Source organism: Clytia hemisphaerica, unplaced genomic scaffold (genome assembly GCF_902728285.1).
Source record: "Clytia hemisphaerica strain Z4C2 unplaced genomic scaffold, Clytia hemisphaerica genome assembly, whole genome shotgun sequence".
In the NCBI taxonomy this organism is placed as follows: domain Eukaryota; kingdom Metazoa; phylum Cnidaria; class Hydrozoa; order Leptothecata; family Clytiidae; genus Clytia; species Clytia hemisphaerica.
In genome coordinates, this window is record NW_027104530.1 from 1,369,001 (window position 1) to 1,441,089 (window position 72,089).

The 72,089-nt window shown below is 34.5% G+C and overlaps 3 protein-coding genes and 3 long non-coding RNA genes across 6 annotated transcripts in view; 3 read left to right on the forward strand and 3 right to left on the reverse strand.

The window, feature by feature from the left end:
- Positions 1-10,452: 10,452 nt before the first annotated feature.
- Positions 10,453-17,458, reverse strand: LOC136822369 (uncharacterized). Its single transcript, XR_010848892.1, has 5 exons — positions 17,414-17,458; positions 17,144-17,164; positions 15,736-15,756; positions 13,126-13,146; positions 10,453-10,477 (listed from the first exon to the last, which is right to left on the reverse strand). It is a non-coding gene; the product is annotated as an uncharacterized lncRNA (long non-coding RNA).
- Positions 17,459-23,483: 6,025 nt separating this feature from the next.
- On the forward strand, positions 23,484-26,231 carry LOC136822274 (uncharacterized). The gene is made up of 3 exons (XM_067078513.1): positions 23,484-23,981; positions 24,542-25,033; positions 25,807-26,231. Exons 1-3 carry the CDS (start codon positions 23,870-23,872, stop codon positions 26,229-26,231), a joined length of 1,029 nt encoding a protein of 342 aa, XP_066934614.1. The 5' UTR covers positions 23,484-23,869.
- A 928-nt stretch (positions 26,232-27,159) lies between these two features.
- On the forward strand, positions 27,160-28,220 carry LOC136822305 (uncharacterized). Its single transcript, XR_010848882.1, has 3 exons — positions 27,160-27,273; positions 27,389-27,521; positions 27,751-28,220. It is a non-coding gene; the product is annotated as an uncharacterized lncRNA (long non-coding RNA).
- Positions 28,221-37,065: 8,845 nt separating this feature from the next.
- Positions 37,066-41,061, reverse strand: LOC136822340 (uncharacterized). Its single transcript, XM_067078578.1, has 8 exons — positions 40,807-41,061; positions 40,445-40,555; positions 39,851-40,026; positions 39,460-39,515; positions 39,084-39,234; positions 38,455-38,579; positions 37,981-38,090; positions 37,066-37,467 (listed from the first exon to the last, which is right to left on the reverse strand). The coding sequence occupies exons 1-8, from the start codon at positions 40,972-40,974 to the stop codon at positions 37,144-37,146; spliced, it is 1,221 nt and encodes a 406-aa protein (XP_066934679.1). The 5' UTR covers positions 40,975-41,061; the 3' UTR covers positions 37,066-37,143.
- Positions 41,062-56,199: 15,138 nt separating this feature from the next.
- Positions 56,200-57,544, reverse strand: LOC136822323 (uncharacterized). Its single transcript, XR_010848884.1, has 3 exons — positions 57,198-57,544; positions 56,829-56,928; positions 56,200-56,679 (listed from the first exon to the last, which is right to left on the reverse strand). It is a non-coding gene; the product is annotated as an uncharacterized lncRNA (long non-coding RNA).
- A 12,404-nt stretch (positions 57,545-69,948) lies between these two features.
- LOC136822269 (uncharacterized) overlaps positions 69,949-72,089 on the forward strand; it is a 6,007-nt gene continuing 3,866 nt past the window's right edge. Inside the window, exons 1-2 of the mRNA XM_067078509.1 lie at positions 69,949-70,412; positions 71,685-71,810. Of these exons, the coding sequence (XP_066934610.1) occupies positions 69,968-70,412; positions 71,685-71,810 (571 nt within the window). The 5' untranslated portion in view covers positions 69,949-69,967. The remainder of the gene's footprint in view (positions 70,413-71,684; positions 71,811-72,089) is intronic.

Genomic DNA, 72,089 nt, shown 5'->3' on the forward strand with positions numbered 1-72,089 from the left:
TATCCCTGGACCAAGCTATGTCCGCTATCTTTGATCGTTGATCGAAGTGTTTTTTGAATTGGTACCCATAAAGAAGCCATTGCAGTGTTAAAAATTAAATTAACGTCTAACGGCGCTACATCATCAAAAGTATTCGAGGGAAAGTACATCTAGCGCTCTCGATGCATTTACACTGATACTGAGTAGTGCTGCCATTAGGGTACCACTCCGATCAAAGATTTTGCTTAGCCGGGATTGAGAAACTTGGTCCAGGGTAAATGAAGGTCAGTGGATAGAGCCAATGGTATTACATATAACAATGACTGACTAGGTGAGCTTTAAAGTGGTAATTTTTTCTGTTGCTATTCTACATTCTTTGGGTGTAGTAATATGTATATAGCACTTCTACTGATTAGTTTTTGTTTGAAATTGTTGCTTTGAAACTGAAGAATTTATGGACAAAGTTAAAGCCATTTTTTATCTTGCATAGTCTTGAGCATTCTGCGTGTTAATCTTGAAAATCCTTTTAAAAGGGCTCAATGAAAGATGACACTCAACCAATGAAGTAGAAGCCGAAGGCTAGAAGTCAATCTCTTTGGTAGGAATTGAAGCCAACAAATCCTACCAAAGTTGCGCGGCCTTGAGCGGCTCGCCTGGTTTTTACACAAATGACAGATTGAAACTAAAATTTACCGCTAAATTTCGAAAAAAATATCAATCGTAAACAAAGGAATTGCTAGATTCAATCTGTCGTCAAAAATACCGCGCATTTTTTAAGGCTTCACTTTTTCTAGCCTGAGAAAGGTTAGAGATTCTACTGTAGCCCTTCGGGCTTTAAACTCAATGCACTCAACTTCAAATGTGAAATTATAATGTGTTCTTTTTGATTTTTATAGGTGCCTTGATCGATAAGAGCTACATGCAATGTAGAAGAAATGGGTAATATTCCCAAAACGCCCATCATATATCGGTGCATTATATTTACATCAAACTCTGTCATTAAAATATGTCATGCCTTTGTCAGTTTGGCGATGGACACATTTCTCTATTTTCTCTCCACGTGTTTCACTCTGGTGAATGTTGGCAGGAGTATCATGTCAACTTTCCTGATAAAAAACAACGAATGATGTATTTGAATGTTGATTCAGAAAACGATCCAACGCTCAGTAAACATGTACCCGATAGGTTATATAATTATAAGTAATACCATTATAAGTATAAGCATTGAAAAATCACACTCTATTTAACGTTTATCGTTTTTAGTGTGTATTATTCTTTGCTACCATATAGAAACCTTGTCAGTATAGTTAGGACTAATTCCCTCGAGAGTGGGTTACATACCACATGATGGACTGTGAATGATGCACACTTAAAGTAATGGACTTCAATTCTAGCATGAATATCAAGACTGTTAAATTGAAATAATTTCATACAAACAAGAATATAACGACCATAATGGGAAAGATCAAAAATCCAATTACGAAAGAATTTACCACTAATCCATATGTCTAAGAGACTTTAAGCTGCTACAATCATGATCGTAATATTTGAGCAAATAAATTCCATCATTTGCACTATTGATTAGTGCCAATGATTCCATTGACACCGGTGATTCCAAGAATCTCCACCATCATATCCATATTCTGTTTCATCATTGTCTTATTCACAAGAACCATCTTCACCAGCATTGCATTAACCAGAACTATCAAATCCATCTTCAGAATCAATCAGAGTTAATGATATTTCCATTTTGCAACCATCAGGGCCACCGTTTTTAAGTATTTTTTAGTTTTGTTGTTGATTTTTTGTTTTCGTTGTTAATTTTTTAGTTTCGTCGTTAAAAAATTAAAGAAGAATCTGAATGGAATTAATGGGCTTCCGTAAATTGATTTGAATTTATTTTGTTTCAGCAACAAAAACATCAAACGGAAAATATTTCAAAATAGCGATATTTGATGTGAAGACACGATGAAACATTTTCATGCAATTGAACAAAAATTTTATTTGTTGCAATCGCGAGAAGATTTGTTTCCGTGTACCCAAAGCTTAAATATATTTTCTGAGAACTTGTATGACCAATCGCGCCGTCGTTACTAAAAGAGGTAACGAGTGGTAGCGAGTGGTAGCGAGTGGTAACGATGTGGTATCGAGTGGTAACGATGTGGTATCGAGTGGTAACGATGTGGTAACGAGTGGTAACCAGTTGAAAATCGTGACCCTAAGTCTCCAAATTTGAATTTCTCGATTCTGGTATTTTTGCAACAGATGCTGATGGCTCTTGATGGTTCTGCAGCATGACCTGGCAGATCTGGTGAATGTGCAGTAGGAATTGGAGATTTAGGCGCATGTTATGGTGGAATTGATAGTTCTGGTGAATGTGATGATAAAGTTGGTTGTTTTGGTGAATGAAATGGTGGAATTAATGGTTCTGATGAATATAATGCTGGTGTTGATGGATCTGGTGAATGCAATGGTAGAGTTGGTGGTTCTAGTGAATGTGATGTTAAAGTTTGTTGTTTTGGTGAATGTTATAGTGGAGTTAATGATTTTGGTGAATATAATGCTGTTGTTGATGGATCTGGTGAATGCAATGGTGGAGTTGGTAATTCTGGTGAATGCAGTGGTGGAGTTGGTGGTTCTGGTGAATGTGCAGCAGGAGTTGGTGGTTCTGGCGAATGTTATAGTGGAGTTGGTGGTTCTGGTGAAGGTACAGCAGGACTTGGCGATTCTGGTGAATGTGCATCAGGAGTTGGTGGTTCTGGTGAATGTGCAGCAGAAGTTGATGGTTCTAGTGAATATGCAGCAGGAGTTGGTGGTTCTGGTGAATGTGCAGCAGAAGTTGATGGTCCTGGTAAATATAATACTGGTGTTTATAAATCTGGTGAATGCAATTGTGGAGTTGGTGGTTCTGGTGAATATACAGTAGGAGTTGGTGATTTTGGTGAATATGCAGCAGGAGTTGGTGGTTCTGATGAATGTACAGCAGGAGTTGATGGTTCTGGTGAATGTGATGGTAAAGTTGGTTGTTTTGGTGAATGCAATGGTGGATTTGATGGTTTTGGTGAATGTGCATTAGAAGTTGATGCTTCTGGTGAATATGGTGAACATATTCACCAGAATTGCCACCATCAAATTCACCAGATCCATAAACTCCACTATCATATTCACCAGAACCACCAACTCCTGATGCACATTCACCAGAATCACCAACTACTACTGCATATTCACCAGAAGCATCAACTCCTGATGCACATTCACCAGAACCATCAAATCCTGATGCAAATTCACCAGAATCACCAACTACTGCTGCACATTCACCAGAACCACCAACTCTTGATGCACATTCACCAGAATCACCAACTCCTGGTGCAGAACCTCCAGAACCATCAATTTTTGATTCACATTAACCAAAACCACCAAAACCACCAACTCCACATTAATATTCGCATAAATCTCCAATCCCTACTGCACATTCACCAGATCTGCCAGGTCATGCTGCAGAACCTCAAGAGCCATCAGCATCTGTTGCGAAAATACCAGAATCGAGAAATTTAAATTTAGAGACTTCGGGTCACCGTTTTCAACTGGTTACAACTCGTTACCTCGTTACCACCTCGTTACCACCTCGTTACCACTCGTTACCACCTCGTTACCACATCGTTACCACTCGTTACCTTTTTTAGTAACAACGCAATCGCGCTCTTTTGCACAAAATCAAATAAAACACTGCATATTTCATTTTTTTTATTTATTTTGGCTTTGAAATGAGAAATTGTTTTGTTCGAGCATCCGCTAAAAAAAATGAAAAAGAAATAGAACTAATAGTTACTCAGTTGAAACAAAGAGTCTATGCAATTACAGTTGGGTAAATAAAAAGTAGGTTAATTATTCATACCTTATCACCATATAATAGACCTTATCGGAGTTTTTTATTTTTCTAAAAAACCGATGTATTGTGGGATTGTTTTGGGAGTATTAGGGGGGGGGAGAGTTCAAGGGTTACTGAATTCCGAAATACCGGCATTTTTTCCCGAATTACCGGAATACCGGACACAATTAACTCCAAATACCGTCACTAAGAATTTTTACATTTCATTTTGGACCTATGTCGTGAGGAAAAGTATTTCGACTGCAAAAATTTTCAACTGTTATTTGCTCAGTATATCAGACGAACGTTCTAATTTCCAAGTGCTAATAGCGAAGAAGAAGTGAAGTTTAAAGACAAAGTGCAACCATGGTTTGTTTCCATATTACAATAGAAATCCTCGAGGGAATTTTATTGTAGTACTCCCGAAACAATCTTACAATGCATCGCTTTTCTAGAAAAATCAAAAACTCTGATAAATTAATACAGTACTCTTAGGTTCCAAATAAACGGGCCCCCCGCTTGTTAATTTTTCGACAATTTTCCAACACCCCGGGGCTTATTAGGACCCCCCACCCGTTTATTAATTTTCAAAATTTTTTCAACTTTTAGAGAGAAAATCCCTTATTCTGCTCTAAAATAGCCTGATTTTAGCCTATATTTACTTTATTTTTGGGTTTTCGTAATTACAATTTCCAACCCCCCCGGTGTTTAGATCCCCCCGTTTATTAAGATTTTGAAAATTTTCTAACCCCCCCCCGTTTATTCAAACCACCCGTTTATTTGGAGCCTAAGAGTAGATCTACCTTTCCCAACTCCATTAAAATTTACCGTGAGTATCACAGCGCGAATAAATATTTTCTATTTGAAAACTTGACCTCTGATACTCAGGGTAATTAAAATTATATCGGAGTAGACAACTATTGGAAAAGTGTTACATATAACAAGAAAAATATCTTTTAATTGTTCATCACCATCCTGGTCGAACTTGATTCAAACGTTGTGATTATTTTATATTCTTCAATGGATAAGCAAATCTTACCTTTTACAGAAAAGTGGTGGTCACCGAAGTCACAGGGGACTACAACATTTTTTTCATAAGTGTTTTCCGCTAAAAATATAAACAAAACAATGAATGGAGAGATGAATGGAATCCCGTGGACAAATAATAACAGTGCAACGAAATGAACAAGCAAAATATATCGATGGCTAAAGATATTTTGTGTTTTTTTCTGCGTTTTAGCAAAAAAATTATAAAAATTCAGTGTTTTTTCTTCAATAGACATATTGATTGAAAATATAAATTGGTTCCAAATATTTTCAACTAGAGTAAGTCATGAAGGAAAGCTTTTTAGTACAAAAAAATCTTCTTTTTTTTTCAATTGCAATTAAATACAATGAGGCCTAATGAGCCTAAAGAAATTTTTTTAACAAAAAATCCGAAAATCATGCTTACTTTCCCACTGATAGCCCATATCAATGTCGAAAAAACAGGGAAAAGGCAGGAAAGACCATTAAAACCATTAAAAACCAATGTTTCATCGGCAGGTTCAGATTTGAAAGAAGATAGATGAATATTGTCGAGTGGACAAAAGAAATGATTCTTAAGGGCTCTGTCCATAGTGAATTTTTAATATTTGCCACTTACAAAATATAAAGTCCTACTTGATGTAGCCCACAAAACTGTGACATGTTATACATTTTCTGTTAGGCCAATTATCCATGAGTCTGAAGTTTTAAAATTGCAATAAAAAAATTTGATGAAGAAGAAAATGAAGACTTTTGCAAAGAAGAGTATTTCAACTTTGAAGAGCTTAGTTTCGGCAAGGAAAAAATTTTTTTTTGTGGTAGATGGTGTATTTTTAATCGAACTAAAAGCAATTTTTCGGAACATTTTTCAAAAAGCTTATTTGCTTCAAAATCTTGAAAATAGTGCTTCTTGACCAATTTTCCATCCCAATTTTTCTTAGTAAAACAGCCATAACTTTTGATGCATTAATTTAGAAAAATTTTCCGAAAAATTTATAACAGTTCAATTCTTTGCGGACAGTTTGAAAAAACTTTGAAACAAAAAGGTTAATTACCTATTAAAACTTAGCACTTTTTATAAAAGAAGGTAATGCAACATATTATTAACGTCTTTTTAAAGTTCATAACGTCATTTTTGCAATTAAGTTCTTAATTACTCTTAAGGGATTTGATTAAAAAACAATTTATAAAGGCAATTCTTTGTTGAAAGTGTTAAAGAATCTAAAAACATAACTTTTATGTTCAAATACTAAAATCAATTTTCCGACTATGGTCAGAGCCCTTATAGAATATTCATTACAAAAGAAGTTGATTTATTTGCGCTACAAACATTATCAATACAACTTTTTTTTTCCCGATAGGGGGGGGGGGGGGGTACTAGGGTTGAGGGATGCTAGGTACGTGCGTGCCGGACCTCCAAACCCTGACCCCTAGAGACACTGATTTATGCCGAAAAGGTGACACTAAGAGACTTTGTTAAATTTCTTTAATTTTTTAAAAATTCCTTATTCTTAGAGACTTTGTTACAATTTATTCACTCTAACTCTAAAAGATTTCCTAAAAATTGTGAATTTTCCAACCCTTAGAGAGGGTGTTTTGACAAACCCTTACAGAGACTTTAGAAGGTGAAAAAAAACCGAGGCTTAAGGCACGCACATACACAGCACCCATTTTTGCCTAAGTACCTCCCTTCCCCGTGATCTTTTTTTAGTTTGGCTGTCAGGTTTCCAGAAACCGTTTTAATTACGAATTATTTTCGGGTATACAGTTGCGAGTAGAGTTGACAGAAGAAAGGTTGTGCAGGACTTGAATCGTATCATCTATTTGGATTTCCAGTGATAATGCAAAATACCTATTATAGCAGCTTCCAGATTCGCATTTTCTAAAACATAAAAAGTTGGTTTCCTAAGAAAAACACGCTAATAAATTCCTTAAAAGAGAAAGTTTACTGGGGGGGGGGGTTCGGAATACTGTTTTCTCGTCAAAATTTTTGTTGAATCCTGGAATCTCGAAAATTGAAAAAAATAACAACGTCACACCGGTTTGTAGAGGTTAAAATACCGGCATAATGACAAAAAAGGCTAAATACGGTCACTTTCTGATTTAAAATACCGTTTTCCCGTCTATTTTTTCGTCAAATCCCGTAATACCGTACTAAAATAGGGCCAATCTCGTCACACCGTAAAAGTACAAACCCCCTTTACGTTCCTTATGGAAACAACTTTGTACTTTCCAGATATCGCTAACTAAAGGCTCAAGATCCACTGGTCCCTTTGGAGTAATGCTAAGAGTGCAATCTCGGACAAAAGGTTGTAGACTTTTCAAAAATACATGAAAAATTTCAAAATAAGCTCTGAAAACCCATTTTTCCCAGGGCAAATGTTGTTTTTATTGGATTTGGAGAGTTTGGGTGACAATTCTCAGATGCTAAATCCACTCGACATTGAAGAAAATTTGATGGTTCAAGGTTCAATAAGTTTTTTTCTTCAACTTATTCTGCGAGAAGAAATTTTGGCGAATCAGCACGTTCGTCAATTTTGGTGCAATTTGGTGGATTTATTTTGGCGAATTAAGAAAATTTCTTAATTTGGGGAGAATTAATTTTGGTGAACGACCCATTTTTGTTCAATATTTTATGTAAAAAAGAGAAAAAAGGGTTTTTAGGAGAAATAGAGACTAAATTGAAAGAAAATTAAATTTGGCGAGAATTTATTTTTGCTGATAACCTATGATTTATTTGGTGGAAAGAAATTTTGGTGGATTGGGGGAAATTTTTAAGTCAATTCGCCAAAATCGCCAACATTTCTTTCCGCCAAAATTTCTTTCTGCCAAAATTTCTTTCCGCCAAAATTTCTTCCCTTAAGTTAGTTGAGATGGTTTGATTAATTATAAACAACTTTTCAAAGAGCTCCCTGGTGCACCTACCACCTGTGTGGCTGAAGTTCCCTCATTTTCAGTCATTTGAAGTCCAAAATCACGAGGACTGCTAGCAACCCTGTAGCAAGTCTTCTGCCAAATAATCACTCGTGGTTCATTTGGGGACTGTTTCAGGTGTCAAAAAGGCTTTTCTTGGCACTATTGAGGAATTTTTGAAAAATCTACAGACATTTTGTCCAAGATTGTGATTGAAAAGATATTCTTTGTAATAATGAACAAGACAGGGAAATTGGTATCAGCACGTGATTACACTGAAATGAAAAATGGGATAACTTAATATGTCGATCTAAAGAAAGCCACTTAATTTCCATTTAAAGCTAATAATATATATATACCTGCTAACACTTCTTCCAGCTCTTTCAACTTATCTAAATAGAAGAAGGGAACCTAAAAGGGTTATTGCAAGCCAACTAACTAATCGACCGACTTTGCGTGAATGCCGAGACTATAAAAGCTGAGTATTTTAGATATGATTTATGAAGACGATAAGCGAGAGCTCAGCTAGAATTCAATCCAGACAACCACGTGCAATACAATAAGGCGTCTTCATCTTTTTTAAGTCGTTCATGATGCTTTTGAATTCCAGGATTTCTTTGTTGACCTTCGTTTGTTCTTTCGATTGCAAGTTATAATAATGTTCTTCGGTTGTAATCTTTGTACATGTTTTTGTTTTTTGTTTTGACATTTTCACAAACGATTTTCATGTGTAGTATCCGGTATTTATCCGACTTGTTACTATATTTTGATCCTGGATTCTGATGCACATGATGCCTTTCGTAATCTTCAAATTGAATTAATCGTACCTTTGACTTTCTTTTTTTCAAAGACCTCTGAAAGAGAAAAAACAAACAACTTAAAATTCAAATATTCTCTGTTCCTCATTCGTAGTACGAATGTATAAGTCCAAACAGATATTATCATACTTGCCATTTCGAACATTCAAGAAATAAGGTATATACAAATAAACGTAAGTACGTTTCATACTGTACTTTACTAAATAGCCCCCCTCCCTCAGCGGTTTGCGTGAATGCCTGAATGGGCATATTCGTTTGCGCGAATGCGTGAACTCTGTGAATGTTTTTGATTGCATGAATGTGCGAATCTTGACCACAGATCTGTAAGGCCCGAAGGACTAGATATGGAACTTTAAGCTTTCTCCAGCCAAAAAAAAGTGAAGCTATAATTTAACTTCTTAAATTTCGTGCCGATGGATTAGCAAGCACCTCACTAAAAACCGGAATCTTTAATCTCGTTTCTTAGTGAGTTCCAAAAGTCGCATAGTGGAATAGACGTTAATTGCGTGGAAAAACGCGGGTGACGTCTAGTATAGGCTCACCGATGGATAGGATCTAGCATTTTAATTGTTTTCGGAGCGTGAGGTCAAAGAAAGTAGGCAGGAAACGCTATTTCGCATCAAATTCTACCAAAACTTGCTTCATTTTTTGATAAAGGCCGCGGATCTAGCTCTTCGGGCTGTACAGATCTGTGATCTTGACTACTTAATGCGTGAATGTGTGAATATGTGATTATTTTAGTTTTTTTCACCAATTTTGTGCAATTTTCCTGAATTTTCAAAGATTTTGCTCGAAAATATTTCTCGATTTTCTGAAAAAAAAACGAGGTTCGCCTAAAACTCGAGAAAAGTTTACGTGAATGCGTGAATTTGGAAAAAAAATTGCGTGATTACGTGAATTGGAGGCCCGCTGGGGGAGGAGGGGGCTCCTGAAATACACGTAGCGTTTCATGAACAATTGTATTTCAGAAAAGTTTTGAGTTTCTGTAGTAAATATAAGAAAACATTTAGAATAAAATAAGAGAATGATAAATAACTTCTCTCATACAAAAATTGACACCTACTTTGTCGTACTTTCTCCTCATCTAAAACATAGAAAACAAGATTTAGTTTATATTCAAGCAAAATTCAAAATCACTACAACAGAAAAACCTCAAATCGAATAAACTTGAAAGTATCTCAAAATATGTAAAGTAAGAAGCAAAAGAATCATAATTGATTTTGATGATAGCAAATAGTTTTTAATACCAAAGATTAATGTGAAAAGTTGCAAGGAAAAACATCGGTTGCCAGGGCATTTTTAGGCGCTGCAATGAAGAGTGTAATTTTCTCGATCGAAATAAAGATGGTACTCTCCCCCTCCCAAAATGTTTTCAATTTTTTTCACATCTTCGGACCTTATAAAAAATAATCCCTTTCGGAATATTTGCTGTCAGTCCTTTGTTTTGCTATAAAAAAGACTGTTTTTAGCCTGTAAATGCCTTATTTTGAGGGCTTTTTAAAAAGGTAAAATTTCCAATCCCTGGATAATTAGCCCTTGATTTTTTTATTACAATTTGAAAACTTTCCAATGCTCCCCCGTTTATTAGGCACCTAAGTGTACTTTGTTGTACTTTTTACAATCAAAGGATTCTTGTGGATTTGTAAGTAAATATATATGTTGAGTTTGCACGCCTGTTAGTTACAAAATGCACTTGTGAAAACGAAGTACCACAAAAATTCTGCGGACTTTCTTAGTACAGTGTGTCGAAAGACTCCAAATAATTCATACAATCCTAAAATCCCGTCGACGTTTTTCCTGACAATTTTAACTAAAAGTAGTGCATTGTAAAATTTAGATAAATGTTTCTTACATTGGTCGAGGAAATCTGTCACTGTAAAAAAGGGAAAAAAACTTGATTTAACCTAGTTTAAAGGCAGTGGTATGCCGTTTTTTTCTACCCAAAAAAATGGATAAAATCTTGACTTAAAAATTATTGTAATTAAAAATGGGTTACCCCCTGTTATGCGCAGATATGTAATTTTTACGCAATTATGTAATTTCTACGCAAATATGTAATTATTTTGCACAGGTATGTAAAAACCCGATAAAAGACTCATAATGAAATTGAAAGAGGAACAAAGAATTTTCCGTTCTACAAACATGCATGAAAATTAAGAAGCTGTTGAGGCTTTCATTTTTCAATTTCTACGTCAGGCGAGCGATCTAATTTCGACGTACAAATAGCATTGAGGAAGCGAGGTTTAATGACTGATTAGTGACATTATGATTTGCCTCATTACTGTCACCAATGCATGGTAAGAACTTGTCGTCAAATGAACGAAACCCCATCCATACGTAAGCTTGAAATAGAAATAAAGAAAGCTGGCATAAGATGATTTGTGATGAATGAATAAAGGGGAAAACTTAGTTGGGTAAAATTTCTCGATGGAGAAAACTTTGTCGCTTGCCTAAAAATTTCGTTACTTTACCCCAACTAAATTTTCCCCTTCACAAAGTATGCCATGCCTAACTAATCAAACCGATCTAACTGATAACCGGTAATCGAGCTTTAAATTCTTTTTTCAAAAATTTTGAGTGTTCGATTAGTTCAATGGGCTTGAAAAAGTTTGATTAGTTTGATTATTAATGTGTTGGATTGGTTTGTTGAGCTTGCAAACAAATCGAACTCAACGAACTTGCTTGAATCGAGTTAAAAATATAATCGAGCATAAACGAACTAATCGATTCGCTCATCCAATCGAACTAATCGAACTCCTAGTTCCGCTAAAATTGTGAACGTTCAATTAGTTTTGATCAATGAAGTTCGATTAGGAAATTGGTTCGATCGGTTCGATTAGTCGTGCCTGGGCTGGTGTATGTAAATACTAACTTGGATAAGCAATTGCACAAAAATACCTGATTAGTATTAAAAATACTATTTTCTTTAAAATACTTTCCATTATAATCCTTTTGGAAACATCACAAAAAACAGTATCTGTCAGTATTATACTTACTATCAAAATACAAGATCCAGAAAAAACAGCATGGAATTGATAACAGATTGTATGATTTGACTGTCAGTAAATTCACTATATGGGATCACTGTTTCTTTTCGTAAAAGTACCACAATTTTCAATGATACTTAACCAGGCTGCGAATCGAAAAAAAAATTCTTCTTTTATTCTTCGGCTTTCTTCGCTAATATTACCTGCGTTTCATCTACAGTCAGTTATTACACGCTAAAAACTCCCGTCATAAAACCAATAAACAAACGTCCACCGCGCATGCCAAAACAGACGAGCTATTGAAAATTCGAGATTCCTGTCCAATATCTTGCGTGAAACAATGCTGCCTCCTCGCTCGCCCTGAGACTCACTGCAGTGGTAAAAAGTATTGCCAAAATATTATAATACTGTCATTGAGTACTAACTTACCTAACCATAAATTCGAAGAACGCAATTTTTTTGCGTTTACAACTTTCTGCAATTTTTCGCGTGTTTTATTGGACATTTTTGTAGAAGAGGATTTAAACAAGAAAAGGACTGGTTTTGCTTGAAACATAAGGTATAAAGTGCAAAAATGGTGTCAAAGTTCTAACAAAATATCACCGATCCCTTGAAAAAACATTCTCTCTTGTCTTTTCAAAAATTTTGCGATTTTGGTTTATTTCGATTAAGTTTTCCAGTACTAAATGTGACGAAATTTTGCCTAAAAACTCGTGAAATTAAATAGACGCGAAAATTTAGTACTCATAAAAAAATATACACTTAAATTCAACCAAAACCAATTTTCAAGAATGAATTCAAAATATACCAGAAGTAAACTTGAATTAAAGAAGATGAAGATTGAAATATATTTCCGATGTCTTATCAATTTCACGATTTCAAAAATACAGAAAGACTGTGTGTGTGACCTTGAAATTTCAAAAATAAAGGACGACCATTTCAACAATATCGAAAACTTATACACTCTCTCCGACAGGGAACTTGTCCCTAGTGTGCTATAAGAAATCTTAAAAATATGATACTGTTTGGTTGAAAAGTTATAGATTGTTTGCTTATAAAGTTAATGTTTATAAATAAATAAATAAAATAATAGTGAAAAGTCGACAAAAAAACAAGCGAAAAACGGCTATGAAAAATTTTCTCTGCGTACGTACATTTTCCATAACATATGCTTTTCTTTTTTGTCTTGTTTGTCTTTAGTGTCGCTTCGTAAACGAAGCTGGCTGCTTGGTAGTTCTGGTCAAGGGGACAATTGGTATTCTGGTTTTGGTTAATTGTCGTTGGGTTTGTGGTTTTCTAGTTGATGTGCTTATTGAGAACCGATTTTGCGCAAAATAATTACATATCTGCGCAAAATAATTACATATCTGTGCATAACACCCCCGGTGATTTTCCTCCAGAAAATAAGCCAACTTCTTTAAGTGAGGATAGCAAAGCTATCTACTAAAAGCATCTTACAGTCGCTCAAAAATCTATTTCATATTTAATTATCAGTATTAATTTAAATGTGTTAGAAATTTTTTTACACAATTACCTTTCGATTCTTCAGCAGTCCCTTTAAATTCCAACATGAAAAGAAGGAAAAATTAAATTGATACATCATGATAATATCCAATGATATTATTTATGTACGTTGAAATGGTCATTTTTCATATAAATTTTATTTTACACAATATTTCGACCTCCTTAGTGAAAGTCTTCATCAGGTTTACAAACGTTCAGTTGAAATCATTGTTTTGACGTCAGATGCCCGGGGGGTACTAGGGTTGCGAGCTAACGGGGGGGGGGGGTTGCCGCCCGACTTTCGAACTTTGGACCCTTACCGGGAATAAAAAGGAGAAAACAAAGGAAAATTTTGGGAATTTTACGACCCTTAGCGGGACAAATTTGACCAATTTTGACCAAATTTCGATCTTTCAGGGGGTAAAAGTCCAAAAAAGTTACCCTTAAGGGTGGCACATACCGTACCCTCCATTTGCCTAAGTACCCCCCCCCCCCCGGGGTCAGATGTCATCAATGACATGACCTCAACCTGATACGCGAAAGCATTGGTTTCCAGAACCTAGACGTCACATATACTGATCTTCGTCTTTAGACCATGTTCACTATGTGGCGCCGTCTCACGAACTGGATCTCCAATACTTTAATCTATCGAATTTATTCTCCTCTCTTTTAAAAAGCTTTCCAATTTTCAATGATATTCAATCTTAATAGCGCGCCGCGCTGAATCTAAAAAATAGATTTTATTTTTGACATAATCATTACTCTCAATGTGTTTGTACGAGCTCCAATCCCATCAACCTTTGCATCATGAATCTATTTTGCATGTTAATTGCATCATTTGACAAAAGATATATAACAACTTGTACGTATCTTATCTTAAATTGAGCCGTATTGAGTTGTGGGATTGCAACTGTACAATTGTAAAAAAAAAAGTGAAAAATAATACTATGACATATACGTGCACAGTTCCACTGTCTAGATGATCTTGATAGTAAAATTTACAAAAACATTAAACATCATAGCTCATCAGAATAACTAAATAAAAGAAGTCCTGTATATTCTTTCTGAGAATACGCAAGGTGAAGCTTTCAATCACGTTACTTTAAATGGAATTAAGTTTCGCAAAATATATAGTCCAGCTTTGCTATTACCATAGTCCGTATAAAAAACCCTGGTCTGGTATCCTTTTGTTCCTTTCCATTGTTTCTTACTTGAACTTGCGTTGAGAAATTATTTGTTTTGCTCACTTTTTTATCATTTGATTAAATCATTAACCAATCCCAAGAAGCTTGCCAAGAGGAATACTTGGTAACATGATAAAATACTGAGCAAATCGATTTTTATCTTTTGATATTAAAGGGGCATAACAGTACTTTCGAAACTGTATGCAGCGGATATAAAATCAAAACAAATGCACATGTCGAAATAAAAAATCAAACCAAATATGGCTAACTTTGAGTGTTCAATTGTTTTACGAGTTTGTTTTGGTCACGTGATTTTAATTGTTCTCTTTAATTGTTCTGAATGTAGCCTCGCGTGGCTGTTTAGGAATGCTTCCGAGGAACCCCGAGTAAAATTTTTATATCTCAAGATCTACGAAAACTACTTAACAAATTTACATTATAATTTATGGCGGTGTTTGATTTTTCGCACGGTCCTGAGCCAGAAGGTGTAGCAATATCAAGACGAGCCATACAGTATGGTGTCTTGGAACTAAAAATAGTAATTTTTGAATGCAACATCTTATGTAGCGATCCATGCTATGATTTCTTCTTTTATATAATGATGGCGAAGTGATTTAGAGTTGAGAGTTTGAATTTCCCAAATCCTGATGACACGGTTGAAAACACAGCCAATCAAATTTTTTTTTGTCTTTCACTAGTCACACTTTCTTAGAATAAATGCACGTTCCGAAAATTGGTTTTAATTTTAGTAAGTGAGGACAGCGCTAAAATAAAATTTTCCACTGTAATTGCTCAGGAGAAAAAGAAAACTGTCTACACCATTATTAACTACCTGTAACACCTCTATAAAAGGCTAAAAAACTTTCCCTGGTCGTTTCATAAGTCTAGCAGAAACTCAAATGGTACAGAAGATCCACTTTCATTCCCAGCATGTCTTCTTGCATGTATTACTGAACTGAATCGTAAACAAGATACAACATATCAGAAACTAAACTAAACTAAAACATAGTTTATATGGCTTTGGATACCCAGGCTACCTTGAACACTGCCTTAGAAGAAGCTTTAAATACTAAGATGGAGAATTCTGTCTACAACCACAAAAAGGAGCAAATTCACATTTTGATTTTTGATTCACTGATAAACACATAATCTGTTTCTCAGCTTTCGATCTACACAGGATTTCAGCCTCTTACGAAATTATTCTCCTATGATGAAAATAGGGTTGTGTAGGTAGGTCAAGCAGTGTTAATTAGACACCACATATAAAAGATTGTGAAAAGATGTGTTCAGTGAGAGTATAAAACGCGCGCAATAATATGAAATATTATATTTAAATCATGTCAGCACCTTATTTCTGCGGTAGGATAATTATTTCCACTTAAATATATTAATTTTCAGATCATCATGGCTTTGTTGATTTTAAGAAGTTGAAAATAAAAATAAAAATGTATGTTTACCTGACTTGATCAGCTCTGTTGCTATAAAATAAAATGGAAGCCAATTCAGCGGGTCAGTTGAAAACCTTAGATAGATAGATATGCCCTCCGTAGCATCGGAATGGGTCCTACCCACGATGGAGTAGGAATCACAGCGCAAGCAGACATTGCAATACTGTATATGCGAGCTGCAGAGCCATGGTGTATACCATGACACTCGAACTACACGGGAGAACGGATGTCATCGCAGGTGTAGAAGAACCTCTTAAGTGTCTCAGCACACCACAATGTCTGGACTACCAATACTCTTGTATCAATGTTGTGGTATCCGATTTCCCTCACATGGCATGGATTGACCCGGGCGAAGGAGCATTCACTTGCCAAGTGAATTGTAGTGCCACGGTGGGTATTGAGCTCGGGCCTCCTGGACAGAAATCAAGCACGATAACCACTATACCACTACGCCCGTTGGAAACCTAAGCTATCCAATTTAGCACCCAAATTAAGCTACTTATTTAGGTACCTAAAACAGACCGGAATGGAAAGCTGGAAAAACCGCTGCTACAGCCAGATTTTAAGCTGCTAAACCGTTAGAAAAGGAAATAAACAATCAAAGTCAGCGCGAAAAAACAGTTGGATGTTCACGAGCCAGGTTGTTATGACATATTATAATAGAGGTTTAAAATTTGAACGAATTGATTTTGAAAAAAAGTCCACACTTTGAGTGCAAAAACACACTTCCAGCCTAACTAACCAAATTCTTTCAATTCGGTGTTTTTAGGGTCTGAGTTTTTTTCAGGTCACATATATCATTTTCACATCTAAACAGCTTTTTCAAAAATGTCGAAACTTATTTGAAATAAGAAATGCCCTTCCACTAAACACTTTCAGCCTAATTGCCCCCAATTCTTTGAATTTGGTCATATTTACTCTTAGAGTTTTAAATTTTTACAAGTCACATATATCATAATCCTTTACAGAGTAGCTAGAGATTAGTGATCCTGGTCCTTTCAATTTCAAAGCTGCAAAGCATCATGGATCCGAGTCAACCCAGGGCGAACAGAGAAAATTCCCTATAGATTTGAGTTTAAGAGCTCCTTTATCATGTCAAATTTGGTGCCTAGATTGCCTTTTGAAATGTTATGGATTTCTCTAAAATTCCTGTAAGTGAAAATTACAATATTTTCAGCGTTGATTCGTGTCATTTGTCATTTTTTCAGTACCCAAATGTAGCCAAATTTGAGTGCCAAATTGGTTACCCAACGTTTCCAACTGACCCCAATTCAGCGACGTTTTAAAAGATTTAACAATAAAGGAGTGTCTGACCCACCATATGGACCCACTTTTCCATTTAGATTTAATAGAATGAATAATTCATCCTTATAAGCTTAGAACATTTCTCCTAAGACCAGCCAATTAAAACCAGTACCGTCCTGAACCGCAGCATTCACTAAAAGACAAAAACGAAAGGAAAGATGAGTCAGATTAGGCTCCAATCAAGGAGGTGTCATTCATTGCATACATTTTTAAGGTTTTCGCTTATCAAATCCATGAAGTTGTACAAAACCCTCCAAAGATTCATCTTTTTCATTTTCACTGGTTTTACGATCAAATTTTATACGTTTTTATTTTAAGAACATCTAAAATTTTGAAGCCTTAACTTTTTGGTTTTAAATGCTAAGAATGTTCTTATGCTTACCGAGGCGCCCTGTCGTTTGATCTTTTCGTTGGAATTTTACAGTCTGAAAGATAAATGATATAAAGAAATGTGTTAAATGGTCAATTCTTCTAGCATCTTGGGGGGGGGGACTTATTATGGGCAAATTTTGCAAGTGTGCACCAAATATGAGTTGGCATTTTTAGATGAAATGTTTGGCATCATTGATGACATCATCGCCAGCAGCAATCGCCAACACGAACTTGAAAAAACGTCAATCACGTCATCACGAAAACCAATTAGGGGTCCTCTACAACTTGTAAAAAGTACATAAAATAAAAAACCATCATCAAGTCTGTTTTTAACAAACCAACCTTCAGAAACAAATTTCAATCGAATCAAGTGAGCCCATTAAGTAAAAATGTGAATTTAGGCAAATTTACATTGTGGCCAATGAAGTACCAATCAGAACCGCCTTCTCCCGCTCACCTTAAGATGCTTCCCCTGATAAAAAGTTAGGAAGATGCTCGATGGTTTCATAAATCGTTAGTCATCCAGAAATTTTGCTCAGTGCCAGGTACTAGATTATACTAGCACTAAAAAAGTAACCCAATTTTGACGTCATCACCAAGATTGGCAGAAACTAGCAGATTTCCTATCCAAAGGGTTCGTTGTGATTGATATTTTACAAAGTAGAACATAAAAATTTGGCTAAAACCACATATTTGCCGATTGACTCGCTTGATTCGATTGAAACTTTTGTAGAAGGGGGGGGGGGTCAGAAATCTTCCTGAAAAAAGGAGCATAAAGCAAGTAGGCTGACCTTGTGAAAAAAGATAAACAAATAGAAATGAAAACACAGGTTCATTTCTAAACAAAATGGCCGCTGAAAAGGAGCCTTTTTAAAATGTGGCTGATGTTTTGATGTAGTTTAAAGTAGTTTTGAAAGTTTTTTGAGTTTGTAAAAGAGGTTTTATTGTAAGTTAATTATGTCTGTCTGCCTGGGTTTTGATAGTCTTTCAACAAGGGTTCACTCACAGGCAGTACCAAACAAACTGTACCCGACTTTTTTAGTTACATCAGAGGTAAGAAATTTTGAGTCTGGATACCCAGGCTAGAATTTTATTGGAAAGTTGAATGTAGTTGAAGACATTTTCGCGAGGGGGTCCGCTGCTAAGGCCTGGTAAAATATTTTATTGGCCAAAGACTGATTACAGGCAAAAAGGTACACGAGAGCATTCAATCGAGTGAACCTGTGCCTGTGTAGGCCCGGTTGGTAGGAGACTATTCAATAAAATTTCAAGCGTCTAACCAATGAAAAGTACCGCGGTGATTTTGAAAATTTTTTTCCTGTCATCACTTTGATCCATGTCAACGGGGTCACACATTTGCTGTTTTGCACGCTCGTTTTCAACACTTTACTTTTCTCTGGGCATTCACGCCCAACGGGCTTCTTGTTAATTATTAATCACATCACACTATCTGTTTTCTGAAATTTAGGCCAAAAATCTTTGGGTATAAGCATTTTTAATGGGATTTTTTTAAGATTTTCAAGAAAGCAAGAAGAGGATCAGTCCCCGGGGGGCATACTTAGTAAAAATGGTTGCTGGGTATGTGTGAGTCATAAGGGCCCCATTTCGACACCCTCGAAAGTCCCTCAAAGGGGTACAAAAACCAATAAAAAGTGAATTCAGTCTCTGTAAGGGGTACAAAATTAAAAAGAAAATCAAAAATCGAGCCCTCAAAGGGTCATAAATTCTAGGAAATTGAACTAAAATTTGAGCCGAAATTTCTAGTAAATAGTCTCTCTAAGGGTGGCAAAAACGTCAAAAAATGAACAATCCACTTTTCTATGTAAAATAACAAAAACTAATAAACCTCTTCAAACGTGGCATTTAATGGTTTGAACAGAGATTTGGAAAAAGAGGATAAGAAATGCCGCTGCCGCTCGCTGTTTTCCTATTCTTTCCCTTTGAATTCGGCACCCTTTGAAGAAGCAAGGCTGTAGAATAGTTGAGCAAGAAGGAAGGCAGAAACAAAATGGCGTTACGTACAGGTCTACTAAAGCTCAGTGGAAAATGTCTGATAAAGAGGGTTTCCTGTGCTTTTGTTTAGAGAAAGAGAGAAAAAAACTCAAATTCAACCCTTCAGGGGTTTCCTCTGAGAAAATCTCGTGAGCAGCTGTTTTATTTCATCAACAAATATGGTAGAAAGAACATATGGTGAAAAAGAGATAAAAATGGATGTAATTTGCTTTTGGCTTGTATAGTCCAAAATGAATTTTTTGTATGGCAAACATAATTTTTATGGGTAGTAGGAAGGTTGATAGTGATCATGTAAGTATTAGTTTACCCCGGCACTCTCTAAAACGTCTTGGCATTTCCTCTGAAAATGTTTAAGAAACGACTGAAAATAAGTGTTTTTCTCACTTTTTAGAATAGAAAAAAAAGAAAATATCGGTTGGAAAAGTATAGTTGATGTGTGTAGTTGAATGGAGTAAGTATGTAGGACAAATTTTACTTTCTGGCACAATGATAGGTTTCCCTGCTTATCAAATTTTGGAATTTCCTTAAGATTTTGAATTTGACAGTTGAACAACTTTGAAAGTTATTTGGATTAGTAGCAATCACGACAGTCATCAATTGTATCTTAAAACTACTGCACAAGCTTTTTTATTAATAACGTAATCAATTGATTTGTCTTTTTCATCATTAACATAATATACCGTGAAGTTGGGTATATAACTATTGCACATCAGTGGAGGCTAACATGCATAGCCCTCAAATGAATGACCTGGCTGGTCCTTAGTTAAATCAAAACAAAAATGGTAGAGTAGAGCTTGCGAGCGGAGCTGCGTAGTTCATTTGTTTTGAAATTTTGCTGCTTTGATTGGTCATTCATTTGAGGGCTAGCATGTTAGCCTCCACTGATGCAAGTTACCCAATCTCACGGTAAACGACTGGACCCATCTCTTTATATTTTTGTAGAAAGCATGCTTGATTGCCACCATAAATCTTTTTTAGGCATCATTGTGAAAAGCTAAAGTTGCATTGCCGGACCTGTGGCAACAAGTTTGTCAAAGTCAAACTAACGACTTAAACCAAGGACTTAAACCACAAACAGTTCAATCAACAGTACCATATATCAAAGACAAGTTGATTGAGAACTTTTTATTTATGATTTTAACAGAAACTTGGCTCAAAGACCATAATGATGCTGAGTTACACATAGAAGGCTATGAAATATTTCGGTCCGACAGAAAAAGACCAAAGTCACGATTTGGAAGATGTAGTGGTGGTGTCGCTATATACATGAGAGAAGATATTTCATCACACTTCAAACAGACCGTTACACACTCAAATGGCGTTATCGAAGTCATCTGTCTGAGTTCGACTACATTGGATATCCAAATATGGGGAATATACCGACAGCCAGACGACTCATCAAACGGAAATCCATCTAAGAATGAACAATTCAAACCAGTTATAGAGTTAATTAAATCAGAACTAGACAAAACTGAAGGAAAAACACCAGACATCTTCATAGCAGGTGATTTTAACCTGCCACACGCAAATTGGGACAGCAAGTGCTCAAACCCTGGGGCATCTACAGAGGAACAAAGAATGACTAGTGAAATATTCACTCTTATGAATGACCATAATCTGATTCAACACATTAGAGGAGCCACACACAAAGCAGGAAATACACTGGATTTAATGCTCACAAATAACCCTCTACTAATACACAGCTATGAATCAGCCCCATCACCAGATTACATATCCCATCACTCAATGATCAATGTTAAAATTCACTTTGATTTACACTCAAGTTTCCAAAAGGAGGATCCCTTTGTTGTGCGTAATGTATTTGATGAGTACAGTTTTCATTCAAAAACAATAAACTGGGTATCAATCAAGGAAAAAATGAAGGATAAATTGTGGACAGACCTTCATGATCAACCGACAGCTGACCAATTGTCAACAATCACAGACTGGACCATAGACATAATTAAGGAATATGTACCAAAACGAAAACCAAACACTAAAAAATTTCAGAAGATACCACGCGAGCGAAAGATTTTATTCAGAAAAAGAAAAAAACATTTTTAGAAAATTTCCAAACCCAATGAAAAATGCAAAATCCAAACAAAAATTAATAGACATTGAAACTAAACTAAAGCTATCCTACGAATCAGAGAAGAAAAGCCAGGAAAGGAAGGCAACAGAATCAATAAAAAACAATCCTAAATTTTTTTATGCATATGCAAAAAAGCATAGTAAATCAAAATCCAAAGTTGGACCACTGCGTGACAAGAATAATTCTTTGATATATGATGCTGACCGTATTGCTAATATACTCCAAGACCAATACACATCGGTTTTCAGTGTACCATCGGAAAATGACGTCACTCATCCAACAATATGTCCAAACGTGCTAAAAGACATAGAATTTGACGAAAAAGATTTCATTGAAGCAATCTCAACATTGTCACCAAACTCTGCTCCAGGTCCTGATGGATTTCCTGCGATTTTGCTGAAAAATTGCAAAGAAGAACTTGCTAAGCCACTCGCAATATTCTGGAGGAACTGTCTGAACCATGGAGTAACAGAGGAGATTCACAAAAGAAATCATATCACACCAATATCAAAGGGTAGGAGATCAAGGAGAGCCATCTAACTACAGGCCAGTATCACTTACGTCCCATCTCACCAAGGTGTTTGAAAAAATAGTTCGAAAGAAGATAGTCGAATTTATCAACAACAATGACTTGTTCAACCCAACACAGCATGGTTTCCGGGAAGGGCGATCATGCCTTAGTCAATTACTCAGCCACTATGACAGTATCCTATCAAAACTAGAAGAAGGATTGGATGTAGATGTTATATATCTCGATTTTTCAAAAGCATTTGATAAAGTCGACCACAGGATACTGCTATCAAAACTGAAATCTATTGGAATAACAGACAAACTACTTAAATGGATTAAGTCATTTCTTCAAGACAGAAACCAAGTAGTATTTGTAGACGGTCACAAGTCGTACCAGGCAAAAATTCAATCAGGAGTACCTCAAGGATCGGTTCTTGGGCCATTATTCTTCATCATCATGATATCAGACATTGATGAAGGGACAACCAAAGCAGAACTTGCAAGTTTTGCTGATGACACACGAGTAAAGAAAGGAATCCAAAACATCATTGACCAGTTTCACCTACAAAACGACCTTAACAATGTTTATCAATGGTCGACCATAAACAAAATGATGTTAAATGGAAAAAAGTTCGAGCATCTCCATTATGGAAACGGACCAGCCACCAGTTATTTCACAGGTGAAGGAAAGATAATCCAAACCAAATCTTCAACAAAGGATCTTGGTGTTACCATGTCAGACGATGCGAAATTCAACCAACATATTCTAACCATTGTAGAAAAAGTACAGATACTCATTGGTTGGATTCTGAGAACATTCAGCTCAAGAGAACATGATGTCATGCTCACTCTTTGGAAGTCTTTAGTCATACCACAAATCGACAACTGTTCTCAACTATGGTCACCCAATGAAGTTAATCTGATCCAGCAGATCGAAGATCTCCAAAAATCATTCACAAGGAGGATTATAAACCTACACAACCAAAACTATTGGGAAAGACTACAAACATTAAAACTGTTTTCACTGCAGAGAAGGCGTGAAAGATATATTATCATATACACTTGGTGTATTATTGAGAAGCTTGTCCCAAATCCTGGGACAATCACGTTCTATGCCAATCCCAGACAAGAAAGAAAATGTCACATACCACTAGTGAAAAGGGGGCCCTGGCAAAAAGTCATATACTCAAGTTTTAAAGTCCAAGGACCAAGGCTTTTCAACTCGCTGCCAAAACATCTGAGGGATCTCACTGGGTGCAAGAAATTGAAATTCAAAACTGAGCTGGATAAATATCTTTTTACAGTTCCCGACGAGCCACTCGTGACTGGCTACACTATGATGAGACGAGCTGAAACAAACAGCATCATCAATATGAAAATTTACATCGGTCCTCACAGGATGGATGCGTAAAGATATTACGAAACAAGCTCAAGGTAACTCAAGGTAAGGTAACACCAGTTCATACATATGCCGCCGAAATTAAGATAATTTTCAAACATGATGTCACAGAGGATGATGGAAATATTTTCCCCAAAGTTTTGTGTGATGGATGTTGTAGGCAATTCTTCAGAGTGAAAGAAAACCCATTAAATTATGAAACACAAGATGTCCTTCCAGTGTTTGGGGAGTGTTTTCCAGGTTGCAGCATTTGTAAACGTGGTCGCCCAAAAAATAAAGATCGTTTCAAACTTAACAAGCTCAACATTGAATCGTCAACATCAACGCCAGATTCCATTTTAGAAGCCATTGAGTGGCATGAACATTTTCTTTTATTACCAACACATGCACCATACAAATTTGTTTTTGGAATTTTGGATGCCAGCTACTCATCTTCAGATTCGCTGCCAACAATGAACTTTAGGATTGGCATTTGTGATGAAGACTGGGATATCTTCTTCCATGATACTAAGATTCGAAGAAAAGATTCCTTCTTGAAGGATCTCCCTGACAAATTAGATAAGGGTGAGTAGCATTCTTGTACGATTTAAAGAATCTTGCACCATTTTTCAGGTTCCAAATGTAACACATGATAAGATAAATAAGTTGGTTTTTCTGACAATCCTTATCCCAGTGTTTCTTGAATTTATGTGAGACTATTGAACATATTGTCCTAAAGTCTAGCTTGAATTTAGAACCTCTGGGGGGGGTGTTATTAGGCCAAAATGGATGCAGGGCATGTGCGGATATAAAGGGTCATTTTGTTCACCCTGCAAAGTCTCTAAGGGTCGCAAAAGTCAGAAAAATCTGAATCAGTCTCTCTAAGGGTCGGAAAATTCATAATGTTTAGGAATTTTTTTGGAAAAGGCGCTCTGAAGGTAGCGAGTTATTTAAAAATCAAAGAAAATTTTTCAAAAAAGTCTCTCTAAGGGTCACCCTTTCAGCAAAAATCAGTCTCTCTAGTGATTGGTTTTTGGGGGTCCCATCCGCACATACCCCTCGTCTGCCAACCTTAGTACCCCCCCCCTCCCCGGATTTAGAATCATTTTATTTACACATATGATTGTTGACTTCTTTATTTATAGAAAATATCTCAGTTGTTTTTAACCATTTAAACATGATGACACTTTGCCCTGGCAACCCAGATTTTCAAGATTTGATCAAGCGTAAGTTTGACTCCCAGGAGACTTGTTTTAAAGACCAAGCTGGAAAAGAAATAAAGGCTATCATTCAACACCCCAATATAATCAACCAGGGTAACATGTCCACAATAAGAGCTGTTGATTGTGATACAAACATACAAACACAGAAGAAAACTTGTCCTGGTTGCTCCAAATACCGTCAAACATTGAATAAAATCCGTGCAACAAACAATGCTCGTGACTCAAAACAGATTGGCAATGTCCCAAATGATTCAACAAACAATCGTTATATGAACAAAACGCAGTTAACAACCAAATGCGAGGAACAAGCAAGGACAATCAAGTCACTCAAACAAACTGTCAATAGGAAGAACGCATTCATTTTGGAGATGATCAATGATGAAGGTTGTGTTGTCCAAGATGAACAACTGTCAGGTATGATTTTTAATTTATAGGATGATTAAATTTTCTCTATTGTAAAATGCCTTTGAGTGAAGTTTTAGCTTTTTAGATAATTCTGGATTCTTCATTTCAGCAGTTAAATGAGATCCATTGCCTAACTGTCAAAAGACTTCTATAGTTATACGCCACTTTTTAAAGTTAGCTTGTTAGGTGCCCTTTTACCATTAGCCATTACTGAGGCATGCCTAGAGTCTTGTAACATAGCCTTGGTAATGGACGGGACTATTTATACTGCAGTTTCACATGGAAACTAGTTCGTTTGGTAATTAGCTAGGTGAGCAAGTATAGTGCAAAAACCTAGGGGCTACTCTAGGACAGTTATTGAAACTTGAATAAATCATTTTCAGTAAGCCCAGCTTCGTTGTAATTTCTTTGGTTATCACGATATATGCTGATGAGATAATGATTATTTCTATTTCTATTTCTATTTTTCCATTTATTTTCATTAGCCTAAAAAAGCTAACATTGCAAATATTAACAAAAACTTGTTTATAAAAAGGAAAGAAGAATATTATACAATAAAAAACAGTAATAAATAGTAAGACATAGTAAAAATAGAAAAAAAATAATAAAAATATATATTAAAATATATTGAATAAATAGTTTATTAGTTAAAGAATTAAAAAAAGGCGTATTTTCTAAAAAGTTGGTGGTCATCAAAATACCAAAAACTTAACAAAAGAAAAATTTAAGAGAAATATTACAGATAGTCATAACCAAACATGTATTGTATGCTTTCCTTTTAGATCTTTGTACCAAATTAATTAACGATGTAGCATGCCCCTTTCCTGATGATAGTGCACAATCACTTCTCTGGCACCAACAGAAACAGTATGCTACTGCAAAGAACAAAAGAACAATGCGCTGGCACCCTGTCATGATTAGGTGGTGTATATCTATTTATTTGAAATCACCAGGGGCTTATGAACACCTTTGTGACTCTGGGTTTTTGTTTTTACCAACTAGACGAACCCTCAATAATTATCTGAGTTTTACAGAGGCAAAAGTAGGATTCAATGCTGATGTATTTAAGCATCTTCTGACTTTGACAGAAAAGCAAAAATCCACACATGTAGGCCTTGCCCACGACGAGATGAAAATCAAGAGTGGTCTCGTATATAACAAACACACTGGTAGAATCATTGGTTTTACAGACCTTGGTGGGAGTTGAGGGCCTTCGAGAAAAATGTTCAGGAGGAAACAAAATTCAGACAAACGGCAACGCATGTTTTCACTTTGATGGTACGTGGTATTGATTTCAGGCTGAATTACCCAATAGCATACTTTGCTGGTGCTGGTATATGAAGGCCTATGAGATCTACCACATTGTTTGGGAGGCCATTCGAATGCTCGAGTTCTTGGAATTCAAAGTTTGGTTTGTAACGTGTGATGGGGCGGCACCAAACAAGAAATTCTTCATGATGCATGCCAATTTGAAAAATGTGGTCGATGGTATCGTGTACTGGACAATTAACAAGTATGCGGACGATGGGAGACGAATCTACTTCATTTGTGATGTGCCTCATCTCCTGAAAACAACTAGGAACAACTTTTCCAATTCGCATGCTCACCAGAACACAAGAGAATTGTTTGTAAGAACTTTATACTATTTATTGCGGTTTATTAATGCATCTTTTAAATCTGAATGGACAGAAAAGGAAACTTACCTTTCGAAATGTAGTGTTTGGTGTTCTTTTCTTTCAGCTACTTGGTAAAGAGGTCAGCTGGCAACATATAATATCTCTTTTTGAGAAGGACCTTGGTTTAAACCGTATTGCACCTGGTTTCCGACAAACGAAACTCACAGTTGAGCATATCAGACTGACACCTCGAGCGAGGATGAAAGTCTCACTAGCAGCACAGGTAATTTAACAATAGGAACATTTTTCCAAGTGATGTAAATTAATACTTCTGTGGAATGATCTTTTTCAACTAAAAAAGGAGAAAATCTATGTAGATAGCGGGAATAAAAAGATGTTAGTAGACTCGTCACACATGACATGGTGTCTTTTACTTTCCAGGTTTTGAGTAATTCAGTAAACGTTGCACTGGAAATGCAGAATAATGATGCAACCCTCTCAACACGGAAATTCATTTCAATTTTCAACAAATTTTTTGACATTCTCAACGTTAAAAGTACCATGATTGGATTTCGGGAACTGAATGAAGATAAAAAACCTTTCGAAGGTAAAACAGGAGATAGCAGACTTAAGGTAACCATTCCTTGTTTGTGAAATCGCTTTTATTTAGATCACTGTGTCAAAGCATGGGAATAAGCGGTTGGTAGAAAATTAATTTTTCTTCATCTTATTTGTATTGCCTTTTCAGTGGTTACAGGATATTTTCTTACCCTTCCTCACTAACTGGGAAAAGGAAATTCAAAACCTCGACTTGGACGATGAGAAGAAAAAGAAAAGGATGTATATTTCTCAACAGACATCCACAGGGCTGAAAATAACAGGTAATAATACTAATAAGTTATGAACTCCCCTTATCTATACTCTCCTCCGTTATGTTTTGAAAAAAAGGGTAGATAGGGAAAATTTTTATGTCCATAGATAAGAGTGGTCAAATACGTCAATCAAACTAGAATGAGGAAAGAATCCTTTGTAATATTTAATATGCCGTTAACTGTGTAGATAATAAATTAAATTTCGCTAAGATAAGGGAGTTACATTTTTTGTATCTAGCTCATTCGATGATGGAGATGATTCCAAAACTTTTTGCCGCTGCCTGGAATAAAGTACATTTTAACAGATCGATTCAACCAAGATCCATTAGAGGAACATTTTGCTAAACAAAGATGTTAGGTAGTTGTGATAACCCGACACTTTACCAATATGGAGAAACCGAGAAGAAAACACAGGTCGGTAAAGACCCATTTTTCAGAAATAAAAGAGGTAACTCTTCTGGACGCAAAGATATCAAAACTGTTGATACTACAGATTTGACACCCCTTCCAAAGAAAAGAAAATTAGAAAAGTGACTAAATTTTATATGATGTTGGGTTGGAATTACTTTACTTGGATATTTTATATACGTTGTTTGTTGTTAGTTCCCCGGTGACACTAGTATTCAAAAAATATTGTACTTAAAGGTTTTTGTTTTGCAAATGACTAATGGTGCGGGGCCAGTTTACAGTGTACCCTGAAAATATTGAAACTGGTAGTACGAGTGTTACCTTAAAGTCCATAAATTTATTTCTCTTACACAGTTTTTTTAGTTGGTTTTGAGGATTTTATTTTATGAAAATAAATACACGATTTTTTATTATATGAATAGTGTACTTTGGATGAGGGCCAAGTTTTTTAAGAAAGTGCTAAAATTGAGGGTGAAATATTCTTAACGTATTCGTACTTTTTTAGACTTGACTTTTTTACGAACATGAAAAATAATTTTTGGACTTTTGAGTGAACATTTGGGTTAAAATTACATATTTTCCTCAAAGCTTCAATTCATCTCTAACAAAGGAAGCAGTTTTTTTTTGTTAACCAAATACAAAATGACTGTATTCTTATCAGATTCTGTGAAATTCACCCTAGAGGGTATTCTTACGATTTGGCCAACTTTCATCCTGGTATTCTTATAGAATATATTCTTATAAAAAAAGCGTGTAATACTGTTTAATTTCTCACGTCAAGCTGTATTTCTGTATTTTGTAGCTGTTGTAATTTTCAAAATTTTACTAGGGTTTTAATTTATTTATTTTTTAATATTCATCACATCTTAAGCTTTTAAACAAATTATATATAATTTGTTTTTGAATTTCCTAAGATTAGGGTACAAAAAGTTTTTGCTACTATAATAGGTAAAAACTAGAACAATTAGCTCAAATGTTTTTGATGTGTGGTAAAGATATTCTTTATTTGAAGTTAACCAACCTTACCAATAGGGTAAACAATAACAAGTATTTGAGATAAATTGAAAACAAAAAAAATCCCAAATTTTATTAAAACAGAAAATTAACATAAAGGAAAACAAAAACTAAATAAAAATATATCTGAAAGTAATTTGCAGTTCAATAAATTGACAATCTTCCATTCTTGATTTTTTTCAACGAGCACAAAGCCCCCAGTCAAATTCGATTCTTATATATAAAGCTATTTCTTGTTTGTTGGAATGTAGTTTATTTTGAAACTCAAGAAAACACAAGACAAGAGAACAACAAAAAAATAAAAAGTCATCTAGGAAAAAGTATGAACAAGGTTGAATAGTTTTCGAAAATCCAAAAATTCAGTGGATGATTATCAGAAACATTTCCTAGTTGAAATTTGGCAACACAAAACTAAAAAAAAAACGTGATCCAACAGATCCACAAGGCAAAATGTAATGAAACACAAAACAAAAATCATATATAACTAAATAAATAAATATAATGGAATGGATGCATTAGTTTAAATAAATAACATATTAATCTATCAAAATAACTGACTGTAAAAAAATGAATTAAACTTCTTCGAAGCAATAAATATAATCGAAATAGATATGAACGTTAGTATAATGGTATGAAAAATACATATTTAGCCAGATTTAGCTTGGCAGGCTTTTACGTAGAGCAAGTGCTCCCATGTTATCAACTTGTTCTTTTGATTTATATTTTACAATATTCAACCAAGCTTTAATAAAGGCATGGCAACGAATGTCTATCCAAATTTTGAAGACTGACTCTTCCAACTGATTTGATAATTTAATGTCTAGATTTTTAGTCAACGATTCCCATCCCAATCTTACAAGTGAACTGCATCGAAATTTTTCCAACAAAATTGGCCGGAGATCTTCACCTGCATATTTGTTCAAAAATGACATGTTTAGAATTTTCCTGGTAACATATTCGAGTCTTCTTATGAAAATATAAAATTCATCATTTACAACATACAGCCCACCCCTGTTGATCTTTTTTGTCCACTCCTTGGTGTACTCTAAAAAATCTAAAACTTTTCCTCCTTGATCGCTGTTCCAGCTATGTAAGATCATAAACAAGTTATCTTTAGAGGTAGATTCTTTCCTGTCCTTCAACTTTTCCAACAAAGACCGAGGAATGTAACCTGCCACATACATCAATACATTTTCCTCTTCAGAGGAAAGTCTCAGTTCCTCATCTGTCACTTCTTTTTCCTCCGGAACTTGCAAATCATTCCGAAAAGTCAATATTTCCTTATAAAAACTACCAGAAACATTACCAAATAACACTTTTACATTTTTCATATGCTCATTGACATCAAGATTTTCATTGGCTAGAAATAACAGCAGCCACTCATACCAAAGTTCACCGTCCCACAACAATCTTTCATACCTCATTGTTGAGGTTTCCATTTGATAAGGTGTTGCTGGAACACGTTTACTGATAACATTGAACAATAAACTGAAAAAATCACATAATCCAGTATCATTCCCATCATGTAAATCAATCAGAAAACTGGTCATGTTGTGAATGGAAGACTGTGGTCTCAGCCCAAAAATTGGGTCGTCTCTTGCTTTGGTTAAGGAGCACTTTGAAAAGTTTCTTTGCTGCTTTTTCGTACCATTCATGTTGCTCTTTTTTGTCAATTTTCACTGGTGCATCAGCAGGGTTACCTGAAGTTGAAAAATTTGATTATAATTTACAATGATTTCAATTTTTTACTTGTTTTCATATATATGAATTCCACCTTCCACATTTCCTCTTTTATTTGTTTCTCTTTTTTCCACTTTCCCTTTGCCTATGCTATATACAGTATATAGATGTCTTAGTGTAATGTAAGTTTTCTTTGTTTTGCCCTTAGTTCTTAGTTAGAAGTTCATGTTCTTATCTAAGTTATATAAGTATTCTGTTGATATATTCTTTAGCTTGAACACTGTTTCGGATGTTGTTTTACTGTAACAGTATGTAATGGCTTGTATGCTAATATAGCAAAGTAATATATATTTTTTCTAATTTAAATTCACTGTTCTCAACTTACCACATTTCACAATGTGTTTATCCAGCCATATCCGCCTAAGATAGGGTTTTCCACATAACCTGCAAATAAGCTTTGGTATTTCCAAGTCCTCTGGACTTGCTTCTCCATTGTCAACTACGACGATTGGGACTTGATTTTCATTAATAAATTTAATCTTCATCTCTGCATTTTCAACACCGAATTCTAAATAATTTGACATTTCAATGTCATTCTCCTCTAGAACGATCTTGCCTCTTTGAAATTCTGTTTGCAGCTCCTTTTCATCGTCGTCACTAAAGGTGAGCTCTTCAAAGTCAATATTCTCTATAATATTTTCCTCCTTTTCAGCAAAGTAGGCCGCCATCTTTGTTTACATTTTTAAAAAAATTTTCGCTTTCGCTTTCGATATCAACCACGGCTACCATTTTGGTGTGTACTTGTAGTCTTGTGCGTATAACCAAATCAAGCGCTCTGATTGGTTCAGAATGAAAACAATCGATCGGCCGCAGACATTTCAATAGAGACAAAAGATTCTACAGCCTAGCTTCAAATAGATGAATAGCGCATTTCTTATCCTCTTTTTCCAAATCTCTGGTTTGAACATGGCATTTGATGGTTTGGAGTCATGCGCCGGGTCCATTTTTATTTATCTTATTTTATTGTTCTAAAAAAGAAATAAAAGAAGGAAAATAAAATGGAAAAGTAAATATCATAACATTTATAAAAGAATAAGAAACTTGCGACCTTACTTAACCCTTAGACCCCGAGGGACGCCTATATGCGACCAAAACAAACCAAAATACCGAGTCTCAAACTTGAGGCCATAGCTCCTGACCACTTGATTTAAAGGGGCATAAACCTAATGCTTTTAAAAAGAATATGAAAATAGCTTTCCAATGGTACCAAAATCATGTTCTAAATCAAGGGCTACAAGGTTTTATGGCACTTTAAAGTTTTGAGTTACAAAAAAAACTTTCAACTTTTTCAAAAAAAACAGCGCGCACAAAAGGTAAACCGTTAACTTTATGTAAAATTTGCAAAAGTGAACTCCTTGAAAAAGTCTGAGCGAGATTTCCTTAAAGCAGTTCAACGGGACTCTTGGGTCGTTTAAGCTTTTCAGGGCATGATATATATTATACTGATCCAAAAAAAAACCCAAAAAATGTAATGAAAAAGTATAAAACTAGTATGCAACTGACTCCTGTGCTTTTTTCCTTGCAACCCTTCTGACTGCCATGGTGGAAACAACAAAGTTGTCTTCGAAGCCATTTGTTCCAACTTTCTAGATTTTTTCTTCCTAAAATCAACTTGATTTGCCTGAAAAATATCTAATTCGAACATTATCAATTTTGTAGAGAAAAGCGGCGTGGGAGATAGGTTAGGTTGGCTTTAGCACTAGAATTTTTTTTCCGTATAGAAAGGGCTTTGTGGAAGATAATTGGATGCTAATATTTCAGGAAGTTTGTTTTTATATATTGTAGGATAAGTGACTTACTTTGAGCAACAACCCGGGAGTCCCTTTAACCCTTAATGTCCGATAAATCGGTCATGGGCTATATTAAGGGCGAAGCCCTCCCGTAATGCCCAGTTTGAGTCAGAAATCGTAATTTTTTTCGATTATTTCTAAGCGAAAAAGTAAAAAAAATGCAAAAATTTAACAAATCTCTTTTTTTGAGATTTTGACCGTTTTTCCTAATTTTTAGCTTCTAGCTTTCTAGTAGCCCGGGGCCTACTTATAGCTGTTTGATAGACTGGATAGGTGCTGATAAGTAGCCAATGCAGTGTAATTTGTCAGACTCCATTTTTCGGCTTTGTTTGCTTGAAGTGTTAGCAAATTCATACCACTAGATCCAGACCCTTTTTGAAGAAAATCGAAAAGCAAACCATGATCAATTGACCATTTTTTTCAAATTTAGGAGATTTTTTTATGTTTTTCTATTATTCCGGGTGTTTCAAAAAAAAGTGTTGAAGTCATGTTGTCAGAAGACTAATACAGTAATGTTATAATTCCAGACAGAACCATCAGACAGAACCATCAGACAGAACACCCCTGTCTCACGCAGCCTCGGCCGAACTTTTTTCCTCAATGGGGATAAAAATTCCTACTGAAATTCTAAAAGGGATAGAAATTCTATTGTTCTAAGGTTAAGAAATCCAGTGGGATGGCTTTGGAGTGCAACTTTTAAACATGGGGATGGAATCAAAGTCAATTTCCCATTGGGGACCAAATTTTTGCTAAATTTTCCAGTGGGGCTGGGGTCTCAGTGGGTCTGTGACACAGGAGTGTGAAAGAAGAAAGGCTAACTTAAACTTTGAGCTATAATACTTTAAATTAGCTTTACGTCTTCAAAAGTTTCTTTTATATACATAATTTTTGAAACGGAAGTGAAAAAATTGGACTCAGCGCCATTACAAACCATCGGAAAGTAAAGTTTGGTCAGAAGTTCACTCTAGTCTAGCTTTTAAGAATATAATCCAGGAAGTATTTTAAACTAGTTGTATACTGTTTGTGAAAACGCGAATGGAAAAATTAAAACACAGCTCTATTGCCCTAGTATGAATTTGAATTAATAAAGAAACTTATCAATATATCAGTATGCAGTGCTAACAAGGACGATATGCATATGCTGCTCTGCCACCCATATCTCCTGAGTGAATATAGTTGGACAGAAAGTCTTATTTATTCACAATTGACATCAGCTTTAAATGGATACTCAACCACACTACTACCAAATACTGCAACTTCCTATTCTTGTTTTTCTGAGCTTACTGCAAGTCCATTCAATTCTGTATCATTCATCACCACTGTAAAAATTCGTTTTTTTCAAGGTTGTTATTTTCAATGCACACAGCAATTAACAAAAATCAATTTGTGAAAACAAAAGAAACTGTAAGTATTACCTATTCTCAAAGCTGTTGTCAAATCGTTAATTACTCTTTGAATTTATTATAAAACTTTTATCAAACGAGCCGTACCAGCCCAGAGGAATGTAAAGTGATGGAAAAACAGCTCCCTTAAAGGGACATAACAGTACTTGCGAAATTTGTAAACAAACTGTATGCAGCGGATACAAAATCAAAACAAATATCACATGTCAAAATCAAAAATCAAACCAAATATGGCTAATTTTGATTGTTCAATTTTTTTACAAGTTTGTTTTGGACACGTGATTTTAATTGTTCTCTTTATTGACACGTGGTTCGCGCAATGTTTACATTTTACTACTTTAATGTCCCTTTAAGGGCAAGAGACCTGGTATATGACGAGCCGTTTTTTCATTATTTTCAAGAAGCTGTTTTCCATCTCTTTACATTCCTCTGACCAGCCATAGATACATAAAGACCGAAGGGCTAGATGGCGTATTTTTGCTGAAAAGTGTGCCGTGGTTAGGTAAGAAATCTTACCTAAGTCACGTGACATTGCAATAGAATTTCAGCGCTTAACCAATCGGAAGCTTCACGGGGTTTTAAAAACAATAACAACAATATGTTTTCCGATATTCACTTTGTTTGCTTGGAAGAGCTTAAAGCACGACATCTAGCCCTTTGGGCTTTATAAATCTATGATGTACCAGCGTCACGACGACTCTTTATTGTCATTTTTGAGGAATAAGAAATATTACTTGTTTTTCGTGTGAAAATGAATTAGCGTGGGTTTTTTATTTTTCATTTTTAGGATTTTTTCGCGAGTGATTTGCTTTTTTAAATGTATTCATTTTTGTTCTTCGGCGCTTCTTTGATGATACTTAGTCTTAGTATAAAGGGCGGAAAGATTATCGAGATTAGTCACACGTTGATAGATTTCTTATTTTCTTATTCTCGTTTTACGTCGCTCCACAATGTGCTAATGCCTACCAAATTTGGCTTACGCTAATTTGAGAGAAAATTAACTTGCAAGACTTTTTGAACCATTACCAGGTGTTGCTAATCATTGGCCTAAAATTATCGAGCAAAATTTACTTAACTTTATCTTTCATAAAAGCGCCATTACGTCTGTGTGTTCTATACCGTGTACCGATTTACTTATTTTCCCTGAAGAAAATTAGGTCATATTTTGGTTCAAAAGCTCTCGTGCGTTAACAAGGGAAAGAGCATCGCAAACGGTGCCTTTTCGACGCCCTTTCTCATCAGCTTGCAACAACTACGCGTTAAATTCGACTACTGAAAACTGGAGGCTTGCCTTTTGCCGGGGATATGTTTTAGATTTGCATTAACATTTTAAGCCTGAACACAGATGATATTGGTAATTCTTGCCCCCTGATTAGTGTTCATGACTTTTATAGATTTTAACAATAGGCTGTGGAGTACTTACACATTCCTCCACATTGAATTTTGAGTGATTCGTCATCTTTTTAAATTTGTCGTATTTAAAAGAGCGCCTCTACTATCTCTCAGGTTATGGAAGACTACTTTGAAGTTAGACCTTTATTTTCAATTTTTACAAGAAACATTTCCAATGATTTTTAAAGTCTTTCAAAGGGTGGGGGGTTTTAGGTTAACGGTGAAACGGTATCGTTCTTTTTTCTGTCCGGTTTTTCGGTATTCTAAGAAAAAAAGTACGGTGTTTCGGTATTTTTAATGCTGCCGGTGACGGTAAATTGCCTAAAAATGCTTTGGTATATGGGTATGTTACTCGTCAAACTTCGGTTTTTCGGTAACTTTAAAATCTTTCCGAACTGTTTTCTTCATAAAGATTAAGAGACTTCCAAAAATCGACTGCGGCGCTAAACTTTCTTAAATTTAAGAAAACTACACCCATGGTTTTCTAAAACAATCAGTTTTGACACAGTACGTATATACCACTTTAGCTCCCAAACAGTAGCGTGGTGACATGGGGTCAGAAACAGCTTTACCTCTAGTCAGTCTAGTGGCAACTTTTTTGTGGTTAAAGTATCCACTATCCTTTAAATAATGACTTTTTACAAAAAATATACATGCTACATTCTCAAGCACTTACAAATGTCTTTTTTTTATTAGAGTAAAATTCGATCCAAGACAAATGGGCGGACTAAACCAATCTAAACCATGGTTGCACTTTGCCAGTAATTAAACTTCACTTCTCCTATTATTTACACTTGGAAATTAGATCGTTCGTCTGAAATACAGTTGAAATGAAGTTTTCAACAGGGTATCTCTTAGTCCTTATTTCATCAACAATTCTTGCAGTTGAAATATCCTTCCTCGCGAAATAGGCCCAAAATGTAAAAATTTTCGGTGACGGTATTTGGAGTTAATTGTTTCCGGTATTCCGGTATTTCGGGAAAAAAATGCCGGTATTTTGGTATTCAATAACCCTTGAAACCCCCACTTCAAAGTCACACTCAAATGTCTACACACGACGGCTAGTCACGATGGCTAGGAATAATCTCTAGTTATTCTATTCCATCGAATTATTATTCACCAACATTTATATAGTGGATGTCATTAAAAACCCGGATTTCGGCCGTTTTAATATTTTACACAGATCAGTTTTGAGCGATGATAGGTATTTCACTTGCTTGAGGAATATTAGTTGAATTAATGTAACTGGTTACCGTCCTATAATAAACCACAATGTCATCATTTTTCGATATCGTATTGAAAGAGAATGAAAGAAGAAGGATAGAGCAAAGGAAAAGTCTATAGACTTGACATTTTATGTGTGGAATTAAGGCCAGTCTCCACTTTCGCGGGAAAATGAGCGAAAACTTTTCGTCAATCGTTTTTGTCTGCAGAAAAGATGGCGTCATTAAAAAATTTCGAGGGAAAAAATAAAAAAAAAAGTTGAAAGAGGTTCAACTTTTTTAAACCGTTAAGGTCTCCGCTTACGCGCGACACGAGCGAAAACTTTTTGACGTTTTTGTAAGGTTATTGGTCGGTTGAAAAATGAAGCAATTCAATTCAGACCTTAAAGAGCGCTTGAAATGTTTAAAATCTTAGACTAATTTCAAGTGCAGGTTTAAGTTCTTTAGCTGCCCTAAGAAAACTGCTTTGCAGGCTGTGTACGGATTTGTGTGCGGATTTCAACAGACTTTGGGTTCTGACAATTTGAATCAGGATACAGGGAAGACATGTGATGATAATGAAATCTAAATATTTGAGGGAGGTTTTGTGTTTTTTTTATTAACGGTGGTGACATCATGAAGATTTTAAATATATTATTTACAAATATAATTTTTGGTTGATTTATTCCCACTGCTCCACGGAGGGGAAGTGGTGCCCATTTGGGTACTCCCACATCTCAGTAGGCTCAAAATGGTGACCATTTGGATATCGTGGGTTGGAAGCAACAATGAAAGCTTCATTTTCCTTAGGCTGGGTGTTCTTTTCTGAGCGTTCGATATTCTTGTCCTTGTTAATGATGCCTTTTTGTTCCAGAAAAGCAGGAATTGATTGCTTCAAGTCCTCATTTTTTCTCTCCAAAATTTTGATATTTTGGTTGGCCAATTCCAGCTCGGCAAGGAGACGTTTGATGTCTTCGGTGTTCTCTTTGTTGATCTGCTCAATGTTCTGTGAGAAAATTAAAAAACACAAACCTTAGTAAAAGTGGATAAGGAGATTTTTGTCTTAAAGTCTCTTATTTGCAAGTCCAAGGCCATAATTTAAAGGTTCAACATTGCTCACTTGAAGACTTAAAGTTTTCACTAGTATTCGATCCAGCTTAGACAACGCTCAATGGAACGTGAAAAGGTGCTCATTCTTAACGAAAATGGCGCCCTTTCACAAGTATCTTGCTTTTTTTTAGTTAAAATACCATTGACTTTTTTCTGCTTGCTTCGCTCTCAATTCAAAAGTTATAAGGTTTCAGGGGGCCAAAAACAAAATATATTTTTGTGGGTTGCCAAAATTTTGCCTACGCCAGAAAATTTACCCCACCACGCTACTAATTCGATTGTTATCTGAGAGGTGGTCATCGAGCAAGTCTAGTGTTCTGTCAATAGAAAGGCAATGTGGGGGCTCATCTTGCTATTGTTAAAGGTATTAAAGAATAGGGATAATGTGTAAACAATTCAAGCTTCATACCTCTTTCATATCGAAATCCTCTGATAACCAAGGATGGTTGATAATTCTGTCGATTGTTGCCCTTCTTGATGGGTCATGGTGCAACATTTCTCGCAAGAGATTGATGAATTCTAAAATGACAACGAAAGATATATAAGTCATTATTCTATTTGTTTAAAATCACTAATCACAGACATGAGAGACGTTGTGTAGAACGAAAGCATTATAATACTCTCGACCCTTTGGCATACGACCATTCTATCCTTATCAAAGTCTTAAGGCAAATGGAAAGTTAAAAAGCAAAATTCAAGTTCTTTAAGCAAGGTTAGAGTTAAATTGTTTTAAATATATCTTGAAATTGAATGCTTCTTGTTATTCGAACGAGTGTGGACTTGGTTCACATTAGAACGCTTATATCGCGGATTACAATATTGATGATTTTGTCGTTTGCTTTTCTTCAAGCATTTGATATTTCAGTTCAAAATATTTACTAACCTGAAGATAGTTTTCTTCCATAAGGGAGTTTTGGAAAACGTTTTAATTGTTTTTCGAACTGTAGAGGGTTGTTTGTATGTTGATATGGTAAACAACCGGTAACGAGTTCGAAGAGAATGACTCCGCTAAAATAAATGAAATAGGGCGTGTGAAGTATACTGCTTCGATAACTTTTTTATTGGCATCTTTCTTTCAAGAGCGCAGACCTTCAATTCACGTTATCACACGATTTTTTCCAAACTCACGCATTCACGCAAGTGAGAAAAGCCCATTCACGCATTCACGCAAACCGCTGGGGGCCCTTCAACGGCTAGAAAGAGTTCTATCCAGTGTATTGAAAAAATTGTAGATATATACATTGAATTTAATATATTTAACAACAAAACTTCTGACTGGGACACTTGAACGGGTTTAAATGGTGTACCAAAGCTACGGTTCGAACTATAGTTACACAGCATTTTCTTTCTAAAGATTTAGACCTTAGTCTCTAAGGAGATAAGGTTTTAAGTGTTCCTAATTGCAAAAGCACTCAACTCGCAGCCCAGGGGGAGGGGCTTGATCAAACATATGCAGTGCAGACAGTAGTGGTCGGTGTTTTATTATAAATTATTGAAATAAAATCAACTTACAGTGACCAAACGTCTGCTTTCTGACCATCATATCGGGCATCATAGGTACCGTTGTATCCGCTAATCACTTCTGGAGCCATATGAGACATGGTTCCACAGAATGTATCACAGAGGTGATCACGTGATGATGGGAAACTTGAAATGCCAAAATCTGAAATAAAATAAAATATTGATACATTATATGAAATATGAATTTCTTATGATCAACTTAAAATTATTGAAAGCAGTTCCAGTTCCACCAGATTCTAGAACTTTTAAAAAATAACACTAAACTCCTTTACTTTTCAAGCTGGGTACGCAGTAAAGCTTGAAAAGTAAAGGAGTTTAGTGTAATTTTGTAACGAATTTTGTTAAAAAAACTTCAAGTAAATCTTACCTGAAATTTTGATCTTTCCACTCTCGTCAAGTAAGATATTGTCAAGTTTTAAATCTCTGAAAATTATACAAATAAATAAAAAATTAAGTAAATTCTATCCTTGGCTTATTGGACAGATGTTGTATTGGAATTGATAAGAAGACATTGGAAAAGATTGAAAGGAAAATAATAGAACCTCAAAGCTGATGAAGCTCTTCCCATCCATTGGAATAAAGATCTCAATTGGAAAGTGCAGAAAATGATTGATTTTTAGCATGCTTAGTGAGAGCCGTTAACTCAATATCTTTTGATATTGGTCATAGTTGAACTTACTTAACCACAAAGAATCTATTCAATTAAGGGGTTGTTATAAGGGATAAAGTTTTTGTTGAATTGGAGTAGAAAAACTTACCTGTGGACAATACCTTTGTCGTGGGCGACTTTCATCGCTCCTACCAAGGCTTGGAACATTGCTTTGGAGTCTTTTTCATTGTGATCATCAAATGATAACAGATCTCCTCCATCGCAATATTCCAGCACAAGGTAGGCCGTGTTGCGACGACCGCTAAATACTTTTAACAGCTGTACCTATAAAATAGAAAAATCATTCTTTGAGTAAAATATGACAACACACCGGCATGTCACCGATATATCTCACTGAACACAGAGTAGGATTAAATTTTCAAACTAACACCCCTGTCTCACAGCCCCCGTGGAACCTTTTTCCTCAGAGGGGGTAAAAGTTATAATCCTAATGCGGGGATAGAAATTTTATTGTTCCAAGGTTAAAAATCCCAGTGTGGATGGTTTTGGAGTGCAATTTTTAAACATGGAATTTCGAGTGGGGATAAAATCAAAGTCGATTTTCCAGTGGGGCTGAAATTCAAGGGAATTTCCCCACCGGAGACGAATTTTTTGCTTAATTTTCCAGTTGGGCTGGAGTCCCAGCACAGGGGTCTTAAAAGTGCTAGAACAATATGCAATTATCAGCCTTTTTTATACTTACAAAGTTAGGGTGTCCTTGAAAAGCTCGCATCGCTTTTATTTCTTGTCTTAGAGACTCTTCGAATAGAGATACTTTATCAAAGTTCGATGGCTTTATGATCTTGATTGCCACCTGTAAAAATAAATAAACTATTAAATAGTGCCATGCCTGTTGATTATTCCTAAACCGACATTCGGTCTGCTTGGGGTGATGAATGATGTAGAAAATTTATTAACACTTAACTCCACACGTAAGGATCAAGGATATGAAATAGCGTGTAGGTCAACAAAGTACATTGGCGGAAATTTTCTGTGTTATATATTTTAACACTTTCGCGTATTTCAACGTATATTACCCGTTTACATTTATCATAAGCTATTTACCTTATTTCCATGTCCTAGGGCGCGGAGCTTGTTCGAGAAAGAGTCGCTCGGATCAGTGAAGTTAGCATAGCTTGCTTCTTTCACTTTCGCAAAGCCTCCTTCTCCTAAAGTCCGGCCTAGAACAAATCCATGTTGCAAGCACTCGTGTGCTTCAATGCTCATTATCATATAATCAATATATCAATCAATATATAAAACAAATTTAATACTACTTTTCTCACACAAAAAGCGAGAAAAATCCTTTGAGCGTCTATTCTCAAAGGTGGGTCAAAGTACGATGATTTTTCTTAGAAGTTTTTCTTTTTTTTCTACCAGCTTTTTTTATTTGACGTCAAATAAATCTTTCAACTGACGCCAAATTGATTTTTCAACTGCCATCAATTTTAAACATATTGAATGACTAACGTCAATATTTCCTTGTGAATTCTTTAAAAAGATAAAATTTAGTGGGGATGAAATTTCGCAGATTACACAAAAATCTGCAAAATCCACGAAATTTTATTCTCCCGAAATTTTATCCCATTAAAGTAGTGTTTCTTTACCTGCTCCTCTTTACATAATTTAATTATATCAATCGTAAGGCGTTCGTCCACAACATCGGCATCATCTACCCAGGTATTGCATAGTGAGTATAAATTAGTTACACCAAATCATCTCGACTATTCATCATCGGGAGCGTCAAAGAAAGTCCTCAAAGGCACGACTCAAAGGGACCAAATTGCAATGACTTTATATGCATATAGCTATTCTTCCTTTCCTTCCGATGGTGCTTGATATTACCAGCAACCTGTCAGGGATGCAAACGAAATCTGGAGCCTAAATTGTTGACTTCTCGGATGCTAAGGTTTATTCGAACCTAGTGAATTGATGGGATGCGTTGTGTCGTCTTGGACCTACATTCATTCCGAATAGTAGCCAAACCTTGTGCTTGTTAGATAGAGGTGTAGTTGCAATGACAACTTCAGGATTATTGGCTTCAGGCAATAGAAACGTACTTCTAATTTGCCTCGATAGCAAGAATCTAAAAAAATGAGAGAGGTTTTGAGCATGGTAAATTTAGAAATGCAGCGGTATTTGAGGAGACAAAAAACGGTGTAATGAAATTCAGGGGAATTCTTTGGTGTCGCGATGCTCTTACCAAATCCTAAATCCTCTTACCTAAATATATATGGTGAAGGCACTTCATGGAAACGGCTCTTCGGTCACCTAAAATCATTTAAGTTATGTACTCTTTTAGTTCTTCAAAATTTGACGTGTCGTGTGATGTGCTAGCATTATTCTTACTCTCAACGCTTCTTTCTGACAGAATATCTGTAGCTTTTTTTCAGTTGTCATGGTGAGTTTAATAAAACGTTTTAAACAAAAACTGTACTCTTCTGCAATTAAGTCACTATTAAAGATTTCAAAGTAAAGCGAAAATAAAAAAATGTAGCGTTTCCGGAAACCGGCCGGGTGAGAAAAAAATATTTTCTGACCCGCCCGGAGACTATGGGTTTATCTAAATGGTTCATCATAAAGAAAATAAAGTTGACCGTTCAAGCTATCAAACGTCTTTTGGTTGATATTCCCACTTATAAATCATGTTTTGTTCGTTAGTAGTTGATACATTAAGAATTCAGGGCTTACTTCATACTGTTTGCAGTAGCGTAGACAGGAGGGGCGCAAAATTTGTGTAGGAGAGCAAATTTTTATGATGCTGTAATTATCTATTCATGATAATTGAATCAAATCAAAAGATAATTACTGTGTCATAAAAATCTGCTCTCCGACACAAATTTTGCGCCCCTCTAATCTACCCTGCTGGTTCGTATATAAAAGTAAAAGTTATCTTTAAAGTTCTATTTCAATGATCTTAAGTTATCAACTAGTCATAGCTTTCACTAAATGCCCCCACATAAAGATCATGTCATGCACTTATAAAGCTTTAATTGATTGCTTTAATTATTGATTGATTGCTTGATTGATTGATTGATTGATTGATCTATATATTGATTTATTGATTGATTGAGGCGTTTGCTTGAAAAAAAAAATTATATTCCATTATAAAAAAATACATACTTGAAGAATTCATGCAGCTTGATAACTTAATAAAATTTAAGGAAAAGCTGGAAAAGCCTCTCAAAAATATATTTAAAAAGTTATGGTATCATTATCTTACTGATTTTCACATTTCCTGTTTGTTTGTTTTTTCTCCTAGTTTCTTTCTTATAACGATATATGTCATGATTATTATTCACTAAATAGACCTTTTCTAATAATGTCGCAGACATCTTAGATTGTAGACAAAATATATGGACATACGCAGTGAATAAATCCACAAGGTAACCAATCAGAAATAGCTTCTTTTTTTTTTCATTGGCTGCTATATTTCAACATTTCTCTATTGCTACTTTGCCTAATAAACAAAAGTCAAGAGGATACTGCGTATAAAATTTATCAAAAAGTTCTGCGTCATCTTAAGTTGGGTGAAATAGAAACTCACTTATCCTAGTTAAGGCCCGGGCTCCACTAGCGTACGCTGTGATTGCACTTCTCAAGTAAAATCTTCTATGTTGTTGGTCAAAAGAAAAGTAAAGGAATGCCATTGTGGTTCATTCAGACGTACAGTCGGGAAAAGTTAAAATGCGCCTAAATTTCTTTTCAAGTGCATAGTCCTTTTTCATGATGCAATCTTTTCTCCAAGCTGATCGCAGCGCAGACAATGAAGAGACGTGCCTTCAGGAAGCTAGACTTTTTGAGTTTATAGCTAGCGATATATACTTTCCCTTTATGGTGTTTCTGTATGACTGTCTGTGTACCTAGTTTAACCATCGTTAAATGCCTTCGAGAAGGTCTCTCCTAACTTAGAAAGCCAGAATTTGGAGCACCAAACCACTGGAGCGTAAGTTATTTAGGCTATCACAACTGCATTAAAAAGTTTAACGTACGCATGTAAAGTTTAACGAGTAAACAAACTTTTTTCAGGTTTTTGAAAAAGATTTACCACACTGAAAAGACGTAAAAACACTCTAAGTGAGGTAAATTATTTTGAAGACCAAAAGAAAAAGTCAACCACGTTTGGATTCAACTTTACATATGCGTGCATTCATCTTTTTTGTACTTTGCCGGTTGTTTTACTAAGTTAAGAAGGACTTTCTCGAGTTACGACCATATATGTATTTAGAGCTCAAGAAGCCCTATAAACAATAAAGGTAGTTATCAATAAAATGACAGACAAAAATAAATTAGAGTTTGAACAAAAATATCAAATGTACATTTGAAAACTTAAGCAAATTTCTTTAAAGATTCTGGAATGAAAAAGAATTGAAATCATTGCTGAAGTGAACTTCTGACTAAATTACAGTAGTTAGTATTCAGTTTCAAAGACAAGAAACAAAATTTGACATACAAAACACTTTTTCTAGTCAATGAATCAGCTCATCATCATCATAACCAGTAGTCTGCCATTTTGTTTGTTTTGATTTGCACAAGTAATATTGTAATTCGTGCTATATCATACACTGTTTTGATTTGCATTTATAACACTCGCTTCAGCTTTTCAAAGCTAAATCAAAACTAAAATTGTAATATGTAATAATGATAATATAACGTAATATGAAAATATGTATACTACCGTCCCGGGAAAAAACCGAACATTTACGGAAGAGACTAACTACGGATATGCTTGCGCGACAACAACAACAACAACAACAAAACAATTCGCAAAATTTTGAGATTCCAGTCCAATATCTATGCGTGAAACTATGAGAGCCTCCTCGTCGCTACGCTCCTGCGGGGGCAAAAATGGCAAAAAGAAAATCTTTTAACAGAGTCCCACGAAAGATGCTACACACCCCTGTCTCACAGTCCCGGTGGAAGTTCTTTCTTTATGATTCGTATTGAAACCCTTATGGGGGCAGAAGGTTAAAAAACCCAGCGGGGATGGTTTCGGATTGCAATTTTTAAGCATGGAATTTCGAATGGGGATGAAATCAAAGTCAATTTACCCGTGGGGCTGAAATTCAAGGGTATTTTCCCACCGGGGAAAAGTTTTTTGCTCAATTTTCCAGTGGGTTGGGGTCCCAGCGGACAAAAAAAAAAATCAAAATATAATAGCCGCATTCTTTTTACCGTCCAACATAGATAACAACATAACGTACATTTCTTTCAAAGACGATGGAAAGGTTGGCTTTGGTATCAACTTTGTGTACCATTGTCTCTCAGTGCTATGTTTAAGTGCGTGTTACTCCAGCTCATCTTGAGGGGTCAAATTACTGCCACGTCTCAGGGTGTTAAACGTGTGGAGTTGGCAATTAGTGGAACAAAACCAATCTCGTTTTCTTGGTACATTGTAATCACTCATTCACTAAAGTGACATCTGAGGTTATTGTCGATAATGATTTTTCCACCTTAAAATTGGATGTTTGGCAAGAAAGAGTTTCGAAACCAAATTTTGAAGGTTGACATGTCAAACCAGCCGCTTGGAGTACTTTCGTAAACGGCTCCTGTAATAAAAGAACCGTAGATAATTAATGCAAAAAATTCTTTAAACCTTGAAAAAAATATATGTGGCTGCAGTTAAAAAAATACACAATCAAATTGAAAAGTTTTGATGTATCCTCGGTGGAAACAAAATTTACACTCCCTCTCAGATCAAGTCAACAATAGCCCAAAATCTGGCTCAATTCTTGTTGATGTCATCAGCTGCCAAGTATATGAGTTGCATTTTCAAACCAGGCTCAATTGATGAGCCTTAAAATGAAGTAAGTTAATGGAATTCGATGGCTAAATTTAGCGATATTTTGATTTTGAGATTAATTATTTTCAATAATCTTCCTATATTTTAGGGCCAAGCAGTAGTGTGGTGGGTCGACTAAAATTGGGCTCTTCCAGAAAAGATCCGTTCATGGGGGGGGAGGTGGGTGTGGAGGATATTATTTTTTTCATGAATTACCCCTGGACATTTTGATTTCTAACCCCCTGGAACCCCGTGGACATTGGAATTTACCCCCTGGACATTGCAATTTTTTGGTTTTTTTTCAATACCCCTGGACAATTCATCCTCCACCCCCCCCCCCCATGAACGGATTTTTTCTGGAAGAGCCCATTCGGGCAAACTGGGGAGGCCATTGTTAGAAGATTTAGATTTTGGCGCCTCCTATGAGAATTAAATATATTTTTAAAAGTAAGGCGAGCGAAGCAAGCACAAAAACTTTGTGGTCTTTTCTCTCTTTTTGAGCCTGGTTTGAGAATACAAATGTTAATTGGCAGCTGATGGTATGTAGTGGCAACAAGAAATGTGACGGATTTTGGACCATGTTAGGGGGTCTGATTGGCCAAACTTCAAAGACCGAAAGCATCCACCGAAGGGGGGGGGCAAAAATATCTGTTCTGAAGGCACGTTCCAACCTGACGTCCAACCATGGCGATCTGTTCTTAACGAACTAAAGAAAAAAAGTCTGCTGGAAAAAAGTGATCTGTTCTACTGAAGATTGGGACCAGCTGGAAAACTATGATCTGTTCTACTGAAGATTGGGACCAGCTGGAAAACTATGATCTGTTCTACTGAAGATTGGGACAAGCAGCCGGAAAAATATGATCTGTTCTACTGAAGATTGGGACCAGCTGGAAAAATATGATCTGTTCTTATGAAAAATAGTTTGATAACCAAAAAATAAGGTGTCTAAGAATTTCCTATCTGTTCTGAGGGAATTTCAAGAAAGTCAAAAAGTCTTTGAGATCTGTTCTTTTCCTTCTGAATGTGGTTGCCTGGAGTGGTAGCTGAAAATTCTCTATCTGTTCTACAAAACATCTGGCAATTGTCAATATGTTCGAGCTGTTAGCTGGAAATTAAGTTTCTGTTCTTAAAAGTACTTCAAAGTCGAGCTGGAATTTAGCGATCTGTTCTTATAAGATTTTGTCAGCCCTGGTAGATAAGAACAGTTAACTCGCGTAAAATCAATCACCTGGTAATTTTGTACCTGTTCCGAAAGTTTTTTTACCTCCTAGCTGGAAAAATATAACTGCGTTCTGAAGTAAAAATTTCTTCCCTGGAAAACGAGGAACTGTTCTTAATTTCGTGGAAATCCTTCCAGCTGGCAAATCCGAACAGATATTTGCAAATTTTAGGTCGGTGGCTGCTTCTGAAAGACAACCCTATTTTCGTTACACACTTCATGATATTTTACATAAAAGTGTAAGAATTCATCCCAATATGCCAATAGCAATGTACTATAAATGGATTCTGCTAAAAATCATTTTTTTTAACTTATAACCCCTATAAGTTTAGCGGTATTTTAATTTGGCCATTCGTTAAAAATTTAGTTAAAACTTTAATCCCGACTAAAACTAATCCAATTAAGGTAGTGGAATACAAATACGTACTCAGTTTCGTTGTGGACAGTCTGTAAGATTTGTCTCCTCAAAATTTGATTTATGTATGGTTGGAATTCCATCCAAAGTCTCCAAGAATATTCGTTCATTTCAGCAGCTCCAATCTTGCCCCGGGCAGAGACTTCACATTATCGGCCAGAAACATGGTGAAGTGCCATCTGGTACTGGAAGCTTTGACCCAATCCACTCCTGTTGACAAATTTTTATTTTTACCACCAAATACCTTCAAAGGAAATAAAATAAACACTACCATGAAAGTAAAACGAACAAAATGAAACAAAAAGAACAAAATAAAAGGGGGTTTTCCTTGTCACGTGTCAAGTAAGAATTTTCGTTTTGAGTGAGTTTTTATGCAAGAATTACACTGATACAGGGGACATTTTGCCGAATATAATGATCTTGCACCAACATTTGCAAATCTATGGGATTCAACAGGGACGAGTAAATTCAGCCCTCCAAAATTCCCTTGGACAAAAAGCGGTCACCCTGGAATAAACAGGGGTTTTTCGGATGGGGTTTTATATAACTTGACCTACAAAAGCTGTAATTGTTTTTAATATATATTGTTTATTACCTTTGTTGTGAATTGTTGTATATGGAATGGAATAGTGTTTTTAGACTTCATTTGGTTAGATTTAACACCGTGTATGACACGCTCGAGTTGTGTAATATGACGATTTTAAAGGATGAGGCGTCTGAGGCGTGCAAGCATGTGACGATAGGAAAACTGCAATTCAATTTTGCTGTTATTCTTTTCGGCGCCATAACGTCAAGCCGAAATGGGCGCAAATGGGTATTCCAGTTTCTACGAGACAAATTTTTTAAATGAAAATTACGACAAATAGACAAGTTATACACGTAATGAATCGAATCTATCTACCTTTCCCGATGGTACAAAAATTTATCATTGCCATTCGTAGAAATGCAAACCTTTTGGTTTTCAGCGTATTATTCATAGTATCCCGGACGTTCTGCAGTATAAGAGAGGCCACTCTCTTCTATCAATGAAAATAAAGTTGAATTTATTTAAACAATACTCTTACAAAGTTTCTCAAATTGATTATTTGTTTTTCTGGATGGGCCCATAACATTCAATAAGATATTAGAGGCCGGGATTAGAGGTATGGAAAATTTCATAAAACTTGGTTCAAAGGGCGACACTTGAAAAAGTTTAAGAAATATCGAGCCCTTACATCAATATATTGATTGACGATGTTTAAAAATCTTAGCTCTTATGTATATTACATTCTATATATGTAACATGTATATCACATTCATAATTACTGACTGGTATTCGATACCTAGACCAACATTGACACTGATTCTGAAATAAAGAAGTAGCCTACCTACCTTTACGAACTTTTTTTGTGTATTCTTCACCATCATAACAATAACAGGTTCAGTTAAGTCCTGACATCTGACAGTTTTCTTGTTCACAAATCAATGATAACTCATCACGATATATTTGTTTGTGAGAACCATATCAATCACTGTGGTTTGCATGAACTAATTAGATGCAGCTAGCCAATAATTCCGCCAAACAATTAATACATACTTGTTTCGTATTACTTACTAAGTCCCATACTCCGAAAGTACAAGTTAAATGGGGATTTAAAGTATAGCTTTAAATCAGAGTTTAAATTTATTTCGGCACTATACGCCCTCCGCCCTTTAGCCTTGGATGTCTGGTTCACATTCATTCTGCAAATTAGCCACCCTGTCCTATCGGGAAACCGTAACCTTTGATGCTTCTTTCGCAAAAATGCTGAGTTCAGACTGGTGTAAAAATTTTTTACCGCCCTCCCGCCCTACAGTTAAAAAGGAAATGGTTGCAGGCAACTCTTTTTTATATACTGTTTGTAAAGGGACGATTTTACCCAAAATATATATTATGAGTAGTTAGCCAATAATTCCGCCAAACAATTAATACATACTTGTTTCGTATTACTTACTAATTCCCATCCTCCGAAAGTACAAGTTAAATTCTAAATTAAAATCAAAGTTTCTTTTATAAATAACGTGTGATCTAATAGGAGTTATAGCTACCCGGTATAAAATATTGTACCGTAAAAATAACGGATTTTTCTTATTTTCTCTGAAAATAAAACGTAGGATTTGTAAATGCACTGTTTTACTTGGGCTGCAGTTTTATCAAAAGAGCTGTTGAAATTAGACTAATTAACTAACTAAAACATTATTTTTTGCACTTGAAAACAGTTTTGTACACAAATGAAGGTGAAAGCGAGACAAATGAAATATAAATACCTGTGTTGAAACTCTTTTTACTTAAATTGAAGCAAAACTATTGTTTACTTTATAGGACAATGAAAACAACACAATATTTTTAACTGCATTGACGTCAACTGTAAGATATAGTTCTGTTTATTATAATTAATTTATTAGTCATCATTTTTACTCGAGGAAGCTATTTGGTTGGATATGGTCATACGGTTTGAAGAGTTTGAAAATTCTGAAGGATAAAGTGCTTTAAAGACCAAGAACCTGAGTTTTGTTGTTTTATAGTTTTGCATTCCAAAGTTATTCAATATTGACCATATTATTTTATAGATCAGCATATCAAGAACTCGTGGATCGACGGCGTCGAAAGGGAATTTTAAAGTTCATATTAATATTGGTAGTTGATATTTTTAAAACGTTACTCCTATCTCTTGAGATAAAAGAGTTAAAACTAGAGATAAAACCTCATACGTTGGAAGTGTAATTTCCCGGGGGGGGCAGTGGGTTTACCAACTGACGGTATGTGCGGCGAAAAAATTGGCTTTTAGAATCGCACCATTACAGTGCAGAAAAAAATTGGATCAAATTTTAAACTCTTTTAGAGCAAAAAAAATCAACATCTTCGAGCAAAAATTTGCAATTTTACCCAGATTTGCTGAAATTTCCACCCTTACAGTGCATTTATCAAAAGTCCACCCTTACAGTGCATTTCTGATATTTTGAAAAACATACCCTTAACCGCAGCACATACCCGTCGGTCAATTTGCTTGACTGGGGTAATTTATAAGTAGATTAATAATCTACAGGATAGGATTTAATAATATTAAAAGAATGAAGCTGGAAAATAACTGGTGAAGAAGAAAATGAAATGTTATTTTAACATACCGACTGCTATACTCAGTTGCAATGTTTTTTTTTTGTAATTTCTCAACCACCGCTCCAACTTTCACAAGAGATATACAGCTAATAACACATTAGAAATTAATTCTTTTTTATTCTTTTCACAGAAACGCAAAAGACAACAACAGTCAATTATAAATCATAAAAGAAGTCTTTATTAGCTTTAATTTTTATATTTTATTTTACAGCTCACTCAAACATTTTTTAGATTCGGAACACCAATAATGACGAAAAATTACTTAAATTAAAAAGCTTAATTACTTATGGTGTCCCATTAATTTCAGAAGATGAAAATGGTAGCAAAAATGTCACTATTGATGATTGCCAATTCGGCAACCACGAATTTCGTGTAAAATCACAATTTATCGTTTGCTATTCTCAGAAGAATATAATTTAAATTTTGGAATGTGACCCATCTGGTGAAGGTGAATTGTAAGTGGCATTTAATATTGGTAAGTAAAATTTATTAAAGTATAATTTATCGTTTCAGATGTTGTACCTCTGATTACAAAAGAGTTCAACGTTAAATGTTCAAATGTGACCCAATCGGGTCAAGGTGAATTGTAAGTGGCATTTAATGTTTGGTTATTTCATACTTTTTCAACTACCTTCCCTCCTTTATGACATGTTCTATGCAACGAAAAAGAGACGTTTGGTTTGTTTTAGACTCGAGAGACGCTAACGGTATCGAGGACTTCAAGACGGAAGTTCTGGATATCGAGGACTTTTTCATATTTTTAGTATTTTTTTACTAGAATCATTGCAATTAAAGTCTATTCACGATAAGTGTGCACTCTTTTTTCATTTACCTATAACTTTTGAAGGAATTCTTCAATCTTTATAAATTTGGTATCATTGGAAAGATATTAGTGAGTGAAACAATTTGAAATAAAAAAATCTTCAAAAAAATTATAAAAATGAAGATGAAAATGAAGAAGAAAAAAAGGAAGATCTTGTAGAAAAGTGCTATAACTATCATTTTCCCTGAAGTGAATCCTTGATCATCGAACGTCATTACTGTGAAAAAAATTCTCAAAAATAATCATTTAGTCAAAAGATATCAAACAAAGTTATAAGCTGGTTGACGTCTAAAAACGCTGTTTTCTGCAGTTTTTTGCTGTTTTTTGGGTCAATCACTTATTAACTTTGTATCATAACTTTATATTGAATAAATATTTTAATAAAATTTCTTCACAGTGATGATTTCCTAAGATCAAAAAATCTCTCCAGTGAAAATGAAAGTTATAGCACTTTTCTACAAGATCTTTATTTTTTTCTTCTTCATTTTCATCTTCATTTTTGGAATTTTTTTAAAGATTTTTTTATTTCAAATTGTTCCACTCACTAATATCTTTCCACTGATACCAAATTTGTAAAGATTGAAGATTTCCTTCAAAAGTTATAGGTAAAAGAAAAAAGAGTGCACACTTATCGTGAATAGACTTTAATAACATTTGGTTTTTTTGTGGGAAAAATAAACCTTCTTATAATGTATTCCAGAAGAAAACAGTTACATGTTGTTGTTTTCTAAGAAGTCGTTATATTTTCTTTTTTAAATCGAATTTAATTTTTAATTTTTTCAGGCAGTTGGAAGATTAATTGGTTGATTTGGGTTATTTGATTGATTGTTGATGGATTTTGGTGCAAATATTTCATTAAAACTCAAGATGCTTAAGTGTATTTTTTGTCTAATCCCAAGTGTTTCAGTTTTCCTTATTATGAACAAGCTTCGATAATCAGCTTTCTTTTTTGGGCTTTGAACTGCTGCTGTTAGTCACCCTTTAAATTTGATTCTCTTTTCGAGGGACTTTTAAAAAAGTTTTAATGAAGATTCATTGAATTAGTGTAAGAAAACTATGATTGAATCACTATATTTTGTATGATGGTGGATGGATATTCTTCAGAACAAGTAAGTAACTTTTACAACAAAGCTCCCTTCCCGATTCCTTGATATCTACAAGCGGATTAGCTTGTTCTAAAAGTTTGAATCAACTCGAAAGATTTTCTGCATAATACTGGGCCAAAAAGGTTCTATTTTCTGTTAACAGAGCATAACCCTATATTTCTTTTGGAAATCAAAGGACTAGACTTCAATTTAAACAATTTTTCCAAAGACATCAAATTTAATTTTCTCACTTCTAAATACTACGTTTATTTTTACGGGAAATATTGATATATTTATAAAGCCACGCTTTAGATTCAAATCAACAATGTTCGTTGCAATGATCAAGAAAATTCTCATCAAAGACGATGGGAAGTACTAATACCATGAATTTATTATAGACACTGGAAAAACAACGTATAAAACGGTGGAGAGCGAAGCATTGTTATTCTTTTGTTTAAGGAAACAATCGAGGATCCAGCTTTGTCCGCAAAGGACAACTGTCATGGCGGCTCGAAGTTCTCTGATTTTGAAAAATGAATAATAATCTCTTTTCTAAAAATTCCCTTATCTTTATCTTTTTGTACTTTTGCTCGCCAAAAGTTTGGAAATAAATGCTAAAATACTTAACGGATACATGTATTAAATCTGTTGTGACAAAAACATCAGACAAGAAAAATCAAACAAAAGGCCTAAAATGACACAGAATTTTAAGTTGGCAATATCTCTCTAACATCTTTCTGAGAAGAGTTAAGATCGACATATATGAGACTTGAGTGTCTTGAATTCACCTTGGTATGAAAATATTTTGGAGGCTCGTGGTGGATCGGTGGTTTTATTAAGGTTAAATTTTAAAAATTTCTGGTGTCAACATTCAATTTTTCATACATAGCATGCTTTTCGTATCTTTCTTGCAACTTGAAACGTCATAACGACATGTAATTAGCAATTATTTTGATGCGTTCGCCTCTCTAAGGAAAACTTAATTTTCATTTGGGAATTGAAACTGTGTTAAGATGAAAAAATTATTAAAATGTTACGAAAAATCGTTTAATGAAGGAAGGAGAGTGAACAATAATGTCATTACTGCGGACAAGGCTAGAACATGAGAAATCAATGAAAATATAGCTCGTTGCAGTGCCGTAGGAAGCATTTTCATATTAGGGGGGCTGAAGTTTAGTGACACCGCGAGGGCCAACCATGGTTTGGCCCGAGGGGGAAAATTTTGAAAATTTGAGCTCTAGATTGCTTAAAGATACACTCAAAACATGCACATAAAGACAATTATGATAAATTAAAAAAGAAAAACTTTGCATTTTGCAAAATAACCATTTTTGAAAAAATTATTTGGGGGGCATAGCCCCCCCCTTTGCCCCCCCCCCAGTTGCTACGGCACTGTCGTTGGTTATCCAGTGTCTATAATAAATTCTTGCTGATACTAAAGTTGTAATCAAAGAAGCTACACTAGGTAAATTGTTTGTTTTCTTAATTTCATTTTCAGATGATCTGCTGTGTGGTTTCACGATCGAACGTGCTTTTGAAAATTTGACAAGAGCCAACTAAAACGTCCTCGAATGATATCAAACTATCACAGTTACTTTTAATGGACCATTACTCCGTTATCACGTATACTTCAAGCAAGGAAAGGAGTATTTGAAATTCTAACCATAAAATAAATTGAAACACTTATAACACTATGGAATGAATGTTCGCATTTTGCAATACGGTCAGTGTCGAATTTCATTTTTCATTTGACTTTGATTGACTTTGAATGCAAAATTCCTGGGTTTACAAAGTTAATGGTGCATTGATTAAGCTAGTTTACTTAAAAAAACATGACAATAAAGTAAATCTGCGGAAATACCAAGAGATTGTACTTATATAAGATCCGGCTTTTATGACTTGGAGAAAAACTGCACATATGATCTAACTTTTTTAACTTTAATTTTTCAGTTTGTGAACTTTTTTGAAATGTGTAAAAAATTTTTGATTCCACGAAACATTGACTACCATTTTTTTTCAGAGAAATAATTCAAAAAAAAGTTGCCGAAATAAAAAAATAACAATAATTGCAATTAAGTCTTTATTAGCTTAAATTTTTCTTTTTATCAAATCGACTTCTCGATTTTTACTGGTTTGCTAACTATTTTGTGGCTTTCAGATATCCAGGACGGGGCCTCTGACATCAACACGATAAAACAAAAAAAAATTGAAGAATTGAAGAAAGAAATAGACCAGCTGGAACAAGGTAAATTGAATCGAGTTTTTTATTTAACATTGCAACAAGACACCAACTAATGTTTAAGTTTCCATCACAAAGTGGTGATTTGATGTAAGATAATTGATTTTGGTGCAAATGTTGAATATATTTCATTAAAACTCAAGATCCTTAAGGGCTCAGACCATAGTGAATTTTTCATAATTGCCGTGTTTAAAATGTGTTTTCTGACTGATGTAACCAACAAAACTATAACATGTTATACATTTTCTGTTAGACAAATTATTCCTGAATCTGAAAATTCAAAATTGCATTGAAAAAATTTCATGAAGAATAAAATAAAGACATTTGCGAAGACAAGTATTCAAACTTTGAGGAGCTTATTTTCGGCGAAGAAAAAATACTTTGAATTTTTTTTTGCACTGGATGGTGTATCTTTAACCAAACTAACAAGCTTCTTCGTCTCAAAATCTTAAAAATAGTGGCTTTGATCAATTTTTCATCCCAATTCTTTGCACAAAAAGATTCATAACTTTTGAAACATCAATTTACAAAAATTTTCCAAAAAAAATTGATAGTTCAATCTTTCGCTGACAATTAAAAAAAAAATCGAAATAGAAAGGTAAATTACCCATTAAAACATTAGCACTTTTGGTAAAACAGGGTAATATAACATTTCATTAACGTCTTTTTAAGGTTCATAAAGTCATTTTTGTAATTTAATTGCTAATTATTACTCTTGATAGAATAAATTTAGAAACAACTTAAAGACAATTATTTGTTAAAAGTGTCAAGGAACTCAAGACAAAAATTTTATCTCCGAATCTGCGTATTCGATCTTTTGACTATGAGTCCTTAAATGTGTTTTCTGTCTGTCTCTTTGAATTGTATTTGTTTTCGACTCCAGAGACATAAAGAGCTGTAAGTTAGTTAGAATATTTTATCATTTTGTTATGTTAATTGGATCATAGTAATTATACTATACTAAAATTGATTGGATAGAGACGTCGTTTCTGTTTTAGACTTTCGAGAAACATGAACGGTATCGAGTAAGTTTTGGATGAGTCTGCTAAATTGCCTGGGTTGCGTGGGTGTGTGGGTCAATATTTTTGTATGGGTCATTTTAATACGGTCCGGGAGGGGGGTTGGAAAACTTTCGAAAAATTGACAAGCGGCAGAACTAGTTTATTTGGAACCTAAGAGTAGAATAAAACAATTCGATATCCAGTAAACTCAGGCTAGGTTGTGGGACCAATCATGAATTGATATACAAAAGATAAAAAGTCCCATATCAAACAGAGGTACAAAATTCCTAGGCAATTACTTTTGCTAATAAGACGTCAAGGAAGAGACCGTTTTAGGGCCTATTGTAAACTAATTACATCACGAAAAAGATTAATTTAATGAAAAGCTTCTAAAAATTGGTAACTTCAGTTATTCTAAACCACTCAATATGACACTGTTAGTTCCTCCTAATTTACCACGAAATGAATTACACGGGGTCGTTTTGAAAAGCATATCACTTCATACTTTAAGCCTAATCATGTTTCTTCTCTTTTTGAATTAAAATAAACCAGCCGAGGCTGGAAGGTCAGCCAATATAGTTAGATTATTAGCTGGATAGTTTGCAAAGAAGTTAAATAGCTGCGATGGAAGGATGGACTAGATGCATAAAGAATCAAGCAAAATTGGAAAACTTAATAGAGCTAGAAAATCACTTTGCCTAAATGTTTCTTCAGGTTTCTCAAAACTCCTAGTGGTAAGATTGAATAGAAAATTAACATTTTCCGTATCTAAAGCATTTAAATTCAACTTTTAACATTTTGAAGATAAAGTAAAAATTTAGGGACAAATCACAAAATTTTAGATATGTCCTGTTATAAACTTATACAAAGATTCTATCAAAAATTCAATTGACAGGTCACATAGACTGACCATTTACTTTTACAAATAGAAATAGTTTTTTTATCAAATAATAGTTCATTATATTTATCCCAGCAGCATCTTTGCAATAATCAAGCAAAACAAAACAATGCAATACGAAATGGTTAATGGATAACACTTATGATATCATTTTGATCACTTTCATTCACTGAGCGAAGAAACGTTATGAATTTCAAAATCAGCAACAAATAACTCTATTATGAACAAAATTTAAATGGTCGTCAGTCGTTGGTTTTTCTTTGATGACAATTTGACAATGAACAGCATACCGATTGATTGAAACGAATACAATATGAAACTACTGTTGATCGTATATAATCTAGTAGAGAAAACAAAAAATAAAAATAAAAGCTGATGATCTAAGTTATTTGGCGAATGGAGACATTCAGCAAATGTGACAGTTTCTTATGTAAGAAAATAGAAAAGCCTTCAGGTTTTTAAATGTTTTGTAAGGTTTAATTAAATTACCTGAATGTACTTTGTAGCATCTACTTTGAGTTCGGAGTAACACAGTGACAATTGTTTACGAGTCATGACAGCCAAATGACAATTGATCGTTGATTGATATCTAAAATAACAGTATATAAAATCAAAAGGCACCAAACACCCCGATGTATTTATTTGTATTTTCTTTTCAGAGAAAACGTGTGATAAATTACTTCTTTTCAGAAATTGATAACCACTTCAATAGATTTTATACCAATTGTCTTTAAAAATACCAACCATTGTTAAGAATATACCTATTTGTCAATTTTTTTAAGCAGAGAATCATAAATTGTGACTTTGAAGTATAGTACTCGAGTAGTACTCTCTCAAAGTTTATCAAGTCTTACTAACCTCTTGTTTTTGTGACTTTTGTAGCATCTAGAGTTGCTGCATTTGGTGGTGTGAAATCAATGTTTATTCCAAGTTGCCAATGAATCAAAAATTTGTTTCTTTTTCTTTTAGGTTGCCTCATTCTACCAACACTATTACGTAACAGGAATTAATACTACAACAAAACCATTAACAAATTACCAGCATCATATCATACAAATGTCCATATATTTTCTCCAGCCAAGCATATAATTTTAGTTACAGCAGAACGATTAACACGCAAATAATATTCCAGTCCAGTCCAACATAGTTTTAGTCCAGGGTTTTTATTTGTATTGTTCATTTTGTTAATTTTGTAACTCTAAATTTTGATAAATTGATGAGTTGATTAAAAAATACTATAAAAATTGTAAAAAGAATTTTCAAAAAAAAAAGTTAATGCATATCATAATTCAAATTTTAACTAAAAAAATATATAAAGAATGTACAAAATTAATATTAGAATTTGATAAAAAAAAATTCTTAAAATCCACATTTTTAAAATACTGTACATAAAATTATAAAAAATTATGTCACTGAGGAAAATGTCTTTTGCAACTAGTATCGTGTCCACTCAAAAGTGACAAGTGACGTTTTAAAGAAATTCATAACCATCCAAAAGACTAAAATTTACAAGAAAGTTTCTTTCCTTTTAAAGGCACTAAAAACCTTTTTAAGACAAATTCCTTATTGTCAGTTTTGATTTTTTTCTTCTAAGATAGATACGTAAGGGATTCAAAATTCACCAGAATAAGCTGTGATTTATTTATTTATAAATGTACTGAATCGACTTTATAATGAATATTAGAAACTTTGCTCTTGAAGAATTTTGTATCCCTTATGTATCCCACCCTCCAAACTGCACACCCCCACCCCCAATATCAAGCAGTTCAAGCAGTCCAAGCAGTTAAAACAATTTAAGAATCACTCACAATAGTGAAACAAACTCCATCATGGTCGGAAAAATAAATATCCTTTATAAAGCAATTCACTTCTCTCTGGCTAACAAAACTTGTTTTTATATAAACATGGTCCAGAAGGCCACCAGCAAGATGAGTTGGTTCATTCACTATCATTTTGAATGAAGAAAGTATTTCGTTTAGGTCTTGATTTGTTGGATCTAGTGCATCAATATTGAAATCTCCCACAATAATGTCTACATCATCATAACATGTCAGTTGCAATAGTTCTTCACGAAAAGTGTTTCTTGAAGAATTAGGTGGTCTGTACAAGATTAAAAGGCTAATAGGTTGACTACTAAACGTCTCTTTTTTGAATTTTATCAATGTGTAACCTGCTGCTTTATTACACTCTAAAATTTGAATTGAAGAATTTGTGCAACATGCAGTGTTTTGAAAGCGATTAATTGAATTGTTGTTGTTATACTCAATATGAAAACCATTTAATGTTTGATCAATTCCACTAGTATCACTTGTAGGTGATAGCTGAGTTTCAGTAAGGCATAACAAGTCACTGTTCATTAAATTTTCAGATTTTTTTAGGTCAACAGCATGTTTATTCATCGAGCGAATATTAAGAAGGGAGATATTTAAATGCTTGGGAGAGGTAGAAACAGTTTGAANATTACACTCTAAAATTTGAATTGAAGAATTTGTGCAACATGCAGTGTTTTGAAAGCGATTAATTGAATTGTTGTTATACTCAATATTAAAACCATTTAATGTTTGATCAATTCCACTAGTATCACTTGTAGGTGATAGCTGAGTTTCAGTAAGGCATAACAAGTCACTGTTCATTAAATTTTCAGATTTTTTTAGGTCAACAGCATGTTTATTCATCGAGCGAATATTAAGAAGGGATATTTAAATGCTTGGGAGAGGTAGAAACAGGTGAAAAGTTTGAACCTTTTGCAAACAACAACTTCTTCTCAACGTTCATATTCAAGCCCTGCTTCAGTGTTGACTCTGATAGCATTTCTACTATATTCACCAATTAAGAATAGTCCGTTTATGTCAGTTACCCTTGACAAATTAACATACATTTGACCTTCATTGAAATATCTTTGACCAAATAATTCAAAGCTACGACTGCTGATTGAAGTGTTAGCCCTTGGACTTTGTGACTAGTACATGCATAAGATAGTACCAGTGGAAATTGAGTTCTTCTAACCATAGGTGACTTTTGCTTATTTTTTCTAGTCGCAAAGGTAGATTCTGCTCTTTCGATCAAAGTCCAATTGTTTTCTCTACATACACTATCCAAATTGGATCCTTTTTTACCTGCAGTGACATCATCAAGTTTTACATATAAACCAGATATTTTATTATTGCAATCAAATTTGAATCTCATAACTGTTCCAACTTGTCCATTGACTAATCTATCAGCAATGTCAATATTTTTTGATATCAAAACACGAGCACCTACTTTCATTTCAATAATACGAGCTAGACCACCTGTATCTCTTGCTTTAGCATTTTCAATAAAATTCAAATCACTTCTTGTCAGATTTTTTTGGTACCTCATCTTGTGCAAGAATCAGATGCTTTTCAGTCGGTTAATTTTTCAAGCATTTGCAAATTGTATAAATCTACTGGCTTATTTTCTGCATAAATATGAGTTATATTAGCAGGGTAGTCTGGACTGTCTTTTGTAATTGAATCTAGATTTTAAAAGTTCTTCTTTTTCTTCATCAAGTTCACCTAAACGTACTTGATTTAATAGATCTACAAAATCAATATCATCTCTCTGTCTCATGACCTCAGTCAATTCTGCCATTTGGAAACTTCTCCATAATTCAAATCCGACAATACTTTGCATAGATGAACAATCAGCTTTGTAAATTGGATCTCTATAAATTGGTGGGAGTTGATACAAATCACCACAAAGTAAGACCGATTTTCCACCAAAAGGTTTATCAGAACTGAATATTTCACGTAGCCTTGAATCAATATTTCGAAATAAGCGACTAGGTACCATTGAAATTTCATCAATCATTATAATCTCGACGCAAGCAAGTTTTTTTTTGCAAATTTTGTTTTGACATAGCATTCAAGGGAAATAGCTTTTTTGTAGGAATAATCAAACCAGTGTGAATTGTGGTTCCATTGACATTGATCGCTGCTACACCTGTTGGGGCAAGCACAAGAATCCTTTGTTTAGTAGGTTCTCCTCCTCTGTACATTAAAAGTTTAGACAATGAGTGATAAATTGTTGTAAGTAAATGGCTTTTTCCCACGCCTCCGCCACCAGTTAAGAAAATATGGAATGGCTCTACAATTTTAGGATCTTTAGAAGACAGGTTTTTTTACAAAATTTCTTCCCCACTTGTGTATTACATCAAAGATTTCTCTCTGTTGAAGATTAAGAGATCTTATACGAGTATTTATTTCATTATCAGGAAGCAAAATAGATTCCATTGGTATTGCTGCCCTAAATGGTACTGTGTCTTCATTAGCTTCATCATCTGATTCATCATTATTATTTGCAGTATTACTTTCAAGCTCAGCATTTGTTTTTCATCATTTTCCTGCTGTTCAAAGTCATTCATATTGAGCGTGATGTCAGTTCTAAACCTTACTAATGCATCATCTACTAAACCAGAATATGGTTGGATCAAAGCTCTGTTCCTTTCAATCATTTCTACAACACCTGGTTCAAATAGTTTCTGTGTGTAAGAATTGTGTTCCTGAGAGAGTAACTCATTTTCATTACGAAAAGGATAATATAACATTAACAGATGATGAGCATAATCTTCGGGGTGCTTGTTTCTATTTGGCTCATGAAGACGGAGTACTAATGGAACTTTACGACATTTTAGTTTATCTCGACTGGACAAGAGTGGAACAATATTTGGGTACCCATTTGTTGGATGATTTGATTCAACTAGATCATCTACAAGTTCATTGGGCTGGCAATCATTTTCTTTATTCTCTACATACATGATACTATAAAACCTCAAAAATTCAGCATAACACATGTTTGAAACAGACACATAAATTCCATTAGCATAGTTGTTGGTTGGTCTATCACAATATCGGTCTAGCATATTCTTTTTGAATATCGAGGTACTATCTTCAGGAAGCTCACTTATTTCATTTTCACTAAGGCACATTCTAAATCTTTTCTCTGGTACATTGGTGTTTGCAAAGGTTACACCTGGAAATACTTTTCTTAGCCATAATTCAGGCATGCTAAGATATACAGCTTCTTGCACCGATACTTCCCGTTTTGAAACATAAGCATGCGCAATAGATTTCATTTGCTGATATTTGTCTAAATCGTTTTCGAATGCTTCTTGAACAGCTTGGTTCATAGCATGAGACACTTCATCTTCAGTTTTGGACAGATATGCACACATGTAAGTAACAGCCTTGTAATAATTAAATACAGGCTGAATATCCAGATTTGCTTGCCAAGCTTTCAGACCCTCAGTAAAATAATTGTTTACAAAACACGCATTTGAATCACGCTTCAAATATAGGTGAAAATCATCATCTTCAGATACTGACAGAGCATATTCATATTCATTCTTGGGAATATCTAATTCATTAAGTATTTCATCTATGGTTGGAACAGGACTGAAATTTTCAGCATCTGGGTTAAAAAAATTTCTTTTACTTGGATTAAGATTTTCATTTATATATGTCCTTACTTTACTTAATACTTCTTTTCTCAGTGACAGTATTGTTTCGTTTTTGCTCTTGTGGCAATTCTTGTGGCAAAGGCTCTGAAACAATAGTTCTCTCAGAAAAAAATTTGCCGAAATGAAATCTACAAGGCGTATTTTTATATTTACGACAAGTTTTCGAATGACGATGTAATTGATAGGTTTTTACAAGGTTAAACAATTCTGGATCTTCTTGTTGTGATGGTAAACAAACTTTAATTATTTTATCAACAAATTCTACGTATTCAGATTTTGTTTCCAGAGTTAATGTTGGCGCATTCAAAATCCAAAGAAAAGAATGAATATGAGGGCTTCCACGTACTTGAAATTCAACCCGAATAGCATAATAAGTTGTTTTGCCAAGTGGACCATCTAAAACAATTTCTTTAAAAAATACTTCAACTCTATATTGAAAATGCCTTGCTACTAGAACAGGATTGCTATTTAACAAATCACACCTTTCATGATAAGAAAGATTCTCAATAAATTCGTTAGTAACATTTTGACCCTTGAGTTTGTAAATTATGGAGATCAATTCATTCCATCTTAGATCAGCACAGCTTAAAGTCAAAAAGAAAGTTGGTGGCCCTAATTGTTTAACCATTGCCAAAACTTCTTGCTGAAATTTTTTCCAATATGCTGGAGTTCCTTTAACTGTACTCATAAAAGCAAAGGCTTTGTCATTTGCAATAAATTGTTTCACTGTTTCTTTGAAATTTTGACTTAACATTCCCGCATTTAAATTAGAGGCTGCAACTTTTCTCATGGCAACATTTATTTGACTGGTCAAAGAGACTTGTTGAATCACAGAGTTAGCAAAAAATATGTAGTCTGGATCGGAGGCAAAATTTTTTGAGTATAGTTCAATAATCGTTGGTTAAAGTACTTTGAGGGACTCAATTTAACATTGCGTTGAACGTTGAATCCAAATTTACCTTTGGGAAACAAATGAGGATGGGCAAGCATTTCACAATTTTCATCATTCAAAATAGAAATTGGTTTTTTCCCTTGACCAGGTGCTAATGTTAAAATTTCATTATCTATTTCTGTTTCAGTGGGAGTATGGGACATAAGAGTTGTTTCATTTGCACTTGAGCGAAACAAGTCGAGTGGGTTTGCTGTCGTCTCAAGTTCTAAAACTGAAGTGTCATTTTGTGTTCTGCTACCCTCATCAGAAATTTCTTCGTTATCATTGCTGGCTGTATTAATGCTAGTAACATCTGTATTATTTCCCACCATAGTTTCATCATCAGAAATGTTACTGACATCAATCACTATGTCTTGATAAAGAGGATTGTTATCTTTTAAATAATTTAACATTTGCTGAACAAAATCAGGCCTAATTGCCTCAAAAATTACATGTCCCTTATATTCTAATTTTCTTTTAAGTTTAACTATGACAAGACCATTATCACTAGTTTTTCTTGGCAGGGTATTAGCAATATCTTCTATGTCAATTGGAACATTACACAAATTGACCCTTTTAACTTGGGAAACTGACCTTTTGGCATTATTGCAATTTTCTTAAATAAAATTCTACGAGAAATTAAAACCTTTTCAAGTCTGCGAAGAGTACTGAATTCAGTTGGTAGTTCATCAAGGCTTAGTTTGTTTTTAACTGACTGACATGGTAAATTATCTTTTTTGAGCTTATTGTGGCACGTTCTGCAGATATACAGTTTCCCATCGAAAGAAATTACTTCTAAACAATAATCATCTTCTGGCATGTTGTATTTTTCAGGAGAAAATTTAGCAACTGAACGTCGATATAGACATCTGTGGCAAGAAACGCATATGTAAAAAGGACCTTCATATATAATTTTTTTAAATCTTTTCACTGGATCATCAGACTGCTTAGCAGATTTTTTTTTTTGAGCACTAATTTTTTGCTTCTCTTTTAGAGTGTCCTTATTTCTTTTGTAGTAAACTCTATTATTTTCACTTATCTTTTCTTTGATTTGTTCATTATAAGCTTTTTTGTTTTCACTTATCTTTTCTTTGTTTTGTTCATTATAAGCTTTTTTGTTTTCACTTATCTTTTCTTTGTTTTGTTCATTATAAGCTTTTTTGTTTTCACTTATCTTTTCTTTGTTTTGTTCATGATAGGCTTTATTGTTTTCATTTATCTTTTCTTTGTTTTGTTCATGATAGGCTTTATTGTTTTCATTTATCTTTTCTTTGTTTTGTTCATGATAGGCTTTATTGTTTTCATTTATTTTTTCTTTGTTTTGTTCATGATAGGCTTTATTGTTTTCATTTATTTTTTCTTTGTTTTGTTCACGATAGGCTTTATTGTTTTCATTTATTTTTTCTTTGTTTTGTTCACGATAGGCTTTATTGTTTTCATTTATTTTTTCTTTGTTTTGTTCATAATAGGCTTTATTGTTTTCATTTATTTTTTCTCTATTTTGTTCATAATAGGCTTGATTGCTTTGTTGACGTGTTGTTTGTCGCTTTCTAGTATTTCCATCAGCACAATTATTTTTACGTTTTTTAGGTGTCGCACTGGAATTTTTCTTTACAAATCGAGAATAACTTAGTTGAAGAATCCTTTTTAGCTCTTCACTTGGTTCATTAATTTGAATAAATTGGATTTGAAAATGTTGAAATTCTTTTTCCCGAAACTCTAAATAAAAAAACTTAACATATTTTTCAAGTTCAAAAATATTATCAAACTTTAAAAGGCATGAAGCTCCATCTCCATTTTCAACTAGTAATCCACGGCTGTCCCGGCTGTGTGAATCAAAGACAAAGAAACATTGGGACCTTTTCATAATAGCTATAGTAAAACCGCCAATAATCATTAAGGTATTAAATTCAGGACTTTGAGTAGTACTCAGTGGAATTTGAAGCGTGGGGTAGTCATCAATTAGTTTAGCTTCTCCAGTCTCTAAATTTAAAAAGTCAAGTTCGGTGATAATACCGTTAGTTTCAATAAATCGTGGCATTTCATCAACAGATAAATAATCATTTGTATTCAACAACTTATACAACCTATCACCTTCAATTAAAATTCTATCTAGGTCTGTAGTTTTCCAAATAGAAACACGTCGAAAATGAGACCAGAATATCGCATACAAAGAATTTGCACTACATTGTGTTCCTGCGGTTTGCCCAAATAAATCTATGTTAGCCTGGTTAAAGGAACCTAAAACAGCTTTAGATACTTGATAATTGGTCATGTCTGTAAAATCAATGTACGTAGCAGACCCTTGATCACTTTTGTTTTCTTTAGTTGTTCTTGGACCTGGGTTTAGTTCAATATCACCTGATAATAGAAGGGTATAATTAACTTTGAGAAAAATAAGGTTTGGATCTCCTGAATTAAACGCTGCATTTGGATATTGAAAAAAAATACCATTTTTTGAAAGATGGACAAAATCTAGGTGTGTCTGAAAAAAAGTTGCCTCATACGACTTTGGAATTGCAAAGAAAAGAAGTGCAAAAAGGGCTAAAAATCTGATTGGTTTCAATAGTTTAGTAAAAGCATTGTCTGAAAGGTTAGAACCAATTTTAATAGATTTAGAAATACCTTTCACATTTTTCTGAGCTGTTAGAGCAAAACTTCCTATACACACACGATATGCCTCTATAGATATCATATTGCAGTTCTGTAAGCTTTAGCAAAAGTAACGTGGAACGTTTTCAAGAAGTATATGAATATAAGTACAAGTTTCTAGGTGCGGATTTCCCTTCGCACAAGTGTCTAGGTGCGGATTTCCCTTCGCACAAGTTTCTAGGTGCGGATTTCCCTTCGCACAAGTTTCTAGGTGCGGATTTCCCTTCGCACAAGTGTCTAGGTGCGGATTTCCCTTCGCACAAGTTTCTAGGTGCGGATTTCCCTTCGCACAAGTTTCTAGGTGCGGATTTCCCTTCGCACAATTCAATATTATAATAGTCAATTTAATTTGATTCAATGATAGTTTGTATATATACAGTAAGTTCAGTAGATATAATAGGTTCAAGGTTAAGCAAGTTAAGTAGGTTAAGTAGGTTAAGTAAGCTTAGCAAGAGGATGCAAGGAGCTCGCATGCAACCTCTGGGTTTTGTAGCTGCTTGTCTGATATTGAACACAGACAAGCTTATGCTATCTTTTCTTTGTAGCTTATGCAACTGAGGTAAAATTACAATTGCTGCTATCTTTTTTTAAACACTAATAAAAAGCCAGTACACTGTTAAAGAAGGCAGGAAAGAAATCTCACCTTGATGATTGAAAAAGTGTACAAACTGACAAATTCACATTCGAGCAAAGCCAGCCAAATCTTATTTTTAATTTTCACAACTGTAGTGGCAACTTATTGGGAAGCTAATACATTTAGCAGAAAAATCATGCTATCACGAATACAGAGATAGCGCATTATTCGGGAGATAAAAGAAGCTGATGCAATAATCCCAATGGCTGATGCAATCGCGCGCGTTTTTTATCCCGGTGTAAAAGAAATCCGTGCAAATATCGGGAAATCGGATTTTTTTTTTGCCGTCTTATGATGCTGCTGATGATGATGGAAGAAGAAATGAATTTTACGGATTTGAATGCTCAGCTTAGGCTGACCAATTATGTAAATAATGACGTTATCTCAAAGTATGAGTTTTGTCCACCAATTAACATCAAAATATTTTTCATGCATAATAGGATGCTGACGCCTGCAAGTGGATATATATTGGCCAGGGGGGGGTCATGCAGTTATTATATAAACACTATGACAATTACTACCGTGGTGGTATATAAACCAAAATTTGGGAAAACAGTTACTCCACCAGTGGACTAACTGCAACATGGGTGGTGCCTAAGCCCAAAATTGTCGATTTTGGTAGGATATGGTGTACTAAGTGAGCAAATTTTTCAATTTTTCACTTAACATTTTAGGTTTTTTTAAATTCCGGAAACAAAACAATTCAAAACGTTTTTTTCAAAAGTCAAAAAAAAATCACAAAATTTTTTCTTCAATCAAGGCAGGAAAGATATTTTAACAAACTTGGATATTTAAATTTTGAACGGTCGTTGATAAGATGTACCCAGTAAAATGGTATCAAAAATGAGGAATTCAGTGAAAAAATTGCCAAATTTGGCATTTTTGGGGGTGGTATACACTGGTATACACCAATTTTGAGGGTAAAATCAGTTAGTACACTATGGAATAACTGCAAGGGTGGTGGTGTCTGTAGAAAATGTCCAAAATTGCAGTTACTCCACATAGTGTCAAGGAGTAACTGCAAGACCCCCCCTGTATTGGCAGGTTTTGAAAACAATAAATACTCCAAGAGAGCTGTTTTAGAGGTATGAAAATAGTGACGTCATTTCATCAAAAATACAACAGGGGATAAAAATATTGAAACAATTATAAAATATAATCCCATTGATGCTATTTTCATCAATTCTTGTTATCATACCCAAGGTGATGCATGAGATAAAATGAGATATGACATAGTGATTGTGAAATAGCTATTTTCCTGTTAGAGGGCCGTTTAAAGCAAAAGGTGAGATCAATATTTTTTAATACGTATTCTTTGTATATAACATACATATAACATTGAAAATATAATTTTTATTATATTTATGATACAGGTGTAATATATAATACAAGTATTACACAGGTTCGTGTTTTACACGGAATGAAACGTGAAATCACATGGTAAGCACGTGGGTAGATTTTTAGCTTTAAAATAGTTCTAGATCAATAAAATATCTTTTGAATTATATTTTTGACATTAACAACTGTTTTTCAAACATTTTCTTTGTGTTTTACAGTACTTGAAGCTGACCTGTCAATACTGACCTGTGATCCGTGACCTTTGACCTGCATTTTACACTAACTGCGTTAATTGACATCTTGACATTATAGTCATATTGATAGATGTTTTTTTTTCGAGAGTTCTTACAATAGTTTATTGTTGAACTTGGAGAGGGAATGTTTGTAAACATCAAATTTTATTTATACATTTTATTTTAACATAAAAATTATTTGGGGGTTTGATTTAGGCAAGGCTGTCGGATTTAGGACCATTCACGGTACTCCCCTCACTTCACTCAGTGGATGTATGTATATATAAGTAAAACAAGCAGGAGGGAATTAGATATTATTTATATATGAAGTTTTGTTCAAATTGGTGCTAACATTCTCCCTAATTGGCAAGCAATATTGCTGTGATTCTTCCGGCGTGGAATCCTAAAGACAGTGAAGTCAAGTTTGTAATTAAATTATTTTACATTGGAAAAATGGTCAAAGGAAGTCAAAACAACGCAATTCACCTGACCTCTTGAGTTTGTCTTTGTTATGCTAAAATATAACAAACCTTTGTCATGCTGTCTAAATGTACAAAAAGCTCCGATCACAATTTCTTCGCTATGTCTTGTAATTTTGTAAGTAGTGTCACCTCAGTTTGACTTTGTCATCAAGTACTGTATTTCAAAATGGATCAGGTTGGTTAGCGAGTGGAGAGTCAAGAGTCATGACTTTCCCTTCTTTGAAAATCCAGTATTCCAAAACTTTTAACTAAAAAAATACATAAAAATCGACTTTCATCTTTTTTTGCTATCTTACAAACACTTTTTTCAGAACCACAAGTGAAAAGAAAAGCAAAACTGACTGAATATGCTGCTAAAAAATGATTGACAGGTCCTGACAGGTCTAAGAAATGATTGACAGGAGCAAACCTGAGCTCGCACGGGTTAGAAATTCCCGTGAGCAATCTCGATATTTATCAGAATGTGATCACAGGTCTACTCTACCATTTTGTTTTGATTTAACTTTGTATTTTTATAATGACCAACCAGGTCATTCATTTTAGGGGTATGCATGTTAGCCTCCACTGATGCAAGTTACCCATCTCACGGTATTCATAAAAAAATAATTTGATGTCTCAACTACCAACAACTGCTCAAACTTGGGATGACTGGTCTAATCTTGGGACGGTTGATTTCTGGACTCTATTTTCACTTACTGTAAGTTGGTCTAATGTCGACATCCCTCGTCTAATTCCGACACCCTTCTTTAGAGAAAGGAATTAAATCACTGATTGAAAAATGATTATTCCCCTATGACCACTAAGCAAAGAAAAACAGTTTCAGCCTTTCTATCAATTTCAGCTGATGAAAATGGTGTCGGAATTAGAGGAGGGGTGTCGACATTAGACCAAGTTACGGTACTGTTTAAATCTCTTTGAAAATAAGTTTGTTTTGATACTTCAACCAAGTTTATCAATCAAACTTTCATCATCTCATAATCACAACCAAAAGTACATAATTTGAAGAAGTATTTTAAAAATTTAATCACATCTCACGCTGCTCACATATTGATGCCTTTTTTATGTTGTTTTTCTCTAGAGACTTTTTTCCAGCGTGCGTGATTGATTGACATGTCAAAGTTACAGAGTGTCAATTAGAGATCTCAATTTTCTGACCGTTCAGCGGTCCGTCTGGGGGAAATTGAAATTTAACGGCCTGTTGTTTGCCATGTAGACATGTTTGGGGTATGTTCTGGCCATACTCCTCAGTCGTCCCGATCTTTTGAATAACGTTCTATCATTGATTTGTACAGGGTATGAGTGTTAAAGATTTCACAGGGATAGGGTAGACTGAAAAGAATTATGTCAAAAATTCTAGGGGTGCAGTTTTTTACGAATCACACTGTATGTAATGCTTGGACTGTCTGATATACAAATTATGGTGGAATTTTTTCTCTTTTTTTTGTGAAAGTTGAAGCTATTGATATAAGCTTTAACTACAAAATCTTCAGAATATTAAGAATGGCATAGGCTACTTTTAAAACTTTTAGATAGAACGAATGGTTATTTTCGAACGTGTTATAAGATGGATTATTTTAAATATCTACTACGCACAAATTTGAGGAAGATCATAAAAATTAATGAGATTTACATTTCCAAGCTAGTCACAAAAGACAGGCCTTGTAATGTACTACCTTAGAAGGGAACTGATGGCAGAAATCATTGATATTACAAGAGACAAAAAACATTATGATTTAAAACATTAGGAAGGAAATTTTCAATATAGTTTTGCTAGTAATTGGTTTTAAATTCCCTGCACTTTGAGTTATAAAGCCGCCTTATTCTCTCAACAAATTCTTTTTTTTATTCTTTTTTAGGGATGGCCCTTTAAATCATCAAAATGAGACGTCAAACAAAAAGATTTTTTGTTTTCATCCTGATTATTGCTATGTTACTTTTTGCTGTTATCCATAACTTGACACTTAAAATAACTGGAAAAGACTTGGTGACTACCTTCTTCGACAACTCTTGGCTAGAGGAACGAAAGTATCTCATTCAAGAATATTCAAAGGACAGGAGCAATGTTGTGAATTTAAAATCAGTATGTCCAGTCCCTGATTTAAATCCTTTCAGCAAAGATGTCATACATTTAATGAAGAAAGTCTCTGGGAAATGCACACTCAAAAGATATGGGAAGATTATAGACAAGAATTTTATATTGGAAGGACACATTTTTCATGAAGTGAAACTACAGTATCTGAGAAGAGCCCCTAAAAAGGGTGAAATTTCTGATGATTTTGCTATTACGCTTTCAGAGGTGATTGATGTCCCTAAGATTGGAAAGGGTATGTATATTAACAAATTTTGTAAAATATATAGATTTAACTTAAAAAACGAACACTTTTATTCAAATGCTTCAGTAAGCATACTAATATTGAATTTAAAGGGAGACCAATCTGATTAGTTGTTTTACGGGCCCGGCCGACCCTGAAATTCCAAAAATCTAAAGAAAAAAAAATCCATTTTAGTAATTTTGTTTTGCCTTACAGACTCCAAAATTTTCAAAATTTTCAAAATGTTGGTACTCTTTCCAAGGCTTTGAAATGTTACGTTCAATTTTTCGTTTTATCGTTGAATTCGACCTTTTTGTGTCTTTTTATTTTTATTTCTCATTTTTGTCAAGATGTTGCAGTTTTTGATGCCTTTTCAGCAGATGTTATAGGTGAAATTCTACTTTTACTTTTATTTTTCCGCCGACCGACCCTCCTTTTTGAGTAGCGTGGCCCGTAAGACAACATATTAAATTGGCCTTGCCTTAACGCATTATATATGATTGCTCTATTTGATTAAATAAAGAACATCATTTTAATGCATCTGTTACCATTTTTTACATAGTACTTTTAAACGACAAACAAGCAGCAACAAGTTAAAAAATAACGGCTGTCCCTGCCTCCTGCGTTGACTGTACCAGACGACCACGGCTTTTTCCTCGACACCCTTCCGTCACTCAAAGTGATAAAAAGATCATGTGTTGGGATGTCGGGGGAAAGTAAGGAAAATTTTGAGGAGGTGACGTAACTTTCCCCCGACGAATTCTTTCCCCGATATTTTATCACCCGACCAAAACTTTTACCCGATTTTTTTATCCCCGATCAAAACTTTTCCCCGATTTTTTTCCCCGCCCAAAACCTTTACCAAGTTTTTTAATCTCCGACCAAGATTTTCCCCCGATTTTTTTATTTGAACAGAAAAACGTTTCCAGGGATGTTTCTTAACAGAAAAAATGAAATGACTTTCTTTTTAAACGAGTTCTTTTGCCTAATAAACACAACAAGCTAAGTTAAAACTACAATCTATATTTTGTCGGGAACATTTAAAAGATTTGATCGGGGAAAAGTGCCGAAAATGCCTCTAGGTGACGAAATTTTTCCCCGACGAAAAAAAAACCTGACTAAATAAAACTCCGACGTTTTTTCCCCGATAAGGTAGAGATAGGCTACCTCCTACATCGCAGGACGACAAATTTGAAATAATTCTGTTAATTACCCTTTTATATACATCAAGAATAATACCCCTAAGACCATAATCTGATGCCCTTTGTTTTGCTTTGTTTACAGACAAATACATGTTAGAGTTAAAAGAAGACCACATTAAAGTAACGATGAAGCTTTATTTCACGCAACATCATACAGAATACCATTCACATGTCAACAAATTCCCTGATCAATTGAGACCTCTCCATGGTAAGGTTCCTTTTACATCTCTTAAGATCATTATATTTGCTTACTTCAAAATTATTCGATTCTTTAACTCCCAACCCTCTGAATTTTCAAATGGCTGATTTATGTTTTTTTTTCAGTTTTGTAAATAAGATTTTGATAAAATTTGTGAAAACTAAGATCTTTTTTCCTGATCTACCTACTTTAATCGTAGAAATTTTAGCGAGACTAATTTTAGCGTATATTAGCTAGTCAGGAAAATCTTGATTTTTTTGGATCTATTTTAGCGAATCACGATTTCAA

Excerpts from the sequence above, each read along its gene's own strand:
- LOC136822274 (XM_067078513.1), top strand. The coding sequence starts at position 23,870 with ATGAACTTTAGGATTGGCATTTGTGATGAAGACTGGGATATCTTCTTC. Across the intron at positions 23,982-24,541 it reads CCCTGACAAATTAGATAAGG|AAAATATCTCAGTTGTTTTT; the intron begins GTGAGTAGCATT and ends CTTTATTTATAG. Across the intron at positions 25,034-25,806 it reads CCAAGATGAACAACTGTCAG|ATCTTTGTACCAAATTAATT; the intron begins GTATGATTTTTA and ends CTTTCCTTTTAG.
- LOC136822340 (XM_067078578.1), bottom strand. The coding sequence starts at position 40,974 with ATGATAATGAGCATTGAAGCACACGAGTGCTTGCAACATGGATTTGTT. Across the intron at positions 38,580-39,083 it reads AAAGCAGACGTTTGGTCACT|CGGAGTCATTCTCTTCGAAC; the intron begins GTAAGTTGATTT and ends CATTTATTTTAG. Across the intron at positions 37,468-37,980 it reads AGGATTTCGATATGAAAGAG|AACATTGAGCAGATCAACAA; the intron begins GTATGAAGCTTG and ends ATTTTCTCACAG.